The sequence below is a fragment of the Magnolia sinica genome, chromosome 2, assembly GCF_029962835.1.
Source record: "Magnolia sinica isolate HGM2019 chromosome 2, MsV1, whole genome shotgun sequence".
Lineage (NCBI taxonomy): Eukaryota > Viridiplantae > Streptophyta > Magnoliopsida > Magnoliales > Magnoliaceae > Magnolia > Magnolia sinica.
The window spans coordinates 76,308,032-76,380,120 of NC_080574.1; the positions used below are offsets into that span (position 1 = coordinate 76,308,032).

The 72,089-nt window shown below is 40.6% G+C and overlaps 1 long non-coding RNA gene across 1 annotated transcript; it reads left to right on the top strand.

Annotated features, from left to right (window-relative positions):
- Window positions 1–10,963: 10,963 nt before the first annotated feature.
- On the top strand, window positions 10,964–13,565 carry LOC131237205 (uncharacterized). The gene is made up of 4 exons (XR_009167107.1): window positions 10,964–11,172; window positions 12,478–12,565; window positions 12,682–12,826; window positions 13,089–13,565. It is a non-coding gene; the product is annotated as an uncharacterized LOC131237205 (long non-coding RNA).
- Window positions 13,566–72,089: the final 58,524 nt, after the last annotated feature.

Genomic DNA, 72,089 nt, shown 5'->3' on the forward strand with positions numbered 1-72,089 from the left:
ATGTCCCAGGAACTGACTTCTTCCTTCCAGAAGTCGCATTTCTTATATTGAGCAAATAATTGGTTCTTCCTGAGAGTATCGAAGACTGCTGCAGGTGCTTTTCGTGATCCTTTCAGCTCTTGGAGTATATCAAGATGTCATCTATAAATATGATGACGAACCGGTACAGTTACGGCCGAAACACCCAGTTCATGAGGTCCATGAACACTGTCGGTGCATTTGTGAGTCCAAATGACATCATAAGGAATTCATAGTGCCCAAAACTAGTTCTAAATATCGTCTTATGCACATCTTCATCCCTAACGCACAACTGATGGTACCCGGACTATAAGTCGATCTTCGAGAAATACTGTGCCCCTTTCAACTAGTTAAATGGATCATCTATCCTGGGCAAAGGATACTTGTTCTTGACTGTTACTTGGTTCAACCTGTGATAATCAATACATAATTGCATTGATCCATTCTTCTTCTTCACAAACAACACAGGTGCTCCCCAAGGAGATACACTCGGTCGTATGAAACCTAATTCCAACAAATCATCAATTTGTCTTCTCAATTCCTCCATTTCACATGGAGGCGTGCGATATGTGGGTAAGGAAATAGGTGTCGCACTAGGCACAAGGTCGATAGTAAAGTCGATCTCGTGCTGAGGAGGTAGTTCAAGGATCGTCTTAAACATTCCCAGAAGTCCTGGACTATAGGCGTGTTTCCAAGTGTCGGACCATTATGATCTTTCAATAGGGAACCATAACAATAAACCCGGAAGGGGCAACTAACCTGAACGGGGAAAGTGAAGGTCGTATTTTCAGGCCCATGTGCCATCACCAGTCGGGTTTCGCAGTCGATCTCGACCTTCATTTTGGTAAGCCAATCCATGTGAGGATGACGTTGTGATGGTATATCGTGGTGACGATCAGGTCAACAGACACCACCCTGCTTCTTAAGTCTATCAAGCAACCCTTACAAAGCTTAGTGGCATCTGTGAAGGTTCCTGCTATTGTAATGACTCTCACCCCAACCATAGGAGTAGTATTTAACCCTAAATGTTTGACTATAGAGTATGATATCATTGAAATAGTGGACCCGGTGTCCACTAATAGAAAAACTAGTATACCTTGGATGTAGGCAGTGACTTCGAAAGTTAAAGGTACTGTAGCTGCTAACTCAGATGCTTCAGCTGCAAGCGCATTCACACGCACTTGTTAAGGACTATTCAGCTGTGCTGCCATAGGTCATTGAGGCAACCTACTTCGAGGTACATTTGGTCTGTAAAAAGGCTGTGCTGCCGGTGCTAATCTTAGAGGTGGAGCTGAAATGACTTGTGACAACTGATGGTTGATCTTTTGAGGTAGCGTAAAGTCATTATCCCTCATCTTGGTAAAGCAATAAGTATCTGTATGGCCCAACCTCTTACAGTAGGTGCACCATAGATCAGATCACCTCTGTTGAGTCGGTGGAGCCATAAGCCTGGGAGGTGAATCTGCACGTGGCCTCTTGTCGAGGAATGGTCGGTTCAGCAAGTCAGGTTGGGGCCTCGGGCCCATAGGCACACATGTATAGGATAGTCTATCCCCATCCTAGTTAGCTCGCAGGGACATGTTCATTAGCTCAGCATAATTGGGAATGTTAGCGTAACACATCTTCGTATGGATATCAGGCCGCAGACCCGCTGAAAATCACTGCATCTTCATCGACTCATCTGCTAGTATCAAAGGATCATATCTGGCTAGCTCCATGAATCTTTTCTCATACTCTGACACAGACATCCCTCCCTGTCGGAGGTGAAGGAACTTGCCCTCCTTTTCATTATGGTAAGTGAGGGAGAAATATTTCCCATGAAAGTGAGTCTCAAGCGCATCCTATGTCCACACTTGTCCTATAGGAACTGTTCGCAGGATGTTGTCCTATCATAGATTGGCCTCCTTCTCGAACATGTACGTAACCAACTCTACCTAGTTTGCCTCAGTATAGTGCAGCGACTTCAGCATCTTAGAGATGCGGTCGAGCAAGTACTCAGCCTCCTCAGGTCTGTGAGTGCCTTCGAAGGTAGGAGGTAAGAAATGCTGAAAATGTTTAAATAAACTATTGGCATTCATATTTCCAACAGGCTGCACAGGTGGTGCAGGTGGGACCGCATTCATGTTTTGGGCAAGGGCCCTCGCAATTGTGGTCCAAATTTACTGTTGTTGGTGCATTAGGAGCATCATCCGATCCAACCTATCAAGAGGAGGAGCCGCCTGAGGCATGTGTGGCGTCAAGGTAGATGCACGATTCTGTTCTGGAACCGGTGGTGCACTAGGTGTTGGCCCATTTATGGGGCTAGTGGCCGGCAAAGAATCCGGCATGGTATCACTATCAAGGCCCAAACTAAGTTTCGTGCGGCTATCGCTTAGGGGAGGTGCCCCGTCAAATGATCCGCCAAGTACGAGACGTGCAGTGCTCCGAATGCTCTTAGGTGACATTCCCTATATACAACATAGGGTGCAACCCGTGTAAGATTTTAAATGACAACATTCAAATTTCCCAAGCATTCTACACATTCCAAATCAAAAGAAGCTTCATACATTTCATATGCAGTCTTACATGGATCATGACAGAAGATGCATGCGAGCTAACCTAACAAAGCTTTAAAAACTAATTACTAATACCCAACTAAGCCAACAAAGTCTATTACATAAGAAAAGAAGGAATAAAATAACCCAAAAGATGACTAGAATATATGACTAATCGTCTGACTTTGGTGAAGGCGGAGGCACACCCTTATCCTACATACAGCACATGAGAGCCTTCAAAGTGTGAGACATCTTCTTAGCTTTTGCTTCAGTTCGGTCTGGGTCTCCTTGACCTCTTGTCTCAGGGCAGCCTGGTTCTCTTCAATCTGAGCCAGGTGAGCTTTTAGGGCGGCCTGATCATGGCGGTGCTCAGGTGTAGTAGTAGGAGGTCCCCCATCTAAATCCTGGGACTCCTCTTCTTCCTCACTTTCTTCCTTCTCACTGCTTTCTTCTTCTCTAGCTTCTTCACCTTCACTTTCTTCCTCTATTTCATTGTTTTTTTCCTCTTCACTCTCTGTCTTGTCCCTATACTCATCGAGTCGGGCTTAATGTTGTCAAGGGCTAATTCCCATGTTGTTGAGTGTAGTGTCATTAATGAAGTGGATCAGCGCAAGCTCATCCATGTTTAGTCTGTAGACGAACTCTCGAGCAATCTTGCATACAAGTCCGCTGAATGGGAGTGAAATATCTCTCCTAACAGATCTTGTGGTCTGGATTATTTGTAGTAGGGTGAACGTAGGCAGACACAACTTGTCTCCCTGTCCAACTCTATACAAGAAGTTCACCATCAACCGAGTGCATTCGGTACGATTGCCCCACCTAAGATACACATTATATGTGTATATGTGGTGATGCAGGCAGAAATCTTTTGTCCATTTGGTCGATGGGAGGCAATTGCCTCGCTTCCAGTGAACCAGTTGGCCACAAAGAAATAGCGTACGATGATCTCTTTCTCGCATAGTCTTGAGACGAGATTCACTAGCATGTACCTCACTATATGAAATCCCCATAATTCGAGCCACCACATCTACATTAACGATGGCTTCCCACCTTCCTGTATGTGGGTATAGTAAACTGTAGAGGCTCCAGTAATGGATCCCGTATGTGGGCATGGAAGACTTGGACAGTGCTTTCACACGCATGAGACTTGCCTTCAAATATGAACCCCACCCAGATTCCAACAGGAGTTCCATCACCGGATTAGCCCGAATAGCCTTTCGTCAACATGTGCTTTAAACACTACTTTACGGCCATGAAACATACCATGTTCGATGCCCGGCAGTAGAGATCTTTCAAGTGGGATCTGGGGATCATGATCCCGCTTCGTCCTTTGCTCTCATGCGGCGCTTGTACTTGCTTTTACGCCCACTTTCTTCCTTAGACATGTTGGGCGGCTAAGCCCAGCTTCATCTGTGGACGCCCTTCTCTTTCCCATGAGGGAAAGGAGTGTGGAGAGAGAGAAGATTGCAGCCACTAGCTTAAAAAGAGCCATGGGGTTAAGAAAGCTTGATGGAGGAGATGGGTTGGTAGGTTTTGGGATTTATGAGACAAAGATGGATTTGTGTGCTCCAATGAGAGGAATAAGGGGGATAGAAGGTGGTAAGAGATGGGTTTTGAGGGAAATGGTGGTGGGTGTATGTGTATTGCAAAAGAAGATGAAGATGGAGTATGAAATGAAGATTTGAGAGGAGAAATGGGATTTTTGAGGGGTTTGAAAGCTTGGATGGGATGAAAATGGGGAAAAATAGGGCAAAGGGGTGTAAATAGAAGGCCCCACATGGAATACAGGGCCTCACACGAGTGTAAAGGGGCGGCGGACCGCCGGACCCACTAGAGAGGACCATGGTGCACCGCAGTCGGCATGGTGCCACCGCCCTGGGGTGGTGGCCATCCCCCTCTCGGGGTGCCAAAAATGCACGGGACCCCCCTGAGTCCCACCATATTTCACGGTTCAACCCCTATGGCTGTGAGATGTGTTTTCTCACCCCATCTTGCATATATTCATGCCTTTTGGCATGTTTCAAGTTTGGGATTCACCAACTAATAGCTCCCACCTGTCGTTTGATAGCCGATCATTTTACATGGTCTCAGTCGCATACGGGCTATATTTAACAGTCACTTTCGCCCGTTGGTGAAACTTGGGATCCTACGACTGTTTCTACATTTCATCGCCCCCACCTATGTCAAAGTACGTTAGTGTGCATCGTGTTACCATAACTCAAGCCCAGTTTAATCCAAATCATGCTCTGACACCAACTTGTAATGCCCTAAAAATTCGGGGTCAAGCGAAGCTCAACTCCTGAGTTCCAACGCATCACTTATGCAACATAGATAATGATGTTTAAATGTTGTCCATGTTAGTGTATTAAACATGAGTGAGATTATTCTAATATAACATATCATACTCTAGGTGCAATTAAATTAAGCAAGCAGAAGACTTAAGTACTTGAATTATACATAAAAGTTTTTCACCATCCGGAGTATAAATCTGTTCTAGGCTGAATATATACATGTGTTTATTCCAAAATTTACAAAATATCAAAATACAACTATCCATCTAATCCATGTAACCCTGTAATCCTGCCGAATCAGAATAAGGTCTACAGAGACCCATCTGATAGCTGAATAGAGGAGAATTCCTCCTCCTCATCCATGAAGTCTAGCTCTATCGCATAAGCCGCATCGAAAACTGCATCTAAATTAAAGTCTGGTTGGTGTTTTAAAATACCATCCCAGAGTGGGAGTGAGTGATCAACTCAGTAGTACTATAAGGCAAAGGTTAACATGTTATCAATTCAGTCAAGCAGTAATGATAAAGCAATACAATAATCATATCCTAAGTACTCTTTTTAATACAGGAATGATATGTGTAATGATGCGTGCCCTCACTTGCACTCCCTCAACAACATCATCTCACGATCACGCATAAAAAACTCCCTAAAAGTACGCTTCCTTGCCAAAGCACATGTAATGTGGTCCATGGTCGTGTTAGCCAAGTAATTCATTAGGCTTATTCATCCAACTGATTCATAAAGCTAAGGTACCTCCCTTTATATCACATACCCAAGCAATGATCCATCTAGGGTCATCGATCTTAGTTAATCACATACGATAGGCAAGTTGTAGGGCATCACCCCTGATGAAAAGCAGTGGATAGGTAAGTTCATGAGTTCACACTCAAGGTCACTATGAAAAGGCTCGTTACTGTCAACGTAGGACTATTTTATACTCGAGGTCACTATGGGAGGCTCGTCACCTGAACGTAGGCCGACAACTCGAATATAGTGTCTCATACCACTGTATTCGGCTCACGAGTTTAGGTTGCTCACTGGTCACTACGGAGACGCTTGTCACCCCAGTGTAGGCCGATAGCTCAACCACGGTGTCCCATACCACCATGCCTGGCTCATGAGTCTTAACAAATCTTGGTACCATGATTGAAACGGGCTTTACATTGGTAAGAGGTCCTTAAATTCAAGCAGTAGCATCCATACATGGTAAACACACAATTGGCTAATCGGGTTATTTAACAAGTACGATTGGTATAAGCGCATGTTGAATTAATCGACATGAAGCACACAAGCACTCTGCGTGGCCTAACCACTGTTAACAAATCAGCGTACAACTTGAATTCGTCGAATGTATTGAATGTTATGAAACTAGTTCGACCACTCAGTCAGGAGCCATTACTGATTGTCTAGACTAGGTGGTAGTCCCAAATATACTGAAATGCAATAGGGAATCACATATGTTACTCATAAAAGCATATATCAAATAATACAAACATAAATCTCATTTTAGCATATTATCAAACACATTAGAAAAGTTGACATGCATATGAATTTTATCCATAAAGCATATAGTGACCATTTACAATACATGAAGAAAACTATTTATATGATTAAGGAAATTAAGAATCCTATCTTAAGACACTTAATAAGTACAATCCATTAACAAAATCCCATTCAGACATTTTAACAAACACTTAGACTATGCATTTTAAAGTATATAGACTAGACTTGTTACGACATGAATTTTAACAATTCATTTAATAACATTGGCTATAAAGTATATAACATACATGTATCTAATAATAGAAATCATGATAAGTACAAGTCAAGATTTCACATTCATTCAAACATTTCAACAAACACATAGAATGCATTTTATGTTAACAAAGTTCACACACATATATAATCCATCGAGTGCATCGTAACTAAGATCATATGGCAGCAATCAAGTCGGACATAAATCATTCCTGACATTGAAAGCCTTGAAAATCATAACCTAAACATTTATATTCCACACCTTTCATCGGTACGCCAGTTACGAGCACGATTCGTACACTACGTCTCCGTCTACAGAACAATAGTTACCTGAATCACAAAATAGGTTAGCTATTTCACTGATTCCCCTATTTAGATTCCTAAAATAAGATTAGGGTTAGGATTCCTTACTCAAATCAAAGCTAGCATCGTCGGTGTAGCGATGGTGGGGTGGTGATCCGGCACGTGGAGTAGTGGGAGTGAATCCCATCAATGATCCATAGATCTCTCTCTCTTCTCCTCACTCTTTTCTCCTCTTTTCTCTCTCGTCTCTCATAGGGTTAGAGAATTCGTATGGAATGAGAGAGGAGTGGTTTAAGGGCATTATATAGGCTCAAAACTGATGTTAATAGCCCCATGGCCATGGTATACTTAGGTTATAGCCAAAGGGTGTCTGTTTTAGGAAAATAGGACTCATCTGGAGGCCCATTTCTCACCTAAGTCATGGAGTAAATTTCCTGACCATGGATCTAAGCCAGGTTAAGGTTTTGGTCTGATCAGATTTGCATATCGACCGTGGAGGACCGGTTTCAGTTCAACGGTCATCGTCACTCGATCAGGGCCACAAGTATACTGACATGCACAGGAAAATTTTTCTGATCCATGGGTAAAGTTTGGTCAGAAACCAATGGTCTAAAACCTTCAATTTCTCCTGCAAGCGAATGGTCCAATTTACTTAAGTTTGAGTTCATTTTGTAAAGACATTAGCGGTTCTCACACACTATGCTTAGGGCTTAAGTTGTGCATTTTTGGATACCATTTGGGTTTGATTCCCACGATGTTTGTCAAGCCCAATATGGGGGTCATAACCTTATAGTTTCGCAGTAATCAGACTTTCGACGCGCGGTCCAGGTCTGATACAGAGTTTCAATGTGCTTCCGAGAGCAACTGGGTTTTGAGATTGCTCCTAGGTCTTTAGGTAATGTTGAGTTAGCATTTTTAATGGTTTTGATCCTTGCAGTTCGTATAAATAGTGATTCAAGATAATTCACCGATTAATTTAGTTTAGTACTTAATTAATTTTCGTCTAATTTCTAAAGGATTCGCTCATTAAGGATTTCTGCCTGAGGTGGTACTCGGGTCTTTGTATGAATTTTTTTGAGATGTTATAATAAATAGAAGAGTGGCAATGGCCAATTTTTTAATAAGGGTGGCAACGACCAACTCCATAATTAGAAGAGCAACCACCGTTGGTTCTTGGTAATGGAGAGTGGCAGAGCCAAATCAATGACAAAGCAAAGGCAAGGCTTGTACTCATAGCCTCTCATGAACTCAGGAAAACCTCTTACAATGGATATCATGTAAAAATCTCGAAAAGGGGCAATACTTGATGGTGAAACATATAATAGCATGGAAGATTCAAAGCAATATATAAAAGGCTAGGTAAAATACACGTAAAGGCAAGATTAAATTTCATGAAGACATAAAAAGGTGAAATAAATACATGAAGGCATGAAAATACTAAATCAAGTGATGACATAAAAAGGCAAAATCATATACATGAAGGTATGAAAGAGCGGGGAAAAACATTCAATTGAATTAGCTTAAGCCTAAAGGATAAAACCCTCACCTTTAGTTACCTCGATCATCTATTTAGGTTCCAGGAAGCCATACGATCCAACTTCATCTTAATTCAGGTGTTTGAGATTAGGCAAAATTCTTGACTTACAATAGTGTTAAAGCTTTAACTAGATTGAGTGGAATTCGATGCGTGGTTGAACATGTCTTACACGGTTTGCGTTACGTATTGTGAACTTCTATGTGATTTCCTACCACGTCGGCTTTTATCTTTTCAGTGGAGTTCATCATCAACATTATAGAAAAACCAAGAAGAATGGAGGTTTGAAAAGAAGAGGGAAGAGAGGGACGGGTTGGCTTTGTTACCTCACGTGGGCAGTAACCACTTATTTCTTTTATCCTTCTCTTTATTTTTCTCTCTCTTTCTCTTTCTTTCTTATAGAATAGGTAGATAGAATGGACGACCCAGATTCTTGTCTGAAACTCTCCCTTTCTCTCCCTCTTCACGTTTCTTTCCTTTCTCATTTTCCTGGAACGCTAGTAACTTTCTTTTTATATCCGATCCGAAGCCTAGGAATTTCTCTAAGTAAATCTATTTATGCGGTAAGAAAATGGGCGTATATCTTACGCAATTCATTTCCACAGTAGAGGGTGCACTCCTTACGCAACTCGCTGCTCTCTTGCAGAATAACTTTGCGAAGGAATGGTGGAACATGCAATCTTCAATCTTTTCTTCTGGTTCAGACGTCTAGGGAGTGGTAAAAAATCCCTCACTTTTATTTTAGACGACTCATATCAAAGTCTAATAAGACGTCTTTGAGCTTCCTATGCGAAAGAAGTGGGGTTGCATTGGGTTTCCTCTATTATTTTCGCCAGAAACATGGTGCTTCAGTTGGGTTATTTTAATGGTAGATTTCATGCGAGACATTGTTCCATCATCTTGGTCCTTATGAGTGGTCTAGATGGACCCTGGGAAGTTTATGGGACCCACTAATTCAAGGTTCGAGATGGATTCCATGGTTGGTTCACGTTGAGACAGTTCTGGGTCGGTGTAACTCATTGTATCTAAACACTACAAGAAAGTAGGCCTTTAGCCTTAATTTTTTAATCTCGATTCAAAAAAAGGAGGCTAAATATGGTTTTTAGCCTTGGTTGTAAAGGAACTAAGGTTAAAAATTCACTTTTTACCTCGGTTGATGAGAAACTGAGGCCAAAACTCTACCCTATTGCCTCGGTTGGTGAGAAACTCAGGCCAAAAGTTTACCCTTTTGCCTCGATTGGTGAGCAACTGAGGTCAAAAGTCTGCCATTTTGACTCAGTTGGTGAGCAACTGAGGCTAAAAGTTTGCCCTTTTGCCTCGGTTGTTAAGAACTGAGGCCAAAAGTCTTCCCTTTTGCCTTGGTTAGCGAGCAACTGAGGCCAAAAGTCTGCCCTTTTAGCTCAGTTGGTGAGCAACTGAGTCTAAAAGTCTGCCCTTTTGCCTCGGTTGTTGAGAACTGAGGCCAAAAGTTTGGCCTTTTGCCTCGATTGATGAGAAATTGAGGCCAAAAGTCTGCCTTTTGCCTCGGTTGGTGAGAAATTGAGGCCAAAAGTCTGCCCTTTTGCCTCCGTTGGTGAGCAACTGAGGCTAAAAGTCTGCCCTTTTGCCTCAGTTATTGAAAACTGAGGCCAAAAGCCTGCCCTTTTGCCTCAGTTATTGAAAACTGAGGCCAAAAGTCTACCCTTTTGCCTCAGTTTTTGAAAACTAAGGCCAAAAGCCTGCCTTTTTGCCTCAGTTATTGAAAACTGAGGCCAAAAGTCTGCCTTTTTGCCTCGATTATTGAAAACTGAGGCCAAAAGTCTACCCTTTTGCCTCAGTTATTGAAAACTAAGGCCAAAAGTTTATCATTTTACCTCGGTTGGTGAGAAACTGAGGCCAAAAGTTTGGCCTTTTGCCTCAATTGGTGAGCAATTGAGGCTAAAAGTTTATCCTTTTGCCTCAGTTAATGAACAACTGAGGCCAAAAGTTTAGCCTTTTGCCTTAGTTGGTGAGCAATTGAGGCTAAAAGTTTGTCCTTTTGCCTCAGTTGGTGAACAACTGAGGCCAAATGTCTATCCTTTTGCCTCGGTTGGTGAGTAACTGAGGCCAAAAGTCTTTCATTTTGCCTCGGTTGGTTAGTAACCGAGGCTAAAAGTCTGTCCATCATTTTTAGAAACTCATTTATGGAAGTGGGCCGAAAAATTATTTCTTGAAGACGTCTATCATTGAAGCCTTCTTAAGACTACCGAACTCATCACGGTGGGCCACGGTAAGATTTCAAGGGTAAATGGCCCCATTATCACTGATCCATGCATTATGGCCCATTAGAGTATTGAATCAGCCTACTATTTTGGGTCCCATTCTAAAATAAATTGTCATAAGAGATGGATGGAGCGGATGCCATGTCATGATGGGCCCTATAGAGCTCTTTGGTTCACTGCCCTTTTTGCCTCGGTTATGGAAAAATGAGGCCAATATTGCCCCAGACATGTGTCGTTATACTAAGGAAGTAACAAGGGTACTTTTGACGCTGTGCTTTCGTTATTTCCCGTAAAGCCCAGCTACAAAAGCAAGCCACCATTCCTCTCACTCAGATGCTTTTCGGGCAAAAGGTCTCTCAGCGAGTCCAAGCAAGTCTCCCAAAACCCTCATTTCTCTCGATTTCTGCTAAAAAATCGCTATTTCTTTCTTCAGTTCCAACCATTTCATCGATTGATGGCAAAAGGAGCTTCAAAATTCTCATTTCTCGGACATGCAGGTTGGTATTGCTCTTATTCCCGCATTTTCTTGTTAAATCTTGTTGAAGATCTGATGTTCTAGCTCTTAATTTCATTTTTCTTAATTTGTTTGGAATTTCTTTGCTGCTTTTATATTTTTTTCTCGATCGAGAAACCTAGATCGTCTGGTTTAGAGAGGAACGCAGAGAATTTTTTTTTTTTTTATGGAATTCTGTCGGATTCCCATAAAGAAGACCTTTGCGATTTCCTTGTTTGCAGATTTTGATTCTTTTAGCATGTTTTCGAGTTGTTTCTAGTTGAAACACTGGAAACGGAGATTTCACATGGAAATTTCGTCAATTTTTAAAAATGTTGGGAAAATTTTGCTTACTCTTGCTCTTGATTTCTCATTTTCTTTTTTCTTTTAATGATTTTTTTTTTTTTTTTGCTATTTTGAGTTTCTATTGATTCGTGACTTTAGAAGTGGGAATTTAGAGAGTGGAACTTGAAATTTTGTGAATTTCTTTGGAAATACTTCTCATTGTTCTTATTTTTCATTTTCTTCATTTTGATGATCTTTTCTCTATCCTTTGTACACATTTTTTCCTATATGAGACCCTAAATTTTGATGGCAATTAGGTTTTAAAGACTAGTATATTAGGGATTTTAAAAACACAGCACGTGCACTCCTGGGGCACAATGAAGACACCTGAATGATCGGGTCTTCGCTCCTGCATTTGATGCCCCCTGCAAGTTTCGGTAAAATGCTATTTGGCATAACTCCCAAACTAGGCCTAGTTCTTGCATTACCTCAGTGACGAAAATGCCCCCTCCAATTGTGGACATTTGCCACTAGGAGATTTGCCACAGATTACCAAAGGATATAACACTGGATTTTGATTCCGTATCCTGGAAATCTGTAATCGGATAAGAATTTTAGGTGAAATAGGTTCAGATCTTAATACTAGAACAAGATCTATTGTTTTTTTTCCCCAAAATTTTGAGTCTCCCTGTTATCTAAATCTGTAGATAAATGGATTAGTGCTTTCCTAAAAAATCTCACATTGTAAAGAGCTCAAAGGATTGAAAAATCTGCTCCAGTGCCATCATATCTTTAACTTGGATTGTTGTCATTCTAAGCTTTTAGATCAGATCTGTAAAAATTAAAATTAAAAAAATTAAAAATTAAAAATTTAAAAAAAAAATAAAAGGAAAGAAAGAAGAGAGAGAGAGAGAGAGAGAGAGAGAGAGAGAGAGAGAGAGAGAAGCAGAACGAAGAAGATCGACAGCCTGCAAATGCTTCATATCATGTAAATTTAAACCTAAGAGAATTTGGGTGTTTGCAGAGATGTCAGATTAGAACTTTGTGAATGAAGACTAAAGCAGAGGAGCAGTTAAAAGAGAGGGAGGATTGCAATGGAGATTATAAGCAGTGTATGTATTTTCCTTCATTAGCCATCTCATATTTTAGATGAAAATCTCACTTCCTTGTTCCTCTTGAAGTCTCTTATAACATCTCCTATAACATCTCTAATGAGGATTACAAGCAGTTAAAAGAAATGTTGCTGACTCAATTGCATTTGGGAAGTTAAGAGGGAAAATCAGTAGAAGGAATCTTATATCGGTTGATGTTAATGATAAGGAAATCAGTAGGAGGAATCTGATATTGGTTCGTTTCAATCATCTTACTTTAAGGTATGGCTTATATTAGGTAGCCTCTCCCTCTTGTAAGCTTTTAATGATGCATACATGTAAGTGGTTCACTCCTCTGTGGCTCTACATGCCTACCTGGCACAAATCTAATTATAAGCACAGTGTTTTAAGTTACTTGCTATGAATGGCTTTACTAATTATAAGCACAATGTTTTAGCTTTTGTTTTATTTGAAGTTATTATAATTTTTGTTGTAGGCCAATGATAATAATGTTGATGATGATTTATATTGCTATGAATGCCAGGTCAACCAAGGTGGACTCGATAGACTAATCAAACTTTCATCTATATTTTCTGAAGACCCATCTGTGCTACAAGAGGTACATTGAGAGATGAGTTGTGCCAGACTTAAAGTTGAATACATACGATAAGATAGATTGCTATGCACTTGCAAATCCATTACTTTGTTTTATGAGAAATGCAAAAGGGACCAGCCTGAGTGGCATTCCATGGAACTTCCATTCTATAAACATGTTTGCAATGGAGATTATAAGCCTTTTCAACATGTATGGTGATCTATTTAGCCTTTTAAGCATGATAGGCTATCCTTAGGTAACTGTTGCATTAACTGTATACTCTGTACTAAATTTTCTCTTTATGGTAGTGTAATAGTGCTTGAGGAACTACTTACATGTTGTCTATGCAGGATGACATGTGCACTACATGACTTTGCATGCACCTAGATTGGCTCTAAAAGTCCACACAGTTATTAAAAAATAAAAAGGCCTATGCATAATTCATTTTATTTATTTTTATTTGTCTTGACCGAGTCTTGCACAAGAAATCTGGATCCTCATCGCACATTGGAGCATTGTTACAATGATCGTTTTTACATGTTGGTAGCTACCTTAATGTCACATAACTGCCACATGTACACTTAGTTTTTTTGTAGTTATGTAGGAAAAATGTTTAGGCATTCCCATGTGTGATGCACATGCAATTTACTAGTGTGTGCATGCTCACACACACAGTACAATTCCACACACATGGGAAACAAAGCACAATTCTTGATTCTTTTCAACTTCTTATTTTTCAAAAACAGGTGATTCACTGCTCCTACTTTTTGTTTATAAGTAAAGTAGGTTTTGTTTGATTTTCATTTTTTGACTGTGGCAATTGAAGTTATGGCTTGAATATCATGATGCAGATCTTGTAGTCTGTTTGTCTGGCAGGCTAAGCTATACATATTCTAGGGCTCTGGCATATAAATCACATGTTGATGAGCATTTAATTTGGTAAGACGTGGGTTTTAATTACCACATATGTTATTGCTCGGGGTATGGACTTTAGGGACATCAACTGCATAATAAGTTATGATTTCCCTGAATCAGCAGTAGCTTATATTCACCAGATCGGTAAGGCTACTTAAATGATTCCTGCCCTATACTGTGCACTAATAAAACATCTTTTGTGCTTCAATTTTGTTCTTTTTTCTTTTGGCCCAACCTCTGGTGTGATGAAAATCCCAATCATGTCATGGAATTCTATATAATTTCTGCTTTGATATTGATTCTATTGACACCCAACACAGCCATGTTGAGGTCTTTCAACTTCCAAGGAACACATTGATTTGGCATTTTAAGGATTGAAAAAACAACCCCCAATTATTAATATTAATTGTTCATTCTTTATTCATGTCTATCTGTTTGTGCACACAAAAATCTAGGAGATATAAGTTTGACTGTTTGAATTTTCATGATTAGTGATGCTGATTTTAGTTATTTAGTGGGCAGAGGCAGTCCTCAGTACTGCTCGAAGCAAGTTCACTTGTTGTCCATCCACTTCTGCTGGCCCACATATTTTTATGTAGCTTCCATCCACTTCTGTTGGTCCACTTATGCAACAACAAAAAGATTAAAATTACAGTAATTGCCTATTTTTTGTTGATCTTGTAAACCATGGAGTTGTTTGTGATTCATGGTTCTGCTAGTGTTTTGATTATTAATTCTTTAATGATACTATTCTACCAGCTCTTGCTAACAAGAATGTTTTAACAGGTGCTCCACTTCCAAGAGGTCAGGTGCTTGCTAAAAAGGTGGTTGTACCCAATGGTGCACATAGAGGATAAACCAGTAAGTTCGTCAGACTTTTTATTCTTGGATGTCATAAGACAAAAATCATACCATCTGCTCATTGGAAATCTCATTTTCTTCTTACAATACTCACCTTGTTTCTAGTGTCAAGAATATAAGCTATGGAAAAGCATTCTGAGTTTTTGGTGGAGTCCAATCCATCCTATTTTCCAAACTATTCTTGTGGCTCATTCAGCTTCCCATTACAGCACAACATCCACTTTCCACAAGAAGTTCTGCAACACCAAAGGTCAAATCACTTGGAATGGTGTGTCATTCTACTGCTAAGTATAGATAACACACTTGCAATAGTTCACAGACTGTTGTGCCTACTATTGCTCCTGCAGTAGTTGGAGATCAGGGGATATCTTTAGGCCTTGGAGCAGGTTGTGCCGGCCTTGCTACACAGTTAGAACTAGGATATCACCAAGCATGTCTTGCAGCCAGCAGGCCAGAGCTACCTGTTGAGGTTGCAGGGCCTGCTATGCACAATTCGAATGGAGAATGCTGGTAGAGGCAATGATGACGTTGGCCTGGAAGCAGCAGAAGATGGACGGGCAATGTTATCTTAGGGTCCGCCAAGCACGACGACACCAGTGATGACGGGCGCGACCATGACTTTGTATTATTTGTGGAACCTAATGTTGTGTAACAGTTTGATTGAGTTAAACTTTGAATAGACTGTTGTTAACTGTTTTGTTGGTATTGTGGCTTTCATGATTGATTGTTTCATAAGTAGATTGAATAAATATTTTTTAAAAAAAATATTTTTAGCCTCAATGTGTAACTGAGGCTTGAATTTAGCCTCGGTTGTTAATAACCAAGGCTGAAATTCCCGGGGCTAAAGACTTTAGCCTTGGTTGTTGAGAACCGAGGTTAAAAATAGATTTAGCTTCGATTGGAGGCAATTGAGCCTAAAATTTGGATTTAGTCTCCGTTGAAAACAATGGAGGCTAAAATTTTGATTTAGCCTCATTTCGAAAAAATTGAAGCTAAGAAAGGTTTTTAGCCTCACTTGAAGAATCGAGGCTATAAAAGTCATTTTAGCCTCGGTGGCTAAAACTGAGGCTAAAGCCTTTAGCCACAGGGGTTTCAACCTCAGTTTGGATAATTGAGGCAAAACTGAGGCTAAAGTCTTTAGCATCAGTTTTTAACCTTTTTAGCCTCAATTTTGAACCGAGGCTAACACCCTTTTCTTGTAGTGAAACACGAAGGAGAAAATAGTGTCTGCATCTTTGTTGGAATCAAATCCAGATGGAAGGATCATCTGGATGCCTACGAATGGCTTGGATCGTATGGCTTGCATTTCCATATCAGGAGAAGGTTTCCTGTTTAAAACAATTCCGGGTAGGTGAGTGAAACACGGTAGTTTTCAAGTCTAGGATTCGTTTATTCGCATAGGGTTTTGCAACATATTCAGAGGTCCACTGTGATGTTTGATAAGAAATCCACTCCGTCCACCAGATTTAAAAGATCATGTTTAGCCTAGGGCCAAAATATAAAGCAGATTGTAATCCAAAGTGGGCCACACGTTTGCAGGAACGAGTGAGTGAAATTCACACGCCAAAACCTCTGTAAGCAATAGATGCTGCTGTAATATGGGCCTTGGTTTATAATTTACAAATTTGTCCTTTTTCATGGTTATACCATTTATCACATGTAACTCCCAACTGCACTGTCTAAATAATAGGAAACTTCACCGTTGTCTATTATTTTTCATGATCTTTCATTCACCCCAGTTTGGGCCTCGATCTCTCGAGATTGACCAAGATGCTTTTTCGATGGCTAAGTCTTTCCTAAATTCAAAATAACATTTGTATATATTTAATTGACGAGCTACTCAATAGTATAAACTTAAACCTAAAGATCTTCATAATGACTGATTTAGCCTAATATTCAGATGGCCCATTTGGCGGATCCAAACCTGATGGATGGTCAGATGACTTTTTAAAAATAAGGAAACTTTATGGTTAGCACTTTGACCATGTATATAGGTGGATGTACGGTCAGTTTTGTAAATAGATGGACATAAAGTGGGTTTCTATAGTGATTAAGGGTAGGACATGTATACCATTAGATTTAAGTGGCTTATTCACATGTGTAAGTCCCTCAGATTGTAATTCTAATGGTGGGTTAAGTATATTCATATGGGGTGAACAAGATGAACATATTAGAATCTTGATCTGATAAGTGTACGGACAGATGCAGATGTCAAGTAGCTGATTTACTGTGATCTAGGGGCTGAAATTTGACGTGTACAGTTAATTTATGATAATTAGGCATTGTATAAAATTTTGTATTAAACGGATAGTGAAAACCACATGATCTAGAATCCAGTGGCCTAAGCTAATGGCGTTTTTATAATTATTGCTGATATGAGGGTTTTGTGAATTCTAATGGCTCCACCTGGTTTTAGGCACGCTTCTAAGCAATAAAAGAATGTATATCTAACTTGTGATGGATAGGGAGTGATTCGTCAATTCCTTTAAGGGAAGACACATATGTTAAATCTCATGACGGAGAGTCTTACGTTGAAGTCTAAGGTTAGATGGCTTGATCTATGAATGGAGATCATTCCTAACGGTTAGGTTAGTATTTGGGCAAGGATGTAAGGCTAAAATAGTTGGATTGATAGCATACACACGTATATGTTATGTCGAATCTTATGCTAACGCTCGAGAACTTTCGATGCTCGAATATTGAAAAGTTCGGGGCGTTACATTAATTATGTTCATTCATACAGTAAGTTTGGGAAGCTAGGGTACCTCCCTTTTTAACATTAGGCATCAGACAACCGCAATGGTCCTACTCGTATGTTCTGTATCCATCTAGGTTTGTCACACCATGATAAACACATACGATAAGCAAGTTGTAAGAAGTTGTGCTCGCGGTCACTACGGGGAGGCTCGTCACTGTAGCGTAGGCTAACAGCACGAACACGGGGTCCCATAACACCATGCGCGACTCACGAGTCTTGAGGATCATAGTACCATGCTTAAAGGTGGATTCTTACATTGGTGAGGGGTACCTTAGATTCAAACAGTCCCATCCATATATGGTAAATGCACGATAGGTCAACTGGTTTGTTAGGCAAGCTCGAATGGTGTGGGCGCACGTTGACTTAATTGACATGAAGTGTATAAGCGCCCCTCGTGGCCTTGCCATTGTCGGCAGTCGTCGTACGACTTGTATTCATCAAGTTGACCCAAGGTGGCTTGACTAGTTCGGCCACCCAAACATGGACGTTTACTGATTGCCTGGACTACAATTGTAGCCCCAATCCTATTCAAATGTTGCTAATAACCACATGTAATATCCATCCCATTATTCAACAAACAATCCAAGTAGATTTCTCATTTGGGCATTTCATCAAACACATAGACCATGTTAACTACAATTTGCATTTTATCAATTGATTACTTAGAGGAAAATATACATATACATAAGACAATAAAGAATCCTACCTTAATGCTCGTGGTAAATACAAATCATCAACAATTTCTCATTTAGACAATTTATCAAACACATAGACTTCATTAGTTATAACTTACATTTTATCAATTCATTACACAGAGAAGTCCATATGCATATGACAACAATGAATCCTAGGTTAACAATCATAGCAAGCACTAATCATCATCTATTCCTCATTTAGAAATTTTATCAACCACATAGCCTACGTGGTCCATCATTTGCAATTCATCGATTTATTTCATAGAGAGTTAGGCATGTTGAAGATAATACAAGTTCTTGTAGTCACAATCATAGCATACATAAATCATTAGCTACTTAAAGCATTGATAAATAGAAACCTAAGCATTTATAGTTTGCACCTTGCGGTAACATGCCCGATTCGGACTCGGTTCTAGGATCACGTTTCCAAAAATGAAATGTTGGGCACCTAAACGATTAAATGGGTTAGCTAGGTTGGAGGAGAGTCATTCAGTGGATTTACATCACTATTAGGGTTGGTATTTCTTACCCTAAGTTGTAGCTAAAAGAGTTTGGTTAGCGAAAAGTAACGGTGATTAGGCACGTGGATCCATGGGAGAAGATTTCCCATTGTTACAGCGATCTCCCAAACTTCTTCTTCTCTACTTTCTCTTTTCTCTCTCTCTCTCTCTAGGGTTTATGAAATTCGTGTATGGGGGAGAGAGGGTGAGTTGGGAGCTATTTATAGCTCCAGATGGGGTACAAATGACCCCAAGGCCTTCTTATACTATGTTTATACCCTGTGGGCGGCCGATTCTGACAAATAGGGCTCTTATGGAGGCCCACGGCTCATCTACATCATAGGGTACACTTCCTGACAATGGATACACGGCAAGACATGATTTCAGTGTGATCGAATAAGCTGGTCGACTATGGAGAGTCTGTGTCAGATCAATGGTCATACGTGTGCAATCGGGGTCACGGTTATAAGGATTTGTGGAGGGAAATTTTCTTTCTCCATATGTGAAGGTTGGACACAAACCAACGGTCCGAAATCCTCAACTTTGCGTGAGAGCAAACAACCCAATTCACTTAAATTTCAGTTTATTTTCTTAAGGTATTTGCATTTCCCATGCATTTAACTCATGGTTCAAGTTGGCCATTTCTGGACACTATCTGGGCTTGGTTCCCCTAATGGTTGTCAAGCCCAGCAGGATGGACATCGTCCTATAATTCCAGGGTCATCAGACTCCTGACGTGCAGTCTAGGTCCATTACAAAGTTTCAATGTACTCCCGAGAGCGAAATGCCCTTTGAATTTCTCCTAGGTCTTAAGATGACATTGAGCCAGTGGTATTCCTAATTCTAGGCCTTTCCCATTTGTGAAAATGGTGGCCCAAGTTTAATCTACTGATTATTTAGCACTTAACTAAATCCCGTCTAAATTATACAACCGGGTGCGGTCCTTGGGTTGTTCCGCTTGAGGTTGTACTCAGGGCTTTATAAGGATTTTTCTGGGACGTTACAATCTAACCCCCTTAAAGAAAATTTTATCCTCAAAATTTGTACCTTTTCGTACTCCTCGAGGATTTTGGGTAGTTCTTACGGACCCCAACTTCCATCTCCCAAGTAGCCTCCTCCTCAGTGTGGTGTGTCCATAACACTTTCACTAGTGGGATGACCTTGCAGCGCAACACTTGTTCTTTCCTATCTAGAACACTCGTGGGCCACAATACATAGGTGGCGTCTTCCCTTAGTTGTACTTGCTCCCACCTGATGATATGAGTAGGGTCGGGAACATACTTCTTTAACATTAACACATGAAACACGTTGTGCATGCTTGCGAGTGGTGTGGTTAAGGTGAGACGGTACGCCACCACACCCACTTGGTCTAAAATCTGAAAAGGCTCACTGAACCTGGCATGACTTTCCTTTTCCTACCAAAACGGAGTGTTCCCTTCATTAGGGAAACTTTAATGAATACATTGTCCCTAACTTCAAATTCCAACTGTCTCCGTCTCGTATCTGCGTAGCTCTTCTGCCTACTTTGGGACATAAGGAGTCGACGCATGATAATATCGATCTTTTTTGAGGTCGCTTGAACCAGATCTGGGCCAACCAAGCTCTTCTCACTCACTTCCGCCCAACAATGTAGAGCCCGACATGGGCGTCCATATAAGGCTTCGTAAGGAGTCATTCAATGCTTGCTTAGAAACTATTGTTATAGGCAAATTCGGCATAAGGGAGGCAGTCATCCCAGCTGTCCTCGAAATCAAGTACGCATTCTCATAACATGTCCTCGAGTATTTGATTTACCCGCTCCGTCTGCCCATCGGTCTGTGGGTGGAACGCGGTACTAAATTTCTACTTCACCCCCATCACCTCTTAGATTCGAGTCTAGAACATGGACGTGAATCATGTGTCTCAGTTCGACATAATCTCTAGAGGAACTCCATGCAGTTGTACTATTTCCTTAATGTATAGCTTGGCCAAGTCATTTGCCGAATTAGAAACCGGAATCGAGAGGAAATGGGCCGACTTCGTCAACCGGTCCACAATCACTCAAATGGAGTCATGCCCCTTTCTCGTCTTTGGTAACCCAGAAATGAAATCCATAGATATGAAATCCCACTTCCACTCGGCTATGGGCATGGGCTGAAGTAAACCCGAGGATCGGCGGTGCTCGGCCTTGACTTGTTGTTGAGGGACAAATATTGCATATCAGACCCCAATTATTGCATGGTTTTACGAACATGATACTGTTTAACGGCCTGTTTTAATCATGTTTATGTTGTAAGGTGGATTTAAAAGCATGGACTGAAAAAGATGTTAAATGCATGAATTTAACACTCAGAATTCACCAAGGCAAGGGACGGACTCCAAGGGACCGATATCGAAGAAATTACATGCCAGAGATCCGGAAAAATCAGGCCACTCATGTAAAATGGGCCTGAAATTCGTCCAGAATGCAAGATCAGAGGGTTCTCACCATCCGTTCGACTCGAAACTTCATATATGCCCTGAGGACCACAATTTAACCGCACACGTCAAATTTCAACTCCCGGATCCTTGTGGTAGTGAACTAACAGACAGATCAACCCGTGAATCTTTAATTTGGGGCCCACCTGATATCAGGATATGCTTTAATTTTGGTCTCAACCCTTTGAACGATATGGGAAGGCAAATGGACGGTGTGGATCTATCATAACCATCATTGTGGTGACACACGAGTGCTACACGAGCACTGCAGCAAGTGCACTTACAGTGCACTGCACCAGAACAAGCGGTCAAAACAGTGTTTGACTGCACCATCTGGTTTCTAAACAAAGATGGAAGCTCTGTTTCCTTTCACACACTGTCCATCCGCTGCTCCATCAGCGGCCCATTTTCATCATCCGGATGAATGATCCAATCTGTCCATCATGCAAAGGGGATCGTAATAGTCAAAGCCACATTGACCATGGGCAACCATACATACGTGTTCGCTACAGAGGTCATAAGGAGATTGTTTTAAAACGTTCAAAGTAGATGCAGTTGATTTAATTCTTTGGGTCGCACAAATATCGGATCAAAAACTTGATTTCTTGGGCCAAGATTCCACGAGCTAGCTAATGGACAGAGTGGATTTCTCTGTCGACAGCAATATGGGGCCCACCGAGCATCACAGCGCAACTGCTTGCGTTGGTTATGCAGTTCGGATGACCGACGTTGTGGGGTAGTAATGTGATCCATATCATGTTCGATTGCGTGATCCGGACCGTCTAAAAGTGTAAAAAGGAGGTCCTGACCCCAATCAAGAAGCCAGTTTAGAAAGATTTGCATAGTCAGTAGATCAAATTCAGACCAAACGTAAATGCTTTTACATTTTTCTTTTTCACTGTGCTGAACAGAGATACGCAAGTCCTTGTTGCGAGAGGTCTTACGCACAGACACACCGAATCCACTGCATCATTCTCCACCGCTTCCATCAGCTTATAAAAGAAATAGAGAGAAGAATCAATCCGCCTTGGCTTGGGCTGGACGTGGAGCAGAGAGTAAGAGAGAGAGTAGAGTTGTTTGTTTTTCTTTTCCTTTTTGTTTATTTTGGATTTAGCCTAATCATGTTGCTAGGTTAAACCTCTTAGCTAGGGCTAAGAGGTGAAGCTTACAGCGTGATTAGGATGGTTGCTTTGTTTTAATTCATGTTTTGTTCAACTCTTATGGATTCTAGTTATTTATAAAGGTATATTCTTAGTCTTTAATGGTTTGTTGTGACTCAAATTACAATAGATCTGCGATAGCTTGATATATCTTCTTTTCCTGAATTGAGATTGTGAAATTAGTAAAATTTGTTGTTCACCATCGTCCCATGGGCATGGTAGGGTGATAGAATCCTTCGTAACCTTCACAATTCTCTTATGATTGGCTGTGAGATTGGTAAATTGCTGTTGTTTGCCATCGTCTCCTAGGCATGGTTAGGTGACGGGATCACTTTCAAATCTTCACCAATCGTATCTGTTGATGATCAGATTCATGAGAAGTTAAGAGATCTAACAAATCTCTTCTTACCAACTGGATAAGGTAGGACTCTGATTCCAGTTGTGTCCTTGAATTATGCAAGGTAACTTCCCAATTGCTACAAGTGGATCCTTGGCACCCTAGTTCCCACATTTATTTTTATTAGTTTTTAATTAACCTACTCACAATTATTCCCTTCCTTTTACCTGATTTAGATTTCATCTCATTCTAGTTTTAGTTCTTATTAGTTTCAGATTACGTACAGATTTCAGTCCCTGTGGATTCGACCTCAGTCTCACCGAGTTTATTACTACATCACAACCCTATACTTGGGGAGTGAACCAATTTTTGGCGCCGTTGCCGGGGATTGACGGTTACGTTTTCTGAGATTAATTAGTTTTAGAATTAGGTTAAGATTAGGATTTTACTAACTTTAGGTTAAAGTTATTTTATTTTATTTTTAGAAACTAACCTGTTTCTTGTTTTGTAGGATCCTGACATAAACTTCTAATTTGGTAATCCCTTTCTAAATTCTCTATTTTTTCTATTTTTAGAATTAGGGTTTTATTTTTAAAAAATTTTCTATTTTCTAATTTTAGATTTAGATTCTCCCTTTAAGTAACTTTCTATTTTCTAGGATTAGAAACTTTTTTTTTTAGAAACTAACTTTCTATTTTTATTTTTAGAAACATGTTAATTCTAGGATTTCTTTTGTTTTTAGAAACTAATTTCTTTTATTTCCTTTTGCAGAATTTTAACAGAGAACTCCAATCTGGTAACTTCCTTCTAAATTCTTCTCCTCTTACTTACCATACTGCTGTAGGATCTTTTCTTTTATTTTTCTTTGGATTAGATTCAAAGTTAGGGTTGCACCATGTTTATGTACGAGTTGGAACATCAGTATGCTGAGAAGAATAACATATATTGGGATGATGATTATGATGGAAATCAACCTATCTTCCAAAACTTTTTTGAAACTATCATCGAGAACCGATCGGAATATAAAGATCCACCGGTTAAGAAGTCCTTACGTGATCATATGCAGGAGAACAATTACACCCCACGGATTAACAAAACAGTACGCGAGTATTGTGGTTATCATAACTATGGGAGTGAGAATTATTATCATCTATCCGATAAAAAGAAAATAATGCATGATTATATTATGAGTGATAATATGTATTACTAACCATCAGATTCTTCCACCTATGATCCGTATGACTGTAATCAGTGGAAACATCAAAATTGGAGAAATGAACCAACAACATGTTATAATAATTATTCTCTTGGATCCCCTACCTTTGAGATCTAACCAGAAACGATCCAAGATGATTCAATTCAGAGTAACATGGCCTGTCTTATGGAAATTAGAAAAGCAATGGAAGCACTCAATTCTCGCCTCGATAGGATAGAGGAAGCTCGCTCATCCCAACCACAACCCAATCCAGAAATACAATGCGAGGAAAGTGATCCTCACTCGCTTTTGAAGAAATCTGAAATTTGGAATGAGGAGTTGTATTCCATTAATGAGCATATGGTTCACTTTCCCGATGAGTCGATCTCGATGACGGTCTAAAGGAATGGTCAAGAGACGTGGGTATCTTTCAAATACAGTGATGATGACACACCTCCCTCACATGACACACAGGATTTCAATGATGAGGTAAATGTTAATTTATTCGAACCTCAACCTAATTCAGGAATGGAATGTGAGGAAAGCTATCCCATCCCGAGTATGCACTACTGGACGGGATTAGACAATGATGCATATTGGGATGACTATTATGAAAGTGCAACCCAAATTCTCTTAGAATCAATCTCAAGTTTGGTCCAAGTCAATGATCAAGTCGTACACGAAGTGGTCGGTCATAATGAGCCACTCCCTTCACCTGACATGTCTGATTTAAAAGTGGAGGATGAGCCCCTTACAACCGACCCTTTTAACTCTTATGAAACATGTTTGGACCACTCCTCTGAATCGAATGATGATGTGATTCGGTAGAAGGACGAGTTGCTCGATACAACTCTAGAATTTGGAACCACTCAGTTGAGGCCACCATCTGAGTTGTACATGGTTGACAATTCAACGCCTCGATTGAGTAATTTCAATGAACAGAGTGATCACATAAATGCTTCCCCTATTGATTTTCAATCTGTCTGTGCAGGACTGAAGCAAGAGAGCGTACCTCCATCCACTTTCAAGGATGATGGATTCCTTGGGCAGATCATCATGAGCTCCAATGTGGAAAATAAGTCACGCTCAGCTGAACTTTCCAACTTTTTGGATGATTGCTTGGCACACTTTATGGATTCAAATGATCCCATGTCAAAAGACATAGTGAATGCCTTGCAAGGCAACATCCCGGTAGTCATCACTGGCCGAGAGAACCCTTACTCTAAAGCCCCTCCCTCCCCAAATCCACATTGTCTACCATTAAAGGAGGAGGAGCTAACAATGGAACCGAAGTCTGACACTTCGGAATGTGTTGAGACTACATCACTTCCTGAGAAGTTTTTTGAACTTTATCTACTTGTAGTCTCTGATTCATCATGGGATACTAACACCGAAACTTCTTCTGTCATAGGTGAATCGTATATACTCTAGATACCTCAAGCGATTCAACGAAATTTTTTTGATGAGGTACATAAGTTTCTCTTGAAAGTCATGCTTCAGGGCGTCCAAGCCTATTGCAAAAAGGGATTTTGGATGATCCTGTTGAGGAACTTACTGAGAAACTTATCAAGATATTGGTTGGAAGAGGAACCTTGCAGCATGCTCGAGTAGTTTTTCCCTACTTTCATAGGACTAGGGTAGTTTGCTTTATGTTGTTCTAAGATAGACGGTTTTATACCATTAGGTTAGTTTGCTTCCTGCATTGTTTTAGGATAGTTTACTTTTGTATCTTCACTCTCGTGCTGACCGACTTTCATGCCGTGATCTTTATGGAAAAGTCTCTCTCAATTCGTTTTCCAGGTACTATCTTCCCATCACTTCTCATTCACTTTCGATGTCCCACGTGCATTGCATGCTCATATCTTTTACATTGAGGACAATGTAGATTTCAGGTTGGGGTTGGAAGATTAGGTTACCTAATCAGTATGTTCTTGGTTTTGAGCAAAGATTGTGAAAATTTTTTAATTTTGGAAATTCTTATGAATTCGAAGTGATTTTGACGGCCATCCAAGGCACTTAGAATTGTAAGATACATGATGTTGGTAATTTACTACTCTTGGACTTAGTTATCTGTTAGATTTCACAGTTACATTCGAATTATTAATCCATGATTAGAGGTTGTAAACATTGATTGAGTCATGATTTCACATGTCACATCTTGCTTACACATTGAGGTTTCAGTTCGATATTAAATGATTAACTTGGTGATCACTAAGCTTGAAAGGAACCAACCTGAGAAATTGAAAGGATTTGGTGAATGGTCTTCACCATAGGTTTGCTCCCTACAGGTGAAGGTTTGATTCCCCAAGATTGACATTCAAAAACTCTTAGGCGACTGGTCTTTACCATAGGTTTGCTCCCTATAGGTAAGGACTTGATTCCCCTCCTTGGTGTTACTTTGAATAGAAAAATCAAAAGCTGAAAGAAAGAAAAAGAATGATCTATGAGGCACGTTTTAGTTTAGGTTTTGGGTGTCTTGAATACTCTTGTTGGTTACCAATGATATCATGAAATAACGAATTGAATCTTAATGTTGATAAGCTGAGATTACACAAGACACCCATGGATCTTAATGATTAGAATTTTTTCTAATTGATGGATTAATATTTTGAACTTGATTATGAAGTCTATCGTATGCTCAAGTCTAGGAGAAAGTAATGCCCATCATTCATGAATCTTAGAATTCTAGTACCTGGATTGTTTTTTTTTCCAAAAACACTCGAGTTTATAGAAATTCTCCTGAAGTTCTCAACTTATTTTTCGCCTACTTTGCTCGGGACTAGCAAGATGCTGGCTAGGGGTTGTGTTGAGGGTCAAATATTGCATATCAGACCCCAGTTATTACATGGTTTTACGACCATGATACTGTAAGGTAAATTTATAAGCGTGGACTAAAAAAGATGCTAAATGCATGAATTTAACACACAAAATTCACCAAGGCAAGGGACGGACTCCAGGGTACCGATATCGAAGAAATTACACACCAGAGATCCGGGAAAATCAAGCCACTCACGTAAAACGGGCCTGAAATTCATCCAGAATGCAAGATCATAGGGTTCTCACCATCCGTTCGACTCGAAACTTCATATATGCCCTGAGGACCACAATTTAACCTCACACGTTGAATTTCAGCTCTTGGATCCTTGTGGAAGTGAACTAACAGACAGATCAACCCGTGAATCTTTAATTTGGGGCCCACCTGATACAGGATATGCTCCAAATTTGGTCTCAACCCTTTGAACGATATGGGAAGCCAGATGGACGGTGTGGATTTATCATAACCATCATTGTGGGGCCACACAAGTGCTGCACGAGCACTGCAGCAAGTGCACTTGCAGTGCATTACACCAGAACAAGCGGTCAAACAACGTTTGACTGCACCAGCTAGTTTCTTAAATAGAGACGGAAGCTTTGTTTCCTTTCGCACACGGTCCATCCACTACTCCATCAGCGGCCCACTTTCATCATCGGGACGAATGATCCAATCCATCCATCATGCAGAGGGGATCGAAACAATCAAACCCACATTGACCATGGGCAACCATACATACTCACATGTCCGCTATAGAGGTCATAAGGAGATTGTTTTAAAATGTTCAAAGCAGATATAGTTGATTTAATTCTTTGGGTCGCACAAATATCGGATCAAAAACTTGATTTCTCGGGCCAAGATTCCACGAGGTAGCTAATGGATGGAGTGGATTTCTCTGTCGACAGCAATATGGGGCCCGCTGAGCATCGCAGCTCAGATGCTTGCGTTGGTTACGCAGTCTGGACAACCGACGTTGTGGGGCAGTAATGTGATCCATATCATGTTCGGATGCATGATCCGGACCATCCAAAAGTGTAGAAAGGAGGTCCTGACCCTAACCAAGAAGCCAGTTTCGAAAGATTTGGATAGTCAGCAGATTAAATTCAGACCAAACGCAAATGCTTTTACATTTTTCTTTTTCGCTGCACCGAATAAAGATACGCAAGACCTTGTTGTGAGAGGTCTTACACAGACGCACCGACTCCACTGCATCATTGTAACGCCTTGAAATTCGGGGGTCGAGCATAACTCAGCTCTCGAGTTCCAAAACATCACTTATGCAACGTATTTAATGATGGATGTATGTTATCTGTATTAGTGCATAAAACATGGAATAGATTAAGCCAAAGCACAGATATAATTCAGGGATAAGTGAAGAAAGCAAGCGGAAGACTTATAGAAATATATGTGTACAAGTGCAAATCCCTGAAGTACATACGCATACCAGGTCGTAATATAAGTGTTGCTATCAAAATTACAAGTATTAAATTACATCATTTAATTCCCAAAAGAAATCCCAGCATCCCGCGCATCAGAACAAGACTCGCTAGAACCCGTCTGAAAACTGCATAAAAGAGAAAGCAGCCTCATCATCATCCATCTCCCGCTCTGCCTCAGAAGTCGCATCAACATCTGCAACATCAGAACCTAAGACAGAGTCTGGTTGGTGTTTAACACCGCCCCAGAATATGGGAGTGAGTGATCAACTCATTGGAACAATAAGGCACTGGTTAACATGTTATCAGTTCAATCAAGCAGTAATGATAAAGCAGAACAATTAAACATGTCCTAAGTACTATTATTAATGTAAGGATGTATGCAGAATGATGCGTGCCCTCACGCGTACACCCTCAGCGTCTTCATCTTACGTTACGGATGACACCACCTCAAAGTGCGCCACATCTACAAAGCACATGCAAATGCGGTGCATGGATATGATTAACAAGTTGTTATTAGTCCTTTTCATACAGCAGGATTGGGAAGCTAAGATACCTTCCTCATATCACCATCCAAACAGTGATCCATTCTAGGGTCGTCAGTCCTAGACATCTCATACGATCATATGGTTGTAGGTCGTTGCAAAGGGCTCGTCACCAATCAATGCACGCCTATCATACCTTCGTTACTACACCAAGGCTCGTCACCTCAATGCGGTATCCAGGCATGCTCGAGGTCACTACAATGGGCTCGTCACCAATCAATGTAGGCCGACAGCATGAATATAGTATCCCATACCACCATAATCGGTTCACGAGTTTAGTTGTTCAATGGTCACTACGGGGAGGCTCATCACCCCAGCGTAGGCCGACAGCTCGACCACGGTGTCGCATACCATCATGTCCGGCTCATGAGTCTTAGCGGATCAAGGTACCAGGGTTAATAGGATTTCATTGGTAAGTTCGGTACCCTAGATTCAAGCAGTAGCGCCATACATGGTGAACATACATCAGACAATCGGGTTACTTGACGAACTCGACTAGCACGAGCACACGCTGGGTTGAACGACATAGAGTGCGCAAACACTCTGCGCGGCCAAACCACTGCCGACAACTCTAATACGACTCGGGTTTGTCTAATACGTCCTACGTGGCGAAAGCAACCTCAACCACGATCTTAAGGCCGATTACCGATTTCCTGGACTAATGCATAGTCCCACATAAATAACACTACAACAGAGATTCGTATTGAATGTAGAACAGTAAAGGAACAACAACTCAAATCATGTGATACTCAAGCATTTGAAGAATATCAACTTAACACAAATGTAAGCATAAGTAATGCTTGAATTTAAACGACAAGGAATGTAACTTGCAAGAAGGAAATCATACACACTAGTGGGAGAGTTGAGAATTGCTTCTCAACGCCCATACTAGGTTGAAATATCACACTTTAAATCATTCAGACATTTCTACAAACACTTAGAATACATAACACAACATACATGACGTATGTTGAAATACACACCTTTGGACAATTCCTTTTACTAAGGAGTTGTCGCACATACATCTAACATACATACATGACAAATAATCATGGCAAACACAAGTGCATATTTTATACGTATACGGTACTTTATACATACACATAGAATACACAAGTCTCAATATAACACATGCATATCAGGAACGCAACATAAACACAACATTTGGCATGTGAAATCTCATCCATAGCAAGAATAAATCATTAATTGGCATTGAAAGCCTTGAAAACCATAACCTATACACTTAAAGTCTGCACCTTAAGCCAGAAAAGAACACCGAATTGATTTCAGACGGGTTGTCTTCATCAACGGCGATAGAATACCCTAAAGTAACAATATAAATGAGATACAACAATACTAAGACTATTCTAAGCTCTAACATAGATTAGGGTTAGGTTAACTTACCCAAAGTTGAACTCAGAATCGTCAGAATAACGATTCAAAGTGAAGGTTCAAGGATGAAGAAGAACTGAAAAGAATCCAAGATGATTCACCAACTTCTCTCTCACTTTCTCTCTCTTTTCCTTTCTCTTTCTTAGGTAGGGTTAGAGAAAATTCGTATGGAAAAGAGAGCTAGGGTTTTAAGGACTATAAATAGGCCTAATATTGATGAAAATAACCCCAGGGCCAAGGTATACTTAGGGTATAACCAAAACCAGCCTCTCACGATCCAACGAAGCACTTCCGGTGGGCTTATTACCACGAAAGGTCGGACTTAAGCTCACTGACCATGGATCTAGGTCAAGCTGAGTTTTCGTACCGACCGGATCTTCAAATCAGCCATGGCGGATCACACTCAATTCAACGGTCACTGAATCTCGATCAGGTCCACAAGCACAAGGACATGCCTGGGCCACCTTCCCTGATCAGAGGGTGAAATTGGGTCAGAAACCAACAGTCAGATAGCTTAAAATCGTCGCGCAAGCGACACGACTCAGATTCCATAAAAGCTTAATAAATTTCTAACCATTCTCACACTCTTCACTCCAGACTCAAACAAAACGACTCAGAACATCACATGGACTTGATTTTTGAGGTGATGGTCAAGCCCAACATGGTGACCGCAACAGCCTAAGATCATCGCTATTAGACTTTCGACGAGCAGTCCAGGTCCGATCCAGAACTTCCAAAAATTCCCCAGAACAACTGGATTTAACGATGGATCCCAGATTTCAGAGTAATATAGCGCTAACTAATCTACAGGTTTAGAGTCATGTAGATACAATTTAAAGTGATTGATGTAGATTTCACAAGCAATCGAGTATAGCGCTAATTACCCCAAAAACAACTACTTAAGGAAAGATTAGCACAAAATTTCCAGGGTCATTACAATCTACCCCCCTTAAAGAAAATTTCATCCTCGAAATTCATACCTTCTCAAATTCCTCAAGGATCTGAGGGTAGCTCTTTCTGACCTCAGCTTCCGATTCCCAAGTAGCCTGTTCTACACTATGATGCGTTCATAGCACCTTCACAAGAGGGATAACCTTGCTACGCAATACCTGCTCTTTCCTGTCGAGAATACGCGTCGGTCGCAGTACATAAGTGGCATCCTCACTCAACTGCACTTGCTCCCAACTGATAATATGCGAAGGATCAGGAATGTACTTCTTCAGCATAGAAATATGAAATACGTTATGCACGCCCGCAAGAGGTGTGGACAAAGCAAGGCGGTATGCTACCTCTCCCACTCGATCCAGAATTTGAAATGGACTAATAAATCTCGGCCTCAGCTTTCCCTTCTTACCGAACTGCAGAACTCCCTTCATAGGAGAGACTTTCAGAAAGACATGGTCTCCAACCTCAAACTCAAGCGGTCGACGCCTCGTATCAGCATAACTCTTCTGTCTACTCTGGGCTGTTAGAAGTCGACGTCGAATGATGTCAACCTTCTCTGAAGTCACCTGCACCAATTCTGGGCCAAGCAAACTACGCTCGCCAACTTCTGCCCAATAATGTGGTGCTCTGCACGGGCGACCATATAATGCCTCATAGGGAGCCATGCTAATACTCGCCTGGAAACTATTATTATACGCGAACTCTGCATATTGAAGACAATCATCCCAACTGTCCTTGAAATCCAAAACACAAGCTCGCAGCATGTCTTCCAGGACCTGATTCACGCGCTCCATCTGCCCATCTGTTTACGGATGAAACGCGGTGCTGAACTTCAGTTTCACACCCATCGCTTCCTGAATACGGGTCCAGAAGATAGATGTGAAACGCATGTCTCTATCAGACACAATCTCCAGGGGAACTCCATGCAGACGTACTATGTCCTTGATATACAACCTAGCCAACTCGTCTGCAGAGTTAGTGACTCTGATCGGTAAGAAATGCGCCGACTTCGTTAATCGGTCGACGATCACCCAAATAGAGTCATATCCCTTCCTCGTTCTCGACAACCCAGAAATAAAATCTATAGAGATGAAGTCCCACTTCCATTCAGCTATGGGCATGGGCTGCAACAATCCAGGAGGTCGGCGATGCTCTGCCTTGATCAGTTGGCACGTGAGACAACGAGAAACAAACTCAGCAATTTGGACCTTCATATTGTCCCACCAATAAGATCTTCTCATATCCTGATACATCTTCATTCTACCTGGATGCATCGCAAGTTTAGAACTATGGGTTAACTCGAGAACCTCCCGTCTCAAGTCAGGGATGTCAGGAACACATAACCGGCCACGAAATTGTAGGCCCCCATCAGAACTAACACTCCAGTCGGAGTTCTCATCTGTACCAACCTGCTTCCTCATCTTCACCAAAAACTCATTATCTGCCTGAGCTGCAACGATCCTCTCGTCGATAAGGGGCTGTACACGAACGTGTGCGATAACCTCATACGGCTCAACCACCGTAAGCTTCTGCTCAAAATCACGCACGAACTCCAACATATCCCACTCTGCTATCATCAGCAGAGCCGCAAACTCAATAGCCTTCTTGCGACTCAACTCATTTGCCACAAGGTTCGCCTTACCCGGATGGTAAGAAACATCAAACTTAAAGTCCTTCAATGTTTCCATCCATTGGCGCTGCCTCATATTCAAATCACGCTGCGTGAAAATATACTTAAGGCTCTTGTGGTCGCAAAAGAGCTCGAACTCCTCACCATAGAGGTAATGTCTCTAGAGCTTTAATGCGAAAATGACAGCTGTTAACTCCAGGTCATGCGTAGGGTAATTCTCTTCGTGTTTCCTCAACTGACGCGAAGCATAAGCAATCACCCTGTTCTTCTGCATAAGGACACAACCCAGGCCAACACGAGAGGCGTCAGTATAAATAATATACTTAACCCCTTGCTCTGGCAATACTAGCACAGGGGTGGATGTCAACTTGTCCTTCAGCTCCTGAAAAGCTAACTCCGCCTTCTCATTCTAAGAAAACTTCAAATCCTTCCGTGTCAGCTGCGACAACGGTCTGGCAATCTTCGAGAAGTCTTGAATGAAGCGTCGATAATAGCCTGCAAGACCCAGAAAACTCCTTACCTCAGTAACTGAACTAGGCTGCTTCCAATCCTGCACTGCAGCTACCTTGGCAAGATTGACAGCTATCCCTTCCTTGGACACCACATGTCCCAGGAACTTGACTTCCTCTTTCCAGAAATCACACTTCTTGAACTGCGAGAAAAGCTAATTCTTCCTAAGAGTATCCAAAACTGCTCTTAAGTGCTCCTCGTGCTCTTCCCGACTCGCCGAATATATCAAGATGTCATCGATAAAGACAATGACAAATCGAAACAAGAATGGCCAAAACACCCTGTTCATCAGATCCATGAACACGGCCGGTGCACTTGTAAGACCGAACGACATCACAAGGAACTCATAATGACCAAAGCTAGTCCTGAAAGCGGTCTTCTGCATGTCCCCAACCTTGATGCATAACTGATGATACCCAGACTGCAGATCAACCTTCGAAAAGTACTGTGCCCCCTTCAATTGATCAAACAGATCATCAATCCTGGGCAAAGGGTACTTATTCTTCACAGTTACCAGATTCAGCCTGCGATAATCAATTCACAATCGCAAGGAACCATCCTTCTTCTTCATAAACAAGACAGGTGCTCCACAAAGAGACACACTAGGCCGAATAAAACCCAAATTCAGCAAACCATCTATCTACTTCCTCAACTCATCCATTTCACTCGGAGGCATACAATAGGTTGGTAATGAAATGGGCACCGCACCAGGCACAAGGTCGATAGCAAAATCAATCTCACACTGAGGAGGTAATCCAGGAATCGACTCAAACACATCTTCAAACTCCCGAACTACCGGCATGTTAACTAACGCCGATTTAGCCATACTCTCCAACAGAGAAGAATAATAATCAATATAAAGAGGGTAACTGACCTGAACTGGGAAAGTAACTGTCTCGCCCTCAGGTCTATGGATCGTCACTGATCTAGCTTCACAATCAATCTGAGCTCACATCCTCGTGAGCCAATCCATACCCATAATAACATCGTAATGATAAATAAGTGCAACAAAGAAATCAACACGGATCGATCCACTTCCAAGATCGACCAAACAATCCATACAACGCTTGCCCAAAGCAGAGAAAATCCTCGTAGCGGTAGTAAGCGTCACTCCTTGCATAGGAACAAATCTCAAACCCAAACGCCTAACTGCCGCATATGATATAAGAGAAGTAGTGGACTCTGTATCTACCAACATAGAAACGGGAATACCTTCAATGTGCGCTGTCACCTCGAAGGATCTCGGCACCAAGTCAGACATAGGTGCTTCAGCTGAAAGCGCATGAACTCGAGCCTGCTGCTGACGATTCGGCGGAGGAACCATGGGTCGCTGAGGTGGCCTAAAGCTAGGAACTGCAGTTCTGAAGGATGGATGAGCTGGCGCTAAACGAAGAGGTGGAGGAGAAATCACCTGAGGCATCGGACGGCTAATCCTCTGCGGTGGAGTAAATCCACTGGCCCACATACGCAAAAAGCAAAAATGGTCCAAATGCCCCATCTTACCACAATATGAACAGCGAAGATCAGCTCTCATCTGCTGAGCGGGTGGCCCTAAATGCCTAGGAGGAGAATCTGCTCGCGGCCTCTTGCTGAGGAAAGGTGCACCCTGAAAGTCTGATCGCGGCCTAGGAACCATCGGTGCTCGCATGCGGGACGACCTATCCCCGTCCTGCTCTGCTCGCAAGAACATGCTCACCAGCTCCGCATAAGAAGAAATGATAGCACAACAAATCTTCGATCGGATCTTAGGTCTCAATCCCTTAGAGAAACGCCACATCCTCATCGGTTGATCGCCCAGGATCAAAGGAACATACCGACCCAGCTCAGTGAACCGCTTCTCATAATCCGTCACCGACAGCCCTCCCTGACGGAGGCGAAGGAACTCACTCTCCTTCTCATGTTGGTACGTAACCAGGAAATACTTCTCATGGAAGCGTGCCTCAAACGCCTGCCACAACCACATAAAACCTTCCTCGACAGTGCGAAAAACACTGTCCCACCACAGACTGGCCTCCTTCTCAAACATGAAGGAGGCAAGCTCAACCTGCTCGACCTCTGAACAATGCAGCGGTCTCAGCATCTTAGAGATGCCGTCGATCCAATACTCGGCCTCCTCGGGTCTATGAGAGCCCGCAAATGTAGGAGGTCGCAAGCGTTGGAATTGCTCGAAAGTGCCGCTGGCACTGGCGCTCCCAGATGGAGGCATAGGTGAAGCGGGTGGAGTCACCCCCACTAACTGAGCAAAGATGTCAGCCATGGAAGAGAGGAACTCCTGTTGCTGCTGCTGCTGCTGCTGAATCTGCTACAACTACATCAACAGCATCATCTGCTCAAACCTATAAGTAGGTGGAGCAAATGAAGGTGCACGGCTCGGCTCAGGAACCGAAGGCATGACTGGAGGAGCCATAGGTGTCGGCCCAACACTGGCATGAGACGGGCCCGCCTGTGGATCCGTCTGGCTATCGCTCAAGGGAGGAACCCCAGTAAGCGACTCAACCAAGGAGAGACGGGCCGAAGTCTTCGAACCCTTAGGAGGCATCCCTACATTCAACAGAGGATGCAACCTGTCAGATTCTACGTCCACATAATCCATCCACACAGCATTCACAGCACAACTCCAAAGATAAACAACATGCATTCCATTAATCAAAATTGTCGCAATACAAGTAGTGCAGCATTACATGAATCACGACTAGGAAAGCATGTGAACTACAACATCTAACACTTCAAACAACCACAGCAATTACAAACAACACTAACTACAAAGCCAACAACGGCTACACACAGAAAGAAAATAATAAACAAAGTAAAGGACGGCCACAACGATAACTACTCGTCGAAATCAGGAGATGGAGGCGGGGCACCCTTATCCTACAAGCAACACAAGATAGACTTCAGAGTTCGAGTCACCTTCTTAAACTTTTGCTTCATAAGGCCTCGAAGATCCATAATATCCTGGCATAGAACAGCCTGCCTTTCTTCAAGCCGAGCAATATGGGCATCTCTAGCAGTCTGCTCTGCGCTCTGTTCTAGCGCCACAGGAGGAGAGCTATCACTCATATCCTATGCCTCATCCTCTTCCTCGTCCTGCTCTGTTTCTTCCTCAATCTCAGCACCACCTTCAGCATAACTCTCTTCATCATCGCTCTCTGACTCATCCTCACTCTCTGAGGCATGTCGACCAGAACCGATCTTCATCTGCTTAAGAGTCCTCAGATTAATATGACGAACAGGAATCGGCTTCTCTGCTCCAAGCCTATAGCCAAACTCATGTGCAAGCTTGCAAATGAGGCGGCCAAAAGGAAGCGACTTAGTCCTCCTAGTCGAACGAGCGATGAGAATAATCTGGCGCAGGATGTACGTCGGCACACACAACTTCACTTCTTGCCCCACCTGATACAGAAAATCCACCATCAGGCGCGTACACTCGCTGCGGTTGCTCCACCTTGGGTATACATTGAACGTACACATGTGGTGAAGCAAACGGAAGTCGTCCGTCATGTTGGTAGCCAGAAGACTCCTATTAGGCTGTCATTCGACCAGACGACCACACAAGGATCGGGTGCAACAATTCCTCTCGTGCATACTGTTCAAATTCTTCTCGCTGGCATGCACCTCACCAAGTGGCACATTCAGGAGTCGGGATATCAAAGTGACGTTGACTGTAGCTTCCCGACCACTACCACAAGGAATCTTGAACTATAGAGGCTCCAGCGAAGGATCATGAATATTGGCATAAAAAGCTCGAACAGTACTAGCATTCGCGCGGTACTCGCCCTCAAACAAGGGACAGCAACTAGCCCCTTCCAAGCGCTCCAACAACAGAAACTCGCCATACAGCCGCGATCAACATGAGCCTCAAAAAGGACTCTACGGCCTTCATAGACTCCACGCGATAGCTCTGCCAACAAAGTTCTACCAATGAGAGCTCGAGGATCGAGGTCCCGCTTGGTATGGAATTCACGAGTGGCGGACGTGCTCCGGCGCACCTCTCGGCCTCCGTGCACGGGTTGGGCGGCTAGGCCCGGCTTCATCCACGGGCGCTCTCTTCTTCCCCATCAAAGAAAGAAGGGAGGAAATGGAAAAGATGGCCGTGATAATCTCAAAGAGGGCCATGAGAAATGAGAGAAAGAGAGAAATAGGAAGATGGTGAAGCTTTCACTCACTTAAGAGCCCAAAAGGGAATGTAAGAGCTCAAATGAGAAGGAAAGGAAAGATAAACAGCAATAGGGGTGAGGGTTTTGAGGTGGGGTGATGGGGTTTGCACGAAAATGGAAGAAGAAAATTTAGAAGGGATTTGGAGAAGATTGGAGAGAAACTTGAAAGAAAAAAGAGCTTGGGAGGGAGAGTTATGAAGGAAGTATGGTGTAGGAGGTGTTTTAATCACCAAACCATGGAGGGGTGGGCCACTCTAGGCCAAACAGATGTCGGCCAGAGCCGGCCCGCTGATCGGCGAGGCCTCGCCGAACCGGCAATGGCATCGTCGGTCTCTGGACCTTCCGGCGATGCCTCGCCGTTTGGGCAAGGTCCTCCTGGTCCCTTAGCTCCCAAATGATGTGGGTCCCCCCCTGGGCCCCACTGAAAATGCCCCGATCGGCCCCTTTGCTTGGTTCGACGCCTATCGGGCCATTCTGGTAGAAATCTGATTCAAATAAAGATTTCTTGAAGATTTAAGGGTTAAGATGGGATGATAGACCATCTAGACTCATTAATAGATGGTCTAGGAAAGGTTTCGGGTCACTGCGTGTGATCAGGAGAGAGCACAGACTCGATCTTGGCGAACATTTTCAGGAAACTTTCCCCGATAGAAGCTATGGAAAGAAAACACACAATCTACAATAGACCCGCACTCAAATACACTAAAGTGGTGACAACATGCGGTGTGTGACCATAACCCAGGTCCGGTTTAATCCAGATCATGCTCTGATAGCAACTTGTAATGCCCTGAAATTTGAGGGTCGAGCATAACTCAACTCCCAAGTTCCAAAACATCACCTATGCAACATATTTAATGATGGATGTATGTTGTCTGTATTAGTGCATAAAACATGGAATAGATTAAGCCAAAACATAGATATAATTCAGGGATAAGTGAAGAAAGCAAGTGGAAGACTTATAGAAATATATGTGTACAAGTGCAAATCCCTGAAGTACATACACATACCAGGTCGTAATGTAAGTGTTGCTATCAAAATTATGAGTATTAAATTACATCATTTAATTCCCAAAAGAAATCCTAGCATCCCACGTATTAGAACAAGGCACGCTAGAACCCGTCTGAAAACTGCATAAAAGAGAAAGCAACCTCATCATCATCCATCTCCCGCTCTGCCTCAGAAGTCGCATCAACATCTGCAACATCAAAACCTAAGACAGAGTCTGGTGGGTGTTTAACACCGCCCCAGAATGTGGGAGTGAGTGATTAACTCAGTGGAACAATAAGACACTGGTTAACATGTTATCAGTTCAATCAAGCAGTAATGATAAAGCAGAACAATTAAACATGTCCTAAGTACTCTTATTAATGCAAGGATGTATGCAGAATGATGCGTGCCCTCAAGCGTACACCCTCAGCGTCTTCATCTTACGTTACGCATGACACCACCTCAAAGTGCGCCACATCTACAAAGCACATGCAAATGCGGTGCATGGATATGATTACCAAGTTGTTATTAGTCCTTTTCATACAACAGGATTGGGAAGCTAAGATACCTTCCTCATATCACCATCCAAACAGTGATCCATTCTAGGGTCGTCAGTCCTAGACACTCATACGATCAAATGGTTATAGGTCATTGCAAAGGGCTCGTCACCAATCAATGCATGCCTATCATACCTTCGTTACTACACCAAGGCTCGTCACCTCAATACGGTATCCAGGCATGCTCGAGATCACTATAATGGGCTCGTCACCAATCAATGTAGGCCAACAGCATGAATATAGTGTCTCATACCACCATAATCGGCTCACGAGTTTAGTTGCTCAATGGTCACTACGGGGAGGCTCGTCACCCCAGCGTAGGCTGACAGCTCGACCACGGTATCCCATACCACCATGTCTGGCTCATGAGTCTTAGCGGATCAAGGTACCATGGTTAATAGGATTTAATTGGTAAGTTCGGTACCCTAGATTCAAGCAGTAACGTCCATACATGGTGAACATACATCGGACAATCGGATTACTTGATGAACTTGACTAGCACGAGCACACATTGGGTTGAACGATTTAGAGTGCGCAAACACTCCGCGTGCCAAACCACTGCCGACAACTCTAATACGACTCAGGTTCATCTAATACGTCCTACGTGGCGAAAGCAACCTCAGCCACGATCTTAAGGCCGATTACCGATTTCCTGGACTAATGCATAGTCCCACACAAATAACACTACAACAGAGATTCATATTGAATGTAGAACAGTAAAGGAACAACAACTCAAATCATGTGATACTCAAGCATTTGAAGAATATCAACTTAACACAAATGTAAGCATAAGTAATGCTTGAATTTAAACGACAAGGAATGTAACTTGTAAGAAGGAAATCATACACACTAGTGGGAGAGTTGAGAATTGCTTCTCAACGCCCATACTAGGTTGAAATATCACACTTTAAATCATTCAGACATTTCTACAAACACTTAGAATACATAACACAACATACATGACGTATGTTGAAATACACACCTTTGGACAATTCCTTTTACTAAGGAGTTGTCGCACATACATCTAACATACATACATGACAAATAATCATGGCAAACACAAGTGCATATTTTATATGTATACGGTACTTTATACATACACATAGAATACACAAGTCTCAATATAACACATGCATATCAGGAACGCAACATAAACACAACATTTGGCATGTGAAATCTCATCCATAGCAAGAATAAATCATTAATTGGCATTGAAAGCCTTGAAAACCATAACCTATACACTTAAAGTCTGCACCTCAAGCCAGAAAAGAACACCGAACTGATTTCAGACGAGTTGTCTTCGTCAACGGCGATAGAATACCCTAAAGCAAGAATAGAAATGAGATACAACAACACCAAGACTATTCTAAGCTCTAACCCAGATTAGGGTTAGGTTAACTTACCCAAAGTTAAACTCAGAAACGTCAGAATAACCATTCAAAGTGAAGGTTCAAGGATGAAGAAGAACTGGAAAGAATCCAAGATGAATCACCAACTTCTCTCTCACTTTCTCTCTCTTTTCCTTTCTCTTTCTTAGGTAGGGTTAGAGAAAATTCGTATGGAAAAGAGAGCTAGGGTTTTAAGGACTATAAATAGGCCTAATATTGATGAAAATAACCCCAGGGCCAAGGTATACTTAGGGTATAACTAAAACCAGCCTCTCACGATCCAACGAAGTACTTCCGGTGGGCCTATTACCACGAAATGTCGGACTTAAGCTCACTGACCATGGATCTAGGTCAAGCTGAGTTTTCATACCGACCGGATCTTCAGATTAGCCGTGGCGGACCACACTCAATTCAACGGTCACTGAATCTCGATCAGGTCCACAAGCACAAGGACATGCCTGGGCCAACTTCCCTGATCAGAGGGTGAAATTGGGTCAGAAACTAACGGCCAGATAGCTTAAAATCGTCACGCAAGCGACACGACTCAGATTCCATAAAAGCTTAATAAATTTCCAACCGTTCTCACACTCTTCACTCCAGACTCAAACAAAACGACCCAGAACATCACATGGACTTGATTTTTGAGGTGATGGTCAAGCCCAACATGGTGACCGCAACAACCTAAGATCATCGCTATCGGACTTTCGACGTGCGGTCCAGGTCCGATACAGAACTTCCAAAAATTCTCCAGAACAACTGGATTTAGCGATGGATCCTAGATTTCAGAGTAATTAGCGCTAACTAATCTACAGGTTTAGAGTCATGCAGATATACTTTAAAGTGATTGATGCAGATTTCACAAGCAATCGAGTATAGCGCTAATTACCCCAAAAATAACTACTTAAGAAAAGATTAGCACAAAATTTCCAGGGTCATTACAATCATTCTCCACTGTCTCCATCAGCTTATAAAAGAAATAGAGAGAAGAATCAATCCACCTTGGCTTGGGCTAGACGTGGAGCAGAGAGTGAGAAAGAGAGAGTAGAGTTGTTTATTTTTCTATTTCTTTTTGTTTATTTTGGATTTAGCCAAATCATGTTGCTAGGCTAAACCTCTTAACTAGGGCTAAGAGGTGAAGCTTGTAGGGTGATTAAGATGGTTACTTTATTTTAATTCATGTTTTGTTCAACTCTTATGGATTCTAGTTATTTATGAAGGTATATTCTTAGTTTTTAATGGTTTGTTGTGATTCAAATTATAATAGATCTGCGATAGCTTGATATGTCTTCTTTTCCTGAATTAAGATTGTGAAATTAGAAAGATCTGTTGTTCACCATCATCCCATGGGCATGGTAGGGTGACGGAATCCTTCCTAACCTTCACAATTCTCTTATGGTTGGCTGTGAGATTGGTAAATTGCTATTGTTTGCCATCGTCTCCTAGGCATGGTTAGGTGACGGGATCACTTCCAAATCTTCACCAATCGTATCTGTTGATGATTAGATCCATGAGAAGTTAAGAGATCTGACAAATCTCCTCTTACCAACTGGATAAGGTAGGACTTTCATTCCAGTTGTGTCCTTGAATTATGCAAGGTAGCTTCCCAATTGCTACAAGTGGATCCTTGACACCTTAGTTCCCACATTTATTTTTATTAGTTTTTAATTAACCTAGTCACAAGTATTCCCTTCCTTTTACCTGATTTAGATTTCATCTCATTCTAGTTTTAGTTCTAGTTAGTTTCAGATTACGTACAGATTTCAGTCCCTGTGGATTCGACCTTGGTCTCACCGAGTTTATTACTACATCACAACCCTATACTTGGGGAGTGAACACTTGTTGACATGTGAGGCATCAGGACACAAAGTCTGCTATTTGGGCCTTCATATTGGCCCACCAGTATGAGCGCTTCACGTCCCAATACATTTTCATACTACCTGGATGCATTGCCAACTTTGAATTGTGAGCGGCCTCTAGAACTTCTCTCCTCAAGTCGTGAAGGTTCAGGATGCATAGGCGGCCACGATACCGCAAACCTCCATCCAAGCCAATCCTCCATTATGATTCTTCACCGTCGGTTGCACGCTCTCTCATCTTCAACAATAGCTCATCTAATTTCTGAGCCACAATGATTTGGTCATCAATAAGTGGTTTTACATGGAGGTGTGCGACCTTTTTAAAGGGCTCTTCCACTATTAACCTCTACTCGAAATCTCGTACGAACTCCACCATATTCCACTCTCTTACCATTAGTGGGGCTGTAAATTCCATGGTTTTCTTACAGCTCAATGTATTGGCTACAAGGTTAGCCTTGCCAGGATGGTAAGAGACTTCAAACTTGAAGTATTTCAAAGTCTCCATCCAATGGCGTTGTCTCATATTTAGGTCCCTCTATGTAAAGATATACTTGAGGCTCTTATGGTCGCAAAAGAGCTCGAACTCCTCTCCTTAGAGGTAATGTCTCCAAAGCTTCAATGCGAAAATGACTGTAGCTAACTCTAAATCGTGAGTGAGGTAATTTTCTTTGTGTTTCCTCAACTGTTAAGAGGCATAAGCGATCACCCTATCCTTCTGCATAAGCACACACCCCAAACTGACTTGAGAGGTGTCGGTGTAAATAATATATTTAACCCCTTGTTCTAGCAGCACTAGTACCAGCGTAGACGTCAGCTTGTCCTTTAATTCTTAAAAGGCTACCTCTACTTTCTCATTCTAAGCAAATTTCAGATATTTTCGAGTAAGTTGGAATAATGGCTAGTCTATCTTGGAGAAATCTTTAATGAATCAGCGATAATAGCCGGCAAGTCCGAGGAAACTCCTCACTTCTGTAACTGAGCTGGGCTGTTCCTAGTCCTGTGCCATGGTCACCTTGGCAAGGTCTATGGTGATTCCTTCTTTGGAAATTACATGTCCCAAAAGCTTGACTTCTTCCTTCTAGAAGTCACATTTTCGGTACTGTGCAAACAACTGATTTTGCCTAAGAGTATCAAGGATTGCTCGCAGGTGTTCTTCGTGATCTTTTCGACTCTTTGAGTATATCAAAATGTCATCTATTAATACAATGATGAATCGGTAAATATACGACCGAAACACCCGATTAATGAGATCCATGAATATGGCCGGTGCATTTATAAGTCCAAACGGCATCACGAGAAATTCGTAGTGCCCGAAGTTAGTTATAAAAGCTATTTTCTGCACATCTTCATTCCTGACGTGGAACTGATGATACCCGGACTATAAGTCTATCTTAGAGAAGTACTAAGCTCCCTTCAATTGGTCAAATAGGTTATCTATCCTAGGCATAGGATACTTGTTCTTCACTGTAACGTGATTTAGCCTGCGATAGTCTATTGACAATCGTAGCGACCCATCCTTCTTTTTCATGAATAATATGGGAGCTCCCCAAGGAGATACGTTCGGCTGTATAAAGCATGAGTCCAATAAATCATCGATTTGTTTCCTCAATTTCTCCATCTCATACGGAAGCAAGCGGTATGTCGGCAAGGAGATAGGTGTTGCACCTGGCACAAGATCGATGGAAAAGTTGATCTCGTGTTGAGGAGGTAGTCCAGGGATCATTCTGAACACATCCGTGAAATCTTGGACCACTTGCATGTCCCTAAATGATAGACCATCATAATTCTCCAACTGGGAAGCATAACAACGGATGCAGAAAGGACAACTAACCTGAACAGGGAAGGTGAAAGTCACGCCCTTAAGCTCATGGGCTGTCACCAACCTGGTCTCATAGTCAATCTCCGCCTTCATTTTGGTGAGCCAATCCATGTTAAGGATGACGTCGTAATGATAAATCTTTGTTACAATTTGGTCATTGTGCATCACCCTGCTTCCTAAGTCTATAGGGCAACTCTTACAGAGTTTAGTGGCATCTGAGAAGGTTCTTGCTGCGGCGATGACTCTCACCCCAAATATAGGGGTAGTGTCCAACCCTAATCACTTGACTGCAGGGCATGCTACCATAGAAACAGTGGATCTGGTGTCCACTAAAAGGAATACAGGTGTACCTTTGTAATGACCCTGAAAATTTTGTGCCAAGACCCGAGTACTACCTCTGTTTTCCTTAGAAGCTTTTTGGGGTAATTAGCGCTTAACTCGATTGCTTGTGAAATTTGCATCAATCACTTTAAATTTGATCTGCATGACTCAAAATCTGTAGAATCATTAGCGCTAGGTTACTCTGAAATCTGGGATTCATCGCTAAAGCCAGTTGCTCTTGGGAATTTTTGGAAGTTCTGGATCGAACCTAGACCACGCGTCGAAAGTCTGATAGCGATGATCTTAGGCTGTTTTGGTCACCATGTTGGACTTGGCCATCACCTCAAAAATCAAGTCCATGTGATGTTCCGGGTCGATTTGATTGAGTCCGGAGTGAAGAGTGTGAGAACGGTTGGAAATTTAATAAGATTTTATGAAATCTGAGTCGTGTCGCTTGCATGATGATTTTAAGCAATCTGACCATTGGATTCTGACCCAATTTCACCCTCTGATCAGGAAAGATGGCCCAGGCATGTCCTTATGCTTGTGGACCTGATCGAGTTTCGGTGACCGTTGAATTGAGTGTGGTCCGCTACAGCTGATCTGATGATCCGATCGGTACGAAAACTCATCTTGACCTAGATCCATGGTCAGTGAGCTTAAGTCTGACCTTTCGTAGTAATAGGCCCACCGGAAGTGCTCCGTTGGATCGAGAGAGGCTTGTTTTGGTTATACCCTAAGTATACCTTGGCCCTGGGGTTGTTTTCATCAATGTTAGGCCTATATATAGACCTTAAAACCCTAGCTCTCTTTTCCATACGAATTTCCTAACCCTAGCTAAGAAAGAGAGAGGAAAAGAGAGAGAAAGTGAGAGAGAAGTTGGTGAATCACTTAGATTCTTTCCTCCTCCTTCATCCTTAAACCATCACTTTTGAATCATTTTTTCGGCGATTCTGAGTTCATCCTTGGGCAAGTTAACCTAACCCTAATCTGTGTTAGAGCTTAGAATAGTCCTTGTGTTGTTGTAGCTCATTTCTATTCTTGCCTTAGGTTATTCTGTCGCCGTTGACGAAGACATATCGTCTGAAATCAGTTCGGTGTTCTTTTCTGGTTAAGGTGCGGACTTTAATTGTATAGGTTATGATTTTCAAGGCTTTCAATGCCAGTGAATGGTTTATTCTTGCTATGGATGAGATTTTGCATGCCAAATGTTATGTTTATTTTGCGTTCCTGATATGCATGTGTTACATTGAGATTTGTGTATTCTATGTGTATGAAGGAAGTACCATATGCGTATAAAATATGCACTTGTGATTGCCATGATTATCTATCGTGTATCTATGCTAATTGTATGTGTGGCAACTCCTTGGCAAAAGGAATTGTCCAAATGTGTGTATTTCAACGTATGTCATGTATGTTGAACTATGTATTCTAAGTGTTTGTAGAAATGCCTGAATGAACTAAAGTGTAATATATTATACTATTTGCGAGTGTTGAGAAGTGATTCTCAACACTCCTATTGATGTGTAGAATTTACCTCATGCAAGTTACATTCCTTGTTGTTTAATTTCAAGTCTTACTTATGCTTAAGTCCATGTTAAGTTGATACTCTTCAAATGCTTACATACCATATGATTTGGATTGTTGTTCCATTACTGTTCTAAATTCGTTATGAATATCTGTTATAGTGGAATGTGCTTGGGACTATGAATAGTCCAGGAAATCGGTAATCGGCCTTAAGTTCGTGGCTGAGGTTGCTTTCGCCACGTAGGACGTGATTAGATGAACCCGAGTCGTATTAGAGTTGTCGGCAGTGGTTTGGCCACACGGAGTGTTTGCGCACTCTATGACGTTCAACCCAACGTGCGCTTGTGCTAGTCGAGTTTGTCAAGTAATCCGATTGTCCGATGTATGTTCACCATGTATGGACGCTATTGTTTGAATCTAGGGTACCAAACTTACCGATGAAATTCTGTTAACCATGGTACCTTGATCCGGTAAGACTCATGAGCCGGACATGGTGGTATGGGATACCATGGTCGAGCTGTCGGCCTACGCTGGGGTGACGAGCCTCCCCGTAGTGACCAGTGAGCAACCAAACTCGTGAGCCGATTATGGTGGTATGGGACACTATATTCGTGCTGTCGGCCTACATTGATTGGTGATGAGCCCTTTGTAGTGACCTCGAGCATGCCTGGATACCGCATTGAGGTGACGAGCCTTATTGTGGTGACGAGGGTATGATAGGCGTGCATTGATTGGTGACGAGCCCTTTGCAATGACCTAAAACCATATGATCGTATGAGATGTCTAGGACTGACGACCCTAGAATGGATCACTGTTTGGATAATGATATGAGGAAGGTACCTTAGCTTCCCAATCCTGCTGTATGAAAAGGACTAATAACAACTTGGTAATCATGTTCATGCACCGCATTTGTATGTGCTTTGTAGACGTGGCGCACTTTGAGGCGATGTCATGCGTAACGTAAGATGAAGATGCTGAGGGTGTACGCATGAGGGCATGCATCATTCTTCATACATTCTTGCATTAACAAGAGTACTTAAGACATATTTGATTATTCTACTTTATCATTACTGCTTGATTGAACTGATAACCTGTTAACTTTTGCTTTATTGTTCCTCTGAGTTGATCACTCACTCCCACGTTCTGGGGCAGTGTTAAACACCCACCAGACTCTGTCTTAGTTGCTGATGTTGCAGATGTTGATGTAACCTTTGAGGCAGAGCCGGAGATCGAGGATGATGAGGCTGCTTTCTCTTTTATGCAGTTTTCAGACGGGTTCTAGTGAGCCTCGTTCTGATGTGCGAGATGTTGGGATTTCTTTTGGGAATTAAATGATATAATTTGATACTTGTAATTTTGATAGCAACACTTGTCAGTACGACCTGGTATGTATATGTATTTCAGGGATTTGAACATGTACACATATATTTCTATAAGTCTTCCGCTTGCATTCTTCACTTATCCCTAGATTATATTAGCTATTTGGCTTAATCTATTCCATGTTTTATGCACTAATACAGACAACATACATCCATCATTAAATATGTTGCATAAGTGATGTTTTGGAACTCGGGAGCTGAGTTATGCTCGACCCCCGAATTTTAGGGCGTTACAACCTTGGACGTGGGTCGTGACTTCAAATGCTAATGGTATTGTAACTGCTGATTTAGCTGCTTCGGCGGTGAGTGCATGTACATGAGCTTATTACGCATGGTTAGGCGGCACTATCATAAGCCGTTGAGGCGGCCTATTTCGGGATGCATGAGGTCGATTATATGGTTGTGCCAGTGCCACGGATCGTAAAGGAGGGGCTGAAATAGTGTGCGAGGGCTGGCGATTGACCCTTAGAGGCGGCGTGTTGCTGTTATCCCTCATCTTAGTAAAGCAAAAAGGGTCAATGTGACCTGCTCTTCCACAGTAGGTACACGTGCCATTAGAACCTCTTTGCTGGGCCAGTGGAGCCATCAGTCTGGCGGGTGAGTTCACATGTGGCCTCTTGCTGAGAAGTGGCTAGGTCTGCAGTTCGGACCTAGGCTTCGGGCCCATTGGCAAGCGAGTTCAGGACACCCACTCACCATCCTGCTTAGCTCACTAGGACATGTTCACTAATTCAGCATAGGTGTGGATGCTAGCGCAACACATCTTAGTGCGGATGTCAACATGCAACCCTTCCGAGAATTGCTGCATTCTCATCGGCTCATTAGCCAAGATCAAGGGAGCATATCTAGCTAACTCCGTGAAGCGGTTCTTATATTCCACCACTGTCATTCCCCCTTGCTTGAGGTGAAGGAATTCTCCCTCTTTTTCATTATGGTAGGTGAGGGGAAAGTATTTCTCATGAAAATGTGTTTTGAACCCATCCCATGTCTACACAAACCCTGCAGGAACGGTTCATAGGACACTGTCCCACCATAGGCTAGCCTCCTTCTCGAACATGTATGTAACAAGCTCGACTTGCTACCCCTTAGAGCAGTGTAATGGCCTTATCATCTTGAATATTCAATCCAACTAGTACTCGGCCACCTTGGGTCTATGGGTACCCACGAACGTGGGGGGATGGAGGCGTTGAAAATGCTTGAACAACCCGCATGCAGCCGTTGCCCCGGTGGCTTGCATGTGTTGCATCGGCGGGGCCACATTCATATTTTGTGCGATGGCCCCCGCTATAGTTGCTAGGACCTGTTGTTGTTGTAGCATCAAGAGCATCATCTGCTCCAATCTATCTGAGGGAGGGGCTGCCTAGGTATATGTGGTGCCAACGAAGAAGCATGGTTTTGACCTACAATCGGTGGCACACTTGGCCATGGGCCATCTGTAGGGCCGGTGGCCGATTGTGAGTCTGGCATCGTCTCGCTGCTTGGACCCAAACTAGGGCCTTGCTGGCTATCACTCGAGGGAGGGGCTTCGTCTACCAACCCGCCATGTGGGAGACGTGCCATGTTCCGACTGGTTTTAGTAGGCATTCCCTATATACAACATAGGGTACATTATTCATAAAATTAGAGTGATACTATACATACTTCATCAACTTTTCCAAACATTCCACACATTACTTAAAACAAAAGGAGCTCCATGCATTTCATTGAACAAAATTGTCACGGTTACATATGGTATGGCATTACATGTACTATGACAGAGAATGCACGATGGCTAACTAAAGCAAAAGATTTTAGCATCTACTATCCCAACATTTGAACTAAGCCTATCCAAGGCTACTACAAAAAGAAGTAACTACCAACTATACTCCTAATCCTCTGATTCTGGCAAAGGTGGAGGTGCTGCCTTATCCTACATGCAGCACAAGACGGCCTTCAGAGTATGAGACATCCTCTTGAATTTCTTCTTCAAGTATTCCTATTTTTCCTTGATCTTGGCCAGGCGGGCGTCGTGGGTGGCCCGATCCTAGTGGTCGTCATGAGTGGTGGGAGGCTCCCAGTCGGAGTCCTGAGCCTCCACTTCTTCCTCCTATTTCTCTTCCTCACTTCATTTTCTTCTGTCTCTTCCTTTATCTCATCCCCGAATTCCTCAAGTCAGGCCTGACATTATCCGGGACCCATATTCATGTTATTAAGGGTCCTCTCGTTGATGTAGTGGATAAGAGTGAGATTATTCATGTGGAGCCTGAACCCAAAATTACGAGCAATCTTGCAAACTAGTCTTCTAAATGGGAGGGACGAGTCCCACCCAAATAGATTGTGCCACCTTCACAATCTGGGTTAATAGAAGAGTGGGCAGGCACACCTTATCCCCTTGTCCTACTCGATACAAGAAGTCCACCATAAATCTCGTGCAGTCAATGCGGTTGCTCGATTTGGTATACACATTGTACGTGCACATATGGTGGAGCAGGCGATAATCATCGGTCATGCGCATCGCTTTGAGGCTGTTCTCTCACCTCCAATCAACGTGTTGGCCGCATAGGAAGAGTGTGCGGCGATCTCTCTCTCTCCCACCTTTTGGCGAGATTAGTCCGCTGGCATGGACAACGTTGCGCTCTACTCCGATGATGCAGGCTATAATGTCCACATCAACCTTAGTTTCTGTTCTTCCCAGAGGAATGGTAAACTAGAGAGGATCAAGGGTCGGGTCCTTAATGTGTGTGTAAAAGGCACATATAAGCCCTCACTAGCATGTGGCTTTCATTCAAACACAGACCCCATCCATTCTCCAGAAGGTGGTCGATTACTGGATACATTCCAAATAGTTTCTCATCTACATGAGCTTAAAAGACAATTTTACGTTGGCGGAACCTATCGAGCTCAATGCCCGTCGGTAGAGACCTCTCTATCAGGATTTAGGGGTTGAGGTCCTGTTTTGACCTCTGCTCGGTGCTCGTACTTGCCCCAACACTCGCCTTCTTCTTAGAACGAGTCGGACGGCTTGGCCCGGCCTCGTCTGGGGCCATTCGTCTCTTCCCCATAAGGGAAAGAAGCATAGAAATGGAGAGAATGGGAGCTACTGCCTCAAAAAAGGGCCATTAAGGTGGATAGGTGTATGGTATGGAAGGATTTTAAGAGAACGAGTGTTTTAGGAGCCCTAGGTGTTTTATTTGTGCTCAAATGAGCAAGAAGGAAGAAATGCAAAGGATGATTTGGAGAGATAGAGGTGGAGGGGTGTAGTGAATAGGAAAAGTAATGAAGAGATGGGATTTAAAGGTTTAGGAATAAGGATTTGAGGGTGAAAATAGGATTTGGGGAGGTTTAAGAAAGGTAGGAGGGTTTGAAAAGAGGTGGAATGAGGAAAAGGGGGTGGTGGGGAAGTATAAGTGGACCCCACACGTGGGAGGGGCCCACATGTTCAGGCCAGCGGGGGCGCGTCACCGATCTGGCGGCGCCACCGCATTCCCTTGGAGCTTCCGGCGGTGCGCCGATGATCTGGTAGCACCGCCGCGCTCCCCTGGAGCTTCCGGCAATGCCCCTGCCACTTGGTGGTGGCTACTCCACTCGAGTCATCATCCTTGTTCTGTGGGACCCCCTAGGCCCCACAAATCCAATGCTTGGGCCGCAGGTAAGTCGGGTCCACTCATCACAGTACAAAGGATGTTTCGTCGCATTTTCTGGGTCCATCTTAGATTCAAAATCTGTGAACTGGCGACCCAGTCCCTCAGTTATAAGTCATTGACTAAACTATAGTGCTTGGTCTCGTCTTTCAGTGAAACTTGGGATTCTAGTGTCATCTCTAAATTCCATCATCCCCTTCCTATGTCAGAGTACATTAGAGTGCGTCACGTTAGCCTATTATCCCAAGTCCAGTGTAATCCAATTCATGCTCTGATACCAGCTTGTAAAGCCCTAAATTTTGAGGGTCGAGTAAGGCTCGACTCCCGAGATTTTGAACATCACTTATGTCCTATGGAAGATAGTGTTCTGATTTCTTCCATGTTGATTGATTAAGCATGCATGAAATTTTACTAAATGGCATATCACACTCTAGATTTAATGAAGTTAAGCAAGTGCAGAATTCTAAAGCATATCTATGTAAGTATGCAGATGTTTCACAAAATTTCTTCCAGAGTATGAGTACGTGACCGGGTTTAATATGTACATGTATAATTTCAAAATGAACAAAATATGGTAATGTAAATGTGTTCAGCTAAGCCCAGATGCCCAGTGTTCCCTGCGTAATGGTACGTGGCCTACATCTGCCGCCAGAGAGTTGAAAGTAGGAGAATTCTTCCTCCTCATCCAAGAAGTCCTGCTCCAATATATAGACGCCGTCCGTACCTGCATCTACATCAGCATTTGGTTGGTGTTTTAAAACACTGTCCCAGAGTGGGAGTGAGTGATCAACTTAGTGATTCTATAAGGCAAAAGTTACACATATTATCAAGTCAATCAAAACAGTAATGATAAGACAATCACAACAATCACTTCCTAACTATTCTTTTTAAAGCAGTAATGGAGTGTAAGTAATGATGCATGCCTTCACCCATTAATGCTCCCTCAACACGTGACTCCGATCGTCTATTTGCATATGACAACGCTTCCTCAAATGTGCGTGCACATCCAACGCCTTTTTGCCACATTCTAACTAATGCAGTGTGATGCATGGTCATGTTAGACAAGTGATTAATTATGCTCATTCATACAGTAAGTTTAGGAAGCTAGGGTACCTCCCCTTTTAATATTGACCCAAATTGAACATTAGGCATTAGACAACCGCAGTGGTCCTACTCCTATGTTCTGGATCCATCTAGGTTCGTCACTCCTAGATAAACACATACGATAGACAAGTTGCAAAAAGTTATGCTCGCGGTCACTACGGGGAGGCTCATCACCCCAGTATAGGCCGACAACATGAACATGGTTTCCCATACCACCATGCCCGTCTCACAAGTCTTGAGGATCGTGGTACCATGGTTAAAGGTGGATTCTTACATTGGTGAGGGGTTCCTTAGATTTGAACAATCTCGTCCATACATGGTAAACACACAATAGGTTAACTGGTTTGTTAGGCAAGCTCGAATGGTACGGGCACATGTTGACTTAGTCGACATGGAGCGCATAAGCGCCCCTCGTGGCCTATCAACTGTCGGTAGTCTCGTATGACTCGTATTTACCGAGTTTACCCAAGGTGGCTTGACTAGTTTGGCCACACAAAGATGGACGTTTACCGATTGCTTGGACTACGATTGTAGCCCCAATCCTATCCAAATGCTGCAAACAACCACTTGTAATATCCATCCTAGTATTCAACAAACAAGCCAAGTGGATTTCTCATTTGGGCATTTCATCAAACACATAGACCATGTTAACTACAACTTGCATTTTATCAATTAAGTAGTTAAAGGAAAATATAGATATGAATAAGACAATAAAGAATCCTACGTTAATACTCGTAGTAAATACAAATCATCAACAATTTCTCATTTAGATAATTTATCAAACACATAGACTACGTTAGTTACAACTTACATTTTATCAATTCATTACACAGAGAAGTCCATATGTATATGACAATAGCGAATCCTAGGTTAACAATCATGGCAAGCACTAATCATCATCTATTCCTCATTTAGACATCTCATCAACCACATAGCCTATGTGGTCCATCATTTGCAATTCATCGATTTATTTCATAGAGAGTTAAGCAGGTTGGAGAAGAGCCATTCGGTGGATTTACATCACTATTAGGGTTGGTATTTCTTACCCTAAGTCGTAGCTAGAAGAGTTTAGGTAGCAAAAAGTAACGTTGATTAGGCACATGGATCCATGGGAGAAGATTTCCCACAGTTACAGCGATCTCCCAAACTTCTTCTCTATTTTCGCTTTTCTCCTCTCTCTCTCTAGGGTTTATGAAATTCATATATGGAAGAGAGAGGGTGAGTTGGGAGCTATTTATAGCCCCAGATGGGGTGTAAATGACCCCAGGGCCTTCTTATACTATGTTTATACCCCTGTGGGTGGCCGCTTCTGACAAATAGGGCTCTTAGGGAGGCCCACGACTCATCTACATCATAGGGTACACTTCCTAACAATGGATGTACACTAGGACATGATTTCAGTACCATCGGATAAGCTGATCGACTGTGGAGAGTCTGTGTCAGATCAACGGTCATACGTGTCTAATCGGGACTACAGTTATACAGATATGTGTAGGGTAATTTCCTTTCTCCATGTGTGAAGTTTAAACACAAACCAATGGTTTGAAATCCTCAACTTTGTGTGAGAGCGAATAGCCCAATTCACTTAAGTTTCAGTTCATTTTCTTAAGGTATTTGCATTTCCCATGCACTTAACTCATGGATTAAGTTGGGCATTTTTGGACACTATTTGGGCTTGGTTCCCACGATGGTTGTCAAGCCTAGTAGGACGGACATCGTCCTATAATTCCAGGGTCATCGGACTCCTGACGTGTGGTCTAGGTCCGTTACAGAGTTTGAATGTACTCCCGAGAGCGACGGGCCCTTGGGATTTCTCCTAGGTCTTAAGATGACATTAGCCAGTGGTATTCCTGATTCTAGGCCTTTCCATTTGTGAAAATGGTGGCCCAAGTTTAATCCACTAATTATTTAGCACTTAACTAAATCTCGTCTAAATTATACAATTGGGTGCAGTCCTTGGGCTGTTCCGCCTGAGGTAGTACTCGGGTCTTTATATGGATTTTTTCGGGGCGTTATAGTATCGAAGAACATATCAAAGACACTTCGATAGAATCGAGAATTTCAGGATTTCAAGGTATACTCGTTGGATAGTTCTGGACTGATCTTCGATTCAATCGAAGACTGTTCAATAGAATCAAAGGACATATCGAAGACACTTCAATAGAATCAAAACTGTGTAAATTTAAGGCGGTTTCTAGATTTTTCCAAGTTGGTATGAAAGGAAGTGTTGCACAACTATAAATAGGATTCCCCAGGGCATCCCTGGGCATCATCTAGGGTTTAGAGGGCAAAAAGAACAAGGGTGAAGAGCCGTCGCCAAGCATTTTTCTTCCTTTATTCCTTAGTTTTTCATGCATTCTTCTAGGTTTTAAATCCAATCATGTCTATGGTTAGCAAAATCTCTTAGCTAGGGCTAAAAGGTGAAGCTTGTAGCATGATAGGATGTTTCTATTAATTTGATTCATGTTTATGTTGAACTTACTTTGATCTAGTTTGATATTTAAGGAATACTTTCAGTTTGTAATGATTTATTGTGACTTAAATTATAGTAGATCTACAATAGCTTTTAGTATCTTCTTTTTTAATTTTAAGATTATGGGATTGCCAAATCCTTTTGTTTGTCATTGTCTCATGGGCATGGTCTGGTGATGGAATCCCTGCCAATTATCATAATTCTTCTCTTTTTAGAATTTGGTCAAGGGAAGTTTAGATTTGATCTTAATTGCTATATCTTCCAATTGGATAGGATAGGACTCCAATTCCAATTGTGTTACTTAAATCAAGTAAGGAATCACCCTGATTGCAACATGTGGATCCTTAGAAACCCTAGTTCCAACCTTTGAATTCTTAAGTTTTTAATTAAACACTTCACAATTACTTCCTTTTTATTCCTAATTTAGATTTAGATCTTCTTCTAGTTTTGATTCTAATTTCTTTCAGAATACACACGAGATTAGTCCTTGTGGATTCGACCTCAGTCTTACCAAGATTATGACTACATTGCGACCCTACAATAGGAGTTGTGAACAAGTTTTTTGCACTGTTACTAGGGATTAACAGTTGTGTTTTTCTGAGATTAATTAGTTTTGGAATTAGTTTAAGATTAGGGTTTTTCTACTTTCTATTTTTAGGTTTAGAAACTTTCCTTTTATCTTTTCAGAAACTAATTTTCTTTCTAATTAAAGGATAGAAACTTTCTTAATCTATTTTTAGAGACTAGTTTACTTTCCTTTTTCTGTTTTTAAAAACTAACTTACTTCCTATTTTTAGAAACTTTCCATTTTTTTAAAGAACTAATTCACTTCGCTTTTTCTTTTGCAGGATCCTAATATAGAAACTTCTAATTTGGTAATAATTTTCTCTCTTTCTACTTCTCGATTTCTATTTCCCTCTTTCTTTTTAGGTTTAGGTTAGATTCTGAAATTGAGGGTTGAGAGTGTTTCATGCCCAAGTGCGTCTTTGATAACACTCGACGTCTCTTGAGTGAAGGAGGATTGGTTGAGGGGTTATCTATCCATCACATAATTAAACATCACTCAAGATCCATAGAGTTAACTGAAGTTATGGTTGCCAATCAACCTCCAAATCCACCTCAACCTAAGGTTGAGGAAATCCAAGATGAGAATGAGGTGCATCAAGCACTCCCACCTCATACTTTACGAGATTATGTACAACTGGCGGGGGCGAGCACACCTTCATGCATGGTTTTTCTAGAAAATATGGGACATATGAATTTCAAACTTGGGGTGATCCAACTCCTTTCAAAATTTCATGAACTTGAATATGAAAATCCATATTTACACATGAAAGAGTTTGATGAGATTATAACCACTTTATATTTTTTGAACATGTCTGAGGACACAGTTAGTTTGAAACTCTTCCCTTTTTTTTTGAAAGAGAAAGCTAAGACATGGTTACATTCACTACGTTTGTAATCTATTGGTACATGAATGACATGATAAGGGAGTTCATAAAGAAATTTTTTCCACACCATAAAATGAACACCCTTAGAAAATCAATCATGAACTTCACCCAAAAAGAAAATGAGACAAAGCGGTGGTGATTTCTTCCCACCTAGAGAAAAATAAGAGATTATGCTTATTTTTACTCTCACTGAGCATAAAGGAGCCCTTGGATGGTCAATTGTGGACCTCAAGTGAATCGATCCTTTGATTTGTACTCGTCGCATTCATCTTAAGGATAATGTAAAAACCTCCCAACAACCGCAATGTTAACTCAATCCAACTATGAAAGAAGTGGTTAAGGCTGGGGTACTTAAGTTGTTGGATGTGGGTATAATATACCCTATATCCGACAGTCAATGGGTGAGTCCAACTCAGGTGGTTCTTAAGAAGTCTGGAATCACCATTGTAGCCAATGCCAACAATGAACTCGTACCAACTAGAGTTATTACTGGTTGGAGAATGTGCATTGACTATAGAAAATTGAATATCATCATAAGGAAGGACCACTTTCTTTTACCTTTTGTTGATCAAATTTTGGAAAGGCTAGCTAGTCACTCTTAATATTGCTTGCATGATGGATATTTGGGCTACAACTAGATTGAGATAGCCCTTGAAGATCAAGAAAAGGCAACGTTCACATGTCCATTTAACACATTTTCTTACCGAAGGATGCCATACGGACTGTTTAATGCTCCTGCCACTTTTCAACGATGCATGTTGAGTATTTTTTTCTCACATGGTGGGACAATATTTAGAGGTCTTCATAGACGAATTCTTTGTCTTTGGTCCATCCTTTAGCGAGTGTTTGGAAAATCTTAAATGTGTGCTGAAGCGATGTGAGGAAAAGAATTTGGTTCTGAATTGGGAGAAATGTCATTTCATGGTTCCCAAGGGAATTGTTCTTAGACATAATTTCATTTAAGGGAATTGAGGTAGACAAGGAAAAAATTGATCTTATCTCTAACCTACCTCCACCCAAGAGCATACGTGATGTGCGATCCTTCATAAGACACGTTGGATTCTATAGATGATTTATAAAGGAATTCAGTCATCTCTCTCATCCTGCAGCCACTTGATTGGAGCATCCCTTTTGAGATTATGTGTGGTGCATCTGAGTATGCTAATAGGGCGATGAGAGAAAAGAAAAGAAGCCCCTTGTTATTCACTATGAAAGTAGAACTCTAAATTCTACCCAAGTGAACTACTCTACTATAGAGAAGGAACTCTTAGCCGAAGTGTTCGCTTTCGACAACTTTAGGTCCTTCCTGATCGGATCCAAGATCATCATCTACACAGATCACATGACGTTAAAGTATCTCTTTCTAAGACAGATGCCAAGCCCTTCTTGATAAGATGGATCTTCTTGCTCTAAGAATTTGATATTGAAATATGTGACAAAAAAGGAGTAGAAAATATAGTGGCTGACCACCTTTCTCAACTTGACCTCCTTGATTCCCTTGAGTTGACACTGATAAACGATATGTTCCTTGATGAACAATTGTTTAAACTCTCCCAACTACCTTGGTTTGATGGCATTGTAAATTATCTTACCCATGGTTTCACGCCAACATATTAGACTATGTAAGATAAGAAAAGAAATTTCATCGAGGTATATAAGTTTTTCTGGGATGATCCTTATTTGTTTAAATATTGCCCAGACCAAATTCTAAGGAGATGTGTGCAAGAAAATGAACATCAGAATGTCATCTCCTTTTGTTATTCTCAGGCCTGCGGTGGTCACTTTTCTGATAAAAAGACTATGACCAAAATTCTGCAATGTGGCTTTTACTGGCCCATGATGTTCAGAGATACTCGTGACTTTTACAAAGCTTGTGAGCATTGTTAGAAATTGAGAGGGTTGTCCCGTCGAAATATGATGCCTTTGAGCCCCATACTTATTCATTGAAGAATTTAATTGTTCGGGCATCGATTTCATGGAACCATTCCCCCAATCATTTGGGAATATTTACATTTTGTTAGTAGTAGATTGTTATTAAGTGGTTCGAAGTGATCCCATGTTGGAATAATGATCATAAAATGGTCATTCAATTCTTAAAAGAAAATATCCTTTCCTGGTTCAAAATGCCCCAAGCCATCATTAGTGATCGAGGTTCACACTTTTGTAATAGGCCATTTGAGAACTAAATGAAGAAATATGGTATCTCTCATAAAGTGAGCACTCCATACCACCCGCAGACAATATCTCCATTTAAACTCGTCTATGGGAAAGCTTACCACCTACTTGTGGAGCTGGAGCATAGAGCTTATTAAGTTATTAAAAATCTAAACTTCAATTTGGATAACGCTGGCTCGCTGCGCAGACTTCAATTGAATGAACTCAAAGAAATCCAAAACGATGCTTATGAGAACTCGAGAATTTATAAGGACAAGATGAAGGTATTCCATTACAAGAACAACTTTTGGAAATCATTCATAACCGGTCAAAAAATCCTTCCGTACAATTCTCAGTTACATCTTTTTTCAGGTAAACTTCGATCTCATTAGAGTGGTCCCTTCATTGTTATCAATGTCTAAACTCATGGGGTTGTCGAGATGAAGAATTCAATGAATGATAGTGTTTTTAAAGTGATGGACATCGTCTCAAGCCATTTATTGAGAAGTTTGATTCAAAGGACATGTCCATGCCTCTGAATGATCCAGTGTACCAGGATTGACCTCTTAGTCTGACGAAGGTTGAAAAGGAGAGCTGAAGAAGTCTTAGAGAGGGGTGAATAGGATTATGCCTTGAATAAATTGCTGCATAATAAATAAATCAGAGATCTTAATCGCACTAGTATTGAAATGTTGATTCAAACTGATTCGTAGGACAACCTTCACCAAAACAATTTTAAGTAGGACAACTTTATCTCACGAATGTAATAAGAATCAAAATTTCAAACTAAGCAAGGGTAAATAAAACTATATATTACAAACATTTTCCACTTTAGCATAAAAGAAATTATAACTATTCACCACAAAATAATAAAAGCATTCACCACAACATAAAGAATTATAGTGGTTTGTTGTGTCAACAACTGTTCTCAAACAGCCACAACAACTGTTCTCAAACAGCCACACTTACTTCACTACTAAACATGTAATATTGGCTTTCATTATGAATAAGGTTTTCATAGGGACACCTTAAAACCTGATATGGTTGTGATTTTACTGGGCTATCACAAACACAAACCTTCACTGAGATTTTTTGGCTTATCTCAAAAAAATTAACACTAAGATTTTCTGGTGTTAAGGGTCAAATATTACATATTATCCCCCATTTATATCTTGGTTTTATGAACATAACAATGCTTAATATTCTATTTTACTCATATTTGTATTGCAAGGTGAATTTAAAAGCTTAAATTAAAATGGGTGCTAAAAGCATGGATTTGATGCTCAAGAATCACCAAGGTAAGGGATGGATCTTAGGAGACCAAGATTGAAGAATTCACATGCCAAAGATCCAAGAAAACTAAGTGAGGAATGAAGAAAATCAATGATTTGAATTAAAGAAAAGGAATCTTGAAATCTTTCTAAAAAAGCATATTCTGAAACTCTGGGTTATTTTTAGAAATTGCGCAGAGTGAAGTCTATTTTAGCAAACTGCGTAAATTTGAGGCAATTTCTAGAGTTTTCTAAATAGGTGCGAAAGTTGCAGTTTCACAACTGTAAATAGACTCTCTAGGATGTTCCTAGGCATCTTCTAGGGTTTAACGAATGGAGCAAAAGGGTGGAGAAGCCGTCGCCAAGAATTTTTCTTCTTCTTCCTAAGTTGTTTTCATGTTTTTATTAAGAGACTTTGGTCCAATCATGTCTATGGTTAGCTAAGCCTCTTAGCTAGGGCTAAGAGGTGAAGCTTGTAGCGTGATGGGATATTTCACTTGCTTTAATTCATGTTTATGTTGAACCTTCTTTGATTCTAATTTGATTTTAAAGGAATACTTTCAGTTTTTAATAATTTATTGCGACTGAAATTACAATAGATCTATAATAGCTTTGAGTATCTTCTTTACCTTACTTTAAGATTATGGGATTGGTAAATTTTGTTGTCAGCCATCGTGCCATGGGCATGATTTAGTGATGAAATCCCCTCCAAGTATCACAATTCTCCTGCTTTAAGAATTAGATAAATGAAAGTTCAAATTTGGTTTTATTGATATATCTTCTAATTGGATAGGATAGGACTCTAATTCCAATTGTGTGAATTGAATGAAGTAATATGACTCCCTGATCACTATAAGTGGATCCTTGGCACCCTAGTTCCCACCTTTAAATTCTTAGCTTTAATTACTCTATTCACAATTACTCTCTCAAACACTTTAGAATTAGTTTCACATTGTCTTCTAGTTAATTTAAGAAACGTACAAGTTTCAGTCCCTGTGGATTTGACATTGGTCTTACTGAGATTATTACTACATTGTGACACTACACTTAGGGTTGTGAATAAGTTTTTGGCGCCGTTGCTGGGGATTGACGGTTGCATTTTCTGGATTTGATTAGTTTTGTAATTAGGTTAAGATTAGGATTTATTTACTTTCTATTTTTAAGTTAGGGTTCTTCCTAATTTGTTTTTAAAAACTAACTTTTCTTTCTATTTCCATATTTAAAAACTTTCCTAATTTAGTTTAGAAACTAATTTTTCTTTCTATTTCCAGATTTAGAAAATTTCCTAATTTGTTTTTAGAAACTAACTTTTCTTTCTATTTACAGATTTAGAAACTTTCATAATTTGTTTTTAGAAACTAACTTTTCTTTCTATTTCCAGATTTAGAAACTTTCGTAATTTGTTTCTAGAAACTAACTTTTCTTTTTATTTCCATATTTTGAAACTTTCCTAATTTGTTTTTAGAAACTAACTTTTCTTTCAATTTTTATATTTAGAAGCTTTCCTAATTTGTTTTTAGAAACTAATTTTTATTTTTAAAAAAAACTAATTTGTTTTTAGGACTAACTTTTTGTTTTGTTTTTAGGTTAGGGTTTTTTCTAATTTATTTTTAGAAACTAACATTGTTGTCTGTTTTGTAGGATCCTAACATAGAACTCTCCAAACCGGTAAACTCCTTTTAACTTCTCCTCTACTTACTTTCCTTATTGCTATAAGATTTTTCTTTTATTCTATTTTAAGGTTAGGTTCAGGGTTAGGATTTTACCATGTATATGTGAGAGTGGGAACGTCAGTATGCTGAGCTAGTTTTAGAGAATGTGAGAAATTGTGCAGGGCTGTCGGATGATTATGTTAGGAAACAACCTATGTCTCAAAAATTTTTTAAAACCATCATGGAGAACCAACCAGAATACAATGCTCCACTAGTTAAGAAGTCCTTACGCGATCATAGCAGGAGAATAATTACACCCAATAGATTAAGAAAACAGCATGTGATTGTTGGGGTTATCATAATTATGGGAGTACAAACTATTATCACCCATCAAACAAGATGAAAATAATGAGAGATTATATTATGGGTAATAAAATGTACCAACAACCATCAGACTCTCCCATTTATGACCCATATGACTATGATCAGTGGAAACATTAACATTGGAGAGATGAACTAACAATTGATTATAGTGACTATTCTCTTAGATCCCCGACCTTTGAAATCTAACCAGAAATAATCCAAGAGGATTCACGTTTGAATTTCACGGATTATCAAGAACAGTTCAACCAACTTGTCGCAGGCATGATGAAATCATTGGAAGCAATTGAATTGTACCTCGATAAGGTTGAAGAGGCTAGGTTATCATAATCTCAACCTAATCTAGAAACACAATGCGAGGAAAGTGATCCTGACTCGCTTATGGAGAGTAATGGAATTAAGAATGAAGAGTTGGATTGTGTTAGGAGCATACGACTCAATTTTTCAAAGAGTTGATCTTGATGACTGTCCGAAGGAATGATCAAGAGACATGGGTGTCTCTCAAATATAATGATACTGACACGCTCCAGTCATATGACGCACTTGACTTCAATGAGGAGGAAGAGGCTAGTTTATTCAAGCCTCAACTTAACCTAAGAAAGCAGTGTGAGGAAAGTGATCTCATCCCACTCATGAACTGTACGGAATTGGAAGATGATGAGTATTGGGATGAGAATCATGAATTTACAACCCAAGATTCACTGGAATCGATTTTAATTATGGTTCAGGAAAGTGATTACGAGATACAGGACATTATCGACCATAATGATCTACTCCACTCATCTAACACGTTTGATTTACATGTGGAGGAAGAGTCCCTTCCAAGTGAACTACATGACTCTTTTGAGGTGTGTGTAGACCACTCTCCTGATTTAGATTATAATATGATTAAGGAGATGAATAAGTTGCCTAAGATGACTCTGAAATTTGAAACCACTCAGTTAAGACCACCCTCTGAACCATCAACACTTGATGATATAATGCCTTTACTGAGTAGTAACAATGAACAAAGTCTTCACATTAATGCACCTACTGATTCACAATCTGACTATGCAGGGTAGGGTGAGATGTATCTGGTGACAATTGACTCTCACTAAGGTGAAGAGAAAGAGATCATGTTTCCCTCTATTCTAAGAGAAGACGAAGGAATCATTGGGTATATCATCACAAACCTCAATGTGAAAAATGAGCCTCTCTCAACCGACTATCTCAACTCTCTAAAAGATCACTTGGCATATTTTATAGATTCAAATGATCCCACGATAAAAGAAATTATGGATGCCTTGCAAAATAATACCTCGGTGGTTGTTACTGACCAAGAGGACCTTTATTCTGAAGCTCCTCCTTCCACAGAACTTGAATGTTTACCATTAAGGGAGGAGGAGCTGAAAGTTGAACCGAAGCATGAAACTTTGGAATATGTTAAGAATACATCACCTACTGAGAATTTCTCTAAATTTTATCTTCTTGTAGTCTCTGATCCACCATGTTGCGCTAACTCTGAAACCTTCCCTGTCTCAGGTGAATGGTGAATCATATGTACTTTGGACACCTCAGGAGATTAAAAGGAAACTTTATGCTGAGGTCCACAAATTTCTCTAGAAAATCATGCTCCAAGGCATCCAAGCCTATTGTAAAAAGGTCTTTTAGATGATCTTATTACAAAACCTAATGGGAAATTTATCAAGATACTGGTCGGAGGAGGAACCTTATGGCATGACTAAGTAGCTTTTCCCTATTTTCCTAGTTAGGTTTATTGCTTTCAAAGAATTTAGGATTAGGATAGTTTGCTTTTCACCATTTAGGATACTTTGCTTTTTGCTGTTTAGGAAAGTTTACTTTTTGATGGTTTAATTCTTATGCTAACCCATCTTCACATTGAGATATTTTGGAAAAAAAACCTCAGAATTCCTTCTTCAGGTACTACCTTTCCACCACTTCTTTTCTTTTTGTTGCCTCATTTACATTAAATGCTTATCTCTTTTACATTCAGGATAATGTAAATTTTAGGTTGGGGGTGTGGATTAGGCATGCTAATCAGTTGTTTTCTTAGTCTTTGGGCAAAATTTTGAAAAATTGAGAAAATTTTCTAATTTTTTTACAAATTTAAGTGATCTCGAAGTTAATCCATAAATTAGAATTACAAGATACTTAATGTTAATGCCTTATATCTCTTGGATTTTAGTCACTAGGGAGATCTCAAACTTAAGTTAAGTCATTGATCCTCAATTAGAGGATTTAAACATTGATTCAGTCATGATTTCACATGTTACAAGTGAATCGTTTATACTTTGGACACCTTAGGAGCTTAAAAAGAAACTTTATACTAAGGTCCATAAATTTCTCTGGACATTCATACTTCAGGGCATCCAAGCTTACTGCAAAAAGGGCTTTTAGATGATCCTGTTGAGAAACCTTCTGAGAAATTAATAAAAATACTGTCCGGAGGAGGAACCTTCATGATTGAGTAGCTTGCCCTTAATTTCCTAGTTTAGGATTAGGTTATTGTTTTCATAGGATTTAGGATTAGGATAGTTTGATTTCATATTGTTTAGTCTTCTTGCTCACCCATCTTCACACTGAGAACTTTGGAAAGGTTTAATTATCCTTCTTCAGGTACTACCTTTCCATCACTTCTCCTTTATTTTCGTTGTCTCGTATGCATTACATGCTCATATTTTTTACATTAAGGACAGTGTAGAATTTAGGTTGGGGTGTGGATTAGTAAACTAATCAGTATTTTCTTAGTTTCTGAGAAAAAAAATGTTGAAAATTTTCAATTTTTCAAGTAAATACCTATTTGGAAAACAAAAGTTTGTGTACTTAAGAATGCTTTGAGTATGATAATAAGGTAGAGATTGAATTTTGAATTGTTAGAATTTGATCAACTAAGTAGCCTATCACTTATGGTTCTTGCATTAAATTGATTAAGAAGAAGTTTGAATATCATGTTAATATAAATCACAAGACACATTCAATTTGCTTCCTTGGGATATGCTAAAATTTCTTTTTATTAGCATGTGAATCACTGATAGATGTTGAAAATTAAGTCTGGAGAATTTTTTCCACCTTAAAAGATTAAAAGAACCAGTTAAAAAATGGGAGATCGACAAAAAGGTCATGTAATGATGTAAAGTCAGAAAAAAGAATGGAAATGAAGAGACTAAAAATACGGAATGAATACAAGTGACCATCGATATAAAATAAAATAAAAACTGTAAAAAGAAGGAAAAGGGGATAAGTTCGGAATCAGCACTTGAGTTTTTAACTAATCTTAAGTGATGAGCATGGCTATCATTATGAAATGATAGCATTCTTATAGGTAGTAAGTTGATTTTCACCAAGCACATTGAAAAACTTGATATATGAACTTATACTCTGATGTAATTGATAAAGAACTTATTTGATTGATGGCTTCAGTGATTCGGCTTTAGGTTTTCAAGATCCCACTTTCTTATCTTAATTCTACTCATTCATACTTGATTGTACAAAAGATTATTTTCTGAAAAATGTTTGAACATTGAAGATTAAACATTACTTTACGCATGTTTTGCTCGGGACTAACAACATGCTGGTTGGGGAGTGTGTTAAGTGTCAAATATTACCTATTCTCCACTATTTATATCTTGGTTTTATGAACATAATATTGCTTAATGGCATATTTTATGCATGTTTGTGTTGCAAGGTGAATCTGAGATCTTAGATTGAAAAGAATGCTAAAAGCATGGATTTAGTGCTCAAGAATCACAAAGATAAAGGATGAATCTTATGAGACCAAGAATGAAGAATTCATATGGTAATGATCCAAGGAAACTAAGTACAAAGAATGAAGAAAGGACTTGAAAGAATGAAGAATCTGTAGTAGAAAACAGATAGGTTCGACCCGACCGAAATCTTTCAATTGAAAGTAATTTAATCATAGATAGGTTCAGTCTAACCAAAATCTTATAAGACAGTCCAGTAGCCAAAGACAAGATTCAGAGCTAATTTAGTTCAGCCGATAGTTAATTCGGTCCAACCGAAGGGAGGATCATTGCGACCAAAAGTAAACAAAAAGCTCTTGAACTGAAAGGAGTTAATTCGGTTCGACCAAAGATTAATTTGGTTTGACCAATGACTTAAAATTGGTCTGACTGAACCTAGCTCGGTTTGACCAAAATCGAGCAACGCCACTAAAAACTTGTTCATAACCCCAAGTGTAGGGTCACGATGTAGTAATAATCTCGATGAGACCGAAGTCGAATCCACAGGGGCTAATCTTGTACGTTTTTGAAAGTAACTAGAACTAGAACTATAAAAAGATATAAACTATCTAAAATAAGGAAGGAATTATGAATATTGTGATTAAATTATCAATTTAAAAGTGGGAACTAGGGTGTCAAGGATCCATTTGTAGCAATTGAGATACTACCTTGCTTGATTCAAGAGATCCAACTGGAATCAGAGTCCTATCTTATCCAACTGAAGAAACAGATGATCGAATCTCTAAACTTCTCATTGATCCCTTCTGCATAGCTTTAAATATCCTCATTTCTTAATTGCGATTATGGGATTGGTAAATCCTATTGTTTTTCATCATCTCCGAGGCATGGTTAGGTGACAAAATCCCTTCGAAATCCTCACAATTCTCCTCCATTGAGACTGGATAAATGAGAAGTTCAAAGATTCGATCATCTCTTTCTCTAACTGGATAAGATGGGACTTTGATTCTAGTTGGATCTCTTGAATCAAGCAAGGTTGCATCTCAATTGCTACAAGTGGATCCTTGGCACCCTAGTTCCCACTTTCAATTGATAGTTTAAACCTTATTCACAATTACTCTTTTAAATTTAGATTTCTTCTTTAGATCTTCATCTAGTTCTAATTCTAGTTACTTATACAAAACGTGCAAGATTAGTCCCTATGGATTCGACCTCGGTCTCACCGAGTTATTACTACATCGCAACCCTACACTAGGGGTTGTGTTGAGTGTTAAGTATTACATATTTTCCCCTATTTATATCTTGGTTTTATGAACATGATAAGGCTTAATGGTATGTTTTATACATGTTTATGTTGCAAGGTGAATTTGAGAGCTTGGATTGAAAAGAATGTTAAAAGCATGGATTTAATGCTCAAGAATCACCGAGGCAAAAGATGGATCTTAGGAGACCAGGAAGGAAGAATTCACATGCTAAAGATCCAAGGAAACTAAGTACAAAGGATGAAGAAGGGACTTGAAAGAATGCAAAATCTGCAGCAGAAAATAGGACATTTCAATCCGACCTGAGCCAACTTTGGTCCCACCAAAGTGCACAAAACAGTCCAGCAAGAAAACAAGGTAATTCGGACCTAAGCCAACTTCGGTCCGACTGAAGCTTTAGTTGGAGTCGGTTCGACTTAAATTTGACAGATTTTCTACATAAGACTTTTCAACATCAACTTCGGTATGATCAAAACCAACTTCAGTCCAACAAAAATTGTACAGAATTGTCTAGCTAGAAAGTGCGATTTTTTATCTTAATTAGGTCCGACTGAAGCTTAATGCGGGACTTATGTGGAGTGCGTAACTTGAGGTGGTTTGCAGAAATTTCAAAGAGTTGCATAAGATGGAGCTTCATAAGTATAAATAGGAGTCCTTAGGACATTCTTAGGTATCATCTAGGGTTTAAGCAGTGGAGCAAAAGAGTGGAGAGCCGCCGCTAAGAGTTTTTATTTTTCCTTAATTGTTTTTATGCTTTGTTTAAGAGTTCTTAGTTTAATCATGTATATGGTTAGCTACACCTCTTAGCTGGGGCTAAGAGGTGAAGCTTTTAGTGTGATTAGGATGTTTACCTTGCTTTGATTCATGTTTATGTTGAACTTCATTGATTTCTAGTTAATTTAAAGGAATATTTTCAGCTTTCTATGGTTTTCTGTGACTCGAATTACAATATAGCTACGATAGCTTTGAATATCTTCTTTTCCTATTTGAGATTGTGGGATTGCTAAATCCTGTTGTTCACCATCATCCCTTAGGCATGGTTGGGTGACGAAATCCCTTCCAATCTTCACAATTTTCCTCCATTACGGACTAGTTCAATGAGAAGTTACAGATTCGATCATCTCTTCTTCCAACTGGATAAGATAGGACTCTGATTCTAGTTGTATTTCCTAAATCAAGTAAGGAAGCATCTCAATAGCTACAAGTAGATCCTTGGCACCTTAGTTCCCACCTTTCAATTGCTAGTTTTAATTAAAATCCTTCACAATTACTCTCTTTAATTGGGAATTTAGATTTTAGATCTTCTTCTAGTTCTACTGCTAATTACCTTCAGAAACATACAAGATTAGTCCCTATGGATTCGACCTCGGTCTCACTGAGATTATTACTACATCGGGATCCTACACTCGGGGTTGTGAACAAGTTTTTAACGCAATTGTCGGGGACTACGGCTACATTTTTATGAGATTAATTAGTATTAGAATTAGGTTAAGATTAGGGTTATTTTAGTTTAGGATTTTTCTTATTTCTGAATTTTTATAAGTTAGGGTTTTTAGGATTTTTCAGTTTTCTTTTCTTTCCTTCTTCTTTATTCTTCTAACATTGATAACATACCTTTGTTCTTGTAGGATCTTCAATTCTAAGTTCTTCTCTTCTAGTAATTGCTTCCCTTTACTTGTTTTCCATACTTGCTGTAGGAATTAGAAAATAGAATTAAAATTTAGTGTGGTTCATGCCCACATGGGTAAGGAACCATACTCTGAGACCTTTGAGAGAATGAGGTTTGGTTGAAAAATCCATTGACAAGTTAGAAAATCCTTAAATATTTTTGAAATATCATCTGAGAGCATGGCTCAAGAACATCAAGCTGATGAAGATCCTTTGCATTACACACCACCTATTAGGACTGTGCGTGATGAGAATGAAGTGTATCGGGTTTCACCGGTTGGCACTTTACGAGATTATTTACAACCGGTGAGAACAAGTTCACCTTCCTGCATAATTCTCCCAATCAATATAGGAAATGTGAACTTCAAACCTGAGATAATCCAATTACTTCCTAAGTTACATGGACTTGATTCAGAAAATCTATATATGCATATTAAAGAATTTGAAGAGATTGTTACAACCATACATTTTAATGATGTTCCTTCTGATATAATTAGCCTTAAGTTATTTCCATTCTCTCTAAAAGAAAAGGCCAAATCATGGTTTCATTCATTAAGGCCTAGATCCATTGACACATGGGCAATGATGAGCCAGGAGTTTCTCAAAAAATTCTTCCTGACTCATAAAACCAATGCTCTTAGATGGGAAATAATGAACTTCTCCCAGAAAAATAATGAGACCTTCTTTAAACGTTAGGAATTGTTCAAAGACTTACTTCTCGCTTGCCCACACCATGGTTATGAAACTTGGTGAACAAATGATTTTTTTTTTATGACGGACTTAGTCCAAACATGTGCCAATTTGTATAGATGATGTGTAATGGTGAGTTCATGGATAAGAAACCAGAAGATGCATGGGATAACTTTGACATGTTAGCTAAAAACGCTCAATCATGAGACACATCATACCAAGCTAGTACTCTCAAGGAAGTACCAAGAGAGATAAGAATACATATACTCAAGGAGGAGGATGATATTAATGTACAGTTGGCGATTCTCACATGAAAAATTAAGGACTTGGAATCTAGGAAGGAATTAACTCAGCCCAAAGCAGTCGTCGAAACCATATGTGGAATTTCTGAGAGCGATGTACACCCAATCAAAGATAGTCTTACAATCTCAGCTTTTCAAGAGGTGTGTTGAGGCATAAAAAATGAGGATAAAAAAGATCAAAAGACTGTAATTAGACGAAATATGTGAGCAAAGATGAAATAAAGTGTAACTTCCTGTGGTTCTGTGCGTCCACGCAAACCATATTGGTTGCGTGGGACAGCGCAAACGATCATATTGGTTGCGCAATCATGCGCAAAGGGTTGTATGGATTGATTTACATGAATGGTTGGATCTGAAAAAGGGTAGGCCCCATGGCACAGAGATCGAGGGTTCTCACGTGTAGAGGCCTATAAATATCCCACTTCCCCTCTCATTTAGATCATCAAGAATTCTGAGGAAGATCAAAGCTTCGAAGAAGAAGAGATTTTAAGGTATTCAAGGGAAAACAGAAGGGAAGTCAGTTGCGCCAGTCCGCGCAAATCATATCGGTTGTGCGGTCCCGCACAATCCATATTGGTTGCATGGGTATCATCAAAGGACCTAAATGTTGTCGAAATTATTATCTCTCCTTAGTTCCAGGACTTTCTCCAGAAGAAAGATATGAGACCATTATGTTCCTCTTGATGAGATGATTGAATCGTAAGCCGAAATGCTGTAGGATTTGATATCCAGATCCAGATTCAATACTTAAACTCTTATAACCTTACATTCTAAGTATTCTAACTTAGAATCAAGGGATCAAAGGATGTAAAAAAAAACATAATATATATAAATAAACGATGATTGTTTCTTCATACTCTCTTACTATTATGATTGAATAAGAAATGTTCTAAATTAAATGCTTTTATTTCTTGTCAAAATAAAATGGCAACACCACTGGGGATCGAACCAGAGATTCTGTGGACTTTATCCTATTTAATATTAACGTTGAGAGAGTAATAGGAACTTTTGTCATAGTTTGGAGTCTTTCTGACGCCAAAATGGTGACTCTTAATGGGAACATCCTTCCCTTCATCTCTATGATAGAATACTTTATTATCCAAATACTAATTGTAATTTTTTATTTTGTTTGAAGGTAAGAAGATATCATTACAAGTTACAATCAATGGCCAACTCAACGAGGAAAGTTAATTTCTATTTTACTATGACTGGATTCGCAGTAGAATACGCTACGAACTAGCTTTTGGATGATAAGGTCCAATCTCTTGCAAACAAGACTAACAAATCCCAAGTGTGGCCAAAGTTATATTTGCTTCGCCTTCAGTACAGGAGAGTGACAAAGACTGGGTTGTTGTGACATCCCGAAAAACCAGGGCCCGAAATGCAGCAACAACTAGAATGAATTCATCTGCACAAAGAATTAGGGGTCCGGTGACGAGAAATGCTACCAAAAAGAACCCTGAACTTGTTCCTCCTGCAATATATCCGGGCAAAATCGTTCCTTTATTGACATCACATAAATTCCCAACTCTGCCTGCTATAAAAGCTCGATGGACAAAGGAACAAAAGGGTAAGGCAATACTCACGAGTTCATCAACTCCTGTATCGCTCCAATCCACCGGTAGCTATGGAAGTACAGAAAACACCAATGACACTCCCCCTTTTGTAAGTCCCATCGCATCGACATATTCTCATTCTACCTTGGCTACAGCTTCATCGAGAAATGGAGAAGTCATCGTATGCATGGCCGGAACAAGTCAAGGACCACTGCTAATAACAGAGAACCGTATAACTGAAATGGCACAAGTGCAAAGGACACTAATGGAAGAATGCAGAAACCTGCGGGAAGCTTTAGCAACTCTCGCACATAACGTGGCACAAATGACAACTCCTCCAATGATGGCTAACATGAATGGACAAGAACAACAACCCAAAGGTTCTCAGCCACCGAGAACAGGATCACTTAAATCCTCTCCCACATCAAGAGTGATAACTCAAGAGGAAGTGCGAGAAGTTGTCGAAGAAGCTGTTAGAATGGAAAGAGAACATGAGAACGTTGGCCAATTCAGATACCGAACGCCATATCCAAGAGAGGTAGAAGATGTCCCTTTTCCAGCTAACTTCAAGCAGCCAAATTTTTAGAAATTTAACGGGGACTGATAGCCAGAAGAGCATCTAATGCATTTCATCACTAGTATGGGAAACTTCTCCATTGTACCACAATATTGCCTTAGGTTGTTCAGCTCTTCCTTGACGAGTAAGGCATTTCAATGGTATTCCAGTTTGGTACCAAGATTAATGTAGACTTGGGAACAAATGCAAAATGCTTTTATGTCAAATTTCTTCTCATCGGAACGTGACATCGGTATTACGGAGTTAGCATCAGTGCGGCAGAGAGAAGGGGAACCTGTAGAGAAGTTCATAGACAGATGGAAGACATTGAGAGCTTCTTGTAGACAGTTACCGAAAGAGAAAGAGCAGGTAAAGACGTGCTTAAAGTTTATGGAGACGAGATTCACGTTTGGCCTCACTAGCGCCGATATCAAGACCTTGCACGATTTAGCGATAAAAGCTCATGCCCTAGAATTGATGACTAGGAAAATACCAATGTTTCACTATGAAACAGTTAAAAGAGGGTTTGATAGGCTGGTTGCAAATGTTGTTGATCATGAAAAGAGAGGTCAAGATGTAAGAGAAATGAGGGGAAAGAAAATCTAGTGGAGAGGAGTCAAACCGTCCCAGAGGCAGATTCAATGATAAGAGGCCCAGGTCACTTAATTCTCATGAAGGGTTCGCATTTGAAAAGGAAGATGTGCTCCCTATGATGGACCAATTATTGAAAGCTAGTATGATAGAGTTGCCTCCATCTAAGCACCCCGAAGATGCCACAAGAACAAGAGAAAGAGATTTCTGTCGTTATCATCGTTTGATAGGGCATCCGATAGAAAATTGTTTCACATTAAAATGCATAACACAAAGAATGATAAACAAAAGTGAAATAATAGTTAGGAAAGAAAAAGAAAGAGATGCAAAGGCAATAGTGAACGTGCTAACCGTTTGGGAAGATACTCATGAAAGAGTA